The 72,089-nt window shown below is 40.8% G+C and overlaps 2 protein-coding genes across 2 annotated transcripts in view; both read right to left on the minus strand.

The window, feature by feature from the left end:
- Positions 1-830: 830 nt before the first annotated feature.
- On the minus strand, positions 831-57,951 carry ATP9A (ATPase phospholipid transporting 9A (putative)). The gene is made up of 28 exons (XM_030462997.1): positions 57,616-57,951; positions 48,936-49,080; positions 48,495-48,608; positions 45,006-45,114; positions 38,342-38,400; positions 37,668-37,719; positions 37,003-37,097; positions 35,754-35,834; positions 34,969-35,044; positions 32,112-32,188; positions 31,343-31,503; positions 30,443-30,585; positions 29,594-29,706; positions 26,602-26,814; positions 21,774-21,935; positions 16,620-16,712; positions 15,727-15,810; positions 14,738-14,908; positions 12,749-12,847; positions 12,375-12,464; positions 12,101-12,245; positions 11,666-11,730; positions 10,714-10,869; positions 9,418-9,482; positions 8,501-8,609; positions 7,180-7,237; positions 5,067-5,270; positions 831-4,122 (listed from the first exon to the last, which is right to left on the minus strand). The coding sequence occupies exons 1-28, from the start codon at positions 57,681-57,683 to the stop codon at positions 3,986-3,988; spliced, it is 3,144 nt and encodes a 1,047-aa protein (XP_030318857.1). The 5' UTR covers positions 57,684-57,951; the 3' UTR covers positions 831-3,985.
- Positions 57,952-67,349: 9,398 nt separating this feature from the next.
- SALL4 (spalt like transcription factor 4) overlaps positions 67,350-72,089 on the minus strand; it is a 14,891-nt gene continuing 10,151 nt past the window's right edge. Inside the window, exons 2-4 of the mRNA XM_008497853.2 lie at positions 71,583-72,089; positions 70,625-70,932; positions 67,350-69,498 (exon numbers count right to left, since the gene is read on the minus strand). The exon at positions 71,583-72,089 is cut by the window's right edge and continues 2,028 nt beyond it. Coding sequence (XP_008496075.1) covers positions 69,076-69,498; positions 70,625-70,932; positions 71,583-72,089 — 1,238 coding nt within the window. The 3' untranslated portion in view covers positions 67,350-69,075. The remainder of the gene's footprint in view (positions 69,499-70,624; positions 70,933-71,582) is intronic.

Genomic DNA, 72,089 nt, shown 5'->3' on the forward strand with positions numbered 1-72,089 from the left:
TATTTCTGCAAACTAAGAGTTTATGATTCATCAGATAGTGCAGCAACTCTCTTCAAAAGATAAAGCCAAAAGACAAGCTATAGGGATTCACACATCTAGCCCTCTGGGGCTGCCCAACTATAGCAGAATTTCCCTCAGCAATAGCAGAGGACGAGAGTGTCTGTCATGGCATTTAATTGTGAGAGTTCAGCAGACCACAGGAAAACAACTCCTTTGCTGCTGCTCAGTTTGGCCCAGGCACAGCTGTAGCTCTCAGCACACAGTTCTCAACACCAAGGGGACACCAGGGTTGTCACTCATCGTTCCCCAGCCCAGTTCTGATAAGACCCTGCACAGATTTAAGCTGCTACTGCTGGCTGAAGAACATTGCATTTCAGTTGCACTATGAGCTGAGCAAAACAAATGCTTGCAAAGATAAACAAGACAAACTCGACTGATGAGACAAATACAGAGTTAAAGAAAAAGAAAAAAAAAATGAAGAGGGTTGTGACACAGCTGGAATGACTGCAGAGGTGCAATTAGAGAACAGTGCATGCCACAAAAAGTCTATGTTAGATCATCACAGCAGCAGCACAGCAGAGTTGGCTTCCCTGAAGCAGCTGTGGGAATCAAGAGCTCACTGTGAGACACACACTGCTACTTACAGCAGCGCCTGGAGCACAGTCCCAAAGCACACAAGTTATATGAACTGCTATAGTACATAAACCAGAACAAAAAGAGGAATAGGAAGGACACTAAGTAAGGCTACAAACAAGATACCACATAGGAGAAGAAAACACCTCACCCGCAGTAAGCAAATGATGAGCATACCAGAGGAAAAATACTAAATGAAATTTCCAGCAGAGAATCCATTTATTCAAATGTACAATAAGTATGAACATATGTATTAAACTTTTTTTAAAAAACATTTAAAAATAACTTAAGAGAAAGAGATTGCAGACAAAGTGCTAAACTTGAAAAATATAACAATTATTCCTCTTTCTTGCTGTGTGTTAGATGGTAGTTTTAATTTTCTGACTGCTTGAAAAAAATGCAGTGTATACCCAGACAGAAATTAATTCCTGGATTTACAACCTTGTGAAAAAAAAAAAAAATAGCTGCAAAATAATATAATTTGCACCCCAGAACACAGCTACAGATTACTACCAATTCCACTAAATATGTGTTCCTTATTAAAGTTATGATTCAATAAATATAACCAAAATCACGATTTACTCCCTTTCTTGGTGTAAGCTAATATTTTGCAAATATGGTCCACTCAGTGTAAACTGTATTGACTTCAGGAAACAGTGAATTCTACCATATATACGTCTCAAATATTTACATACAGTAGCATGGCACTGTTATTCTTGCAGGACATTTTACTACTAATACACACTAGATAGGGACAGGGCTTCACACAGATGTGTACTGTGATGTATTTGCCAACAGACAGAGGGAATTCTCAGTCACAAGAAGTTGACAAAAGAAATACTTGATTTTTGTATTTAAATCTACTTAAATCAAATGCTGGCCAGGGACTCCAGAACACCTGCATGGCCAGCACTACCCAGGAGTGGCAGTAAGTCACAATAAAGACAACATTAAGTATATTTTTGGCAAAGTGGCATATTTCACAAAAGACTGTTAGCCCAACTCCCCCCCAACTGGGCTGTTCAGGCACTGCTTTTCCTCCATGAAACAAATTACTGAGAAGTGTTGGACTTCCAGGGCCTTTCCCAACATGACCATGTGTGTCAAATGGACAGAAATATTTACTATCATTACAACTTTTAAGGAAAAAAATGAATGAAAGATAAATTTTCAACATATTAGTAAAAAGTGAATACTAAGGATTATCTTTCCTTAGTCAGAAGGATGTTTCTGAAGTTGGTTGCTATTTATTAGGACTTCAAACAAGGGCCTCATCAGGCAACTGGCACAAAAGAAAAAACAGCATATTAAATTGAAGAGTGTTTGCTGGTTTTATTCCTGAAGGGTTTTTTAAACATAATTATCTAAACCAAGAGGGTTTCCCCCACATGAAGTAAGGATAGGCTTATAAGGACCTGCACCATCAACTCACCCCGTGCCACACACATTATGAAGCTCATCCACTTTTTCTCTAAATCTGCTTGAACTTGCTTCCTCTTCTCTTTGAGTCTTACTCACAGGAACTGAGAGCAAGGAGGCAGGACAGGTTGTGCATAACATTCCCAAAAAGAATTGCCACACACAGCCCCCACACACCACAGCTATCCTAGATGTGAAAATTCAAGGTGTACCACTATGGGTCAACACAGACAACAGCTCTTTTAAAACAACACTCCCATTTTCCACTATTTTCACACCAGACCTTCCAGTTGTGCTGCTTGCAACAGTGGAATGTCTCTAGCAATGGCAACAGAAGCTGGCAGTCCATTAAAGAAGTTCAGCATGGCACAGAGATGACCAGGGAACTTCTGCTTCTCTCACCAGTGTGGTTGCCCTGACCTGGAAGGGCTGCCTTGAGAGAGAAGGGAGCTCAGGCTCTGGGCTCTGCCATTTCTGGCCCCTTCAAGCAGCCAACCAACAATGGCACCAAGCAATGCCAGCTCAGCAGTTTTTGTGATGTGGAAATGAGACAGCAAGCAACTAACTTGGCACAGACTAAACAGCCACTAGATAAGGACAGCTGCCACTAAGAGCTCATCCGTGTTTGATGTACAGACCCAATGGTAAAATGCTGACATAATTCTGTCATTCTCCTGAGCAGTCTAAATAAGTGTTTGCCTTGCTCATGGTGTTACAGTGTGGGCCAATGCTCATTATGTAAACAGAATTAATTTTTATTCTTTAAAATTAAAAAACAGTAAGTACAAATTACTCTGCACACCAGCCTAATGCCTTTGTACGAATCCCACTCCTGCCCTGTGATTCGAGTTTGGGTTTTAGCACAAAGCAAACACAAGGTTCTGAAAATCTGCCTCTCTGCAGGGAGCGTGTCATGAACAACACACACCTAGGAGTGCCTCAGCTTATTTGCAGTTCTTCTTTGCAGCTTCACCCTAACAGGAAACAGATTTTGTGTAGCTGTGAGGAGCAACAGCTCTGTGACCTTTCCTTTCAGTCTCCAAGGATTCAGGACACGTCTGCCACATTGTCTGTGGAACAGTACGAGTCTCTTCTCACATTGTCGACACATTTCAAGTCTGATCAACTGCAAATTTCTTTTCCAAAGAGGATTTGCTTTAGTTTAGATAATTCTCTCCTATACAAATAAATACAGAGTAACGCTATTATGTCACCAGCTCCTTTTAACAGGAAGCACAAAAGCTAAACAAAACTGAATTTCCTCAGTTTGGACTACATTTCTCCATATTCATCAGTGGCTGGATATCTCCAAAATCACTAGGGCAACCACATTTCAACTGAAGGAAAATCTTAAACACGCTCAGATTCTCAAGTGTGTGTAGATTCGACAGGCTGGAGCCTCATTATGGAAACAGCATGCCATAAATCAGGAATCAGCTGTCAGCAGTATAGTGCATCACCTACATTAAGGGATTTCCAAGATGTAAAAAGAATGTAACTACTTGAATTGAAAAGATAAATAATATAAAAAAAACCCCATAACACAATGCAAGGAACAGCACAGATACTTTAAAAACCTTCAATTTGTCAAATGTAAATTCCAAGGTCAGTTAGCAGCTTTCAGATGCTTCTAACCATGCATGAGAAATCCATTGTCATTGCTGTTAAGTGCATTTGACCCCAGTTAAGTTGAACAGAAGTGACAAGAACTGGATGAACTAAGTAGTGCCTCCATCCTGGAAAAAAATACCCTTTTATCATTAGTTTTCTGTTCATGGCAACTGTGAAGTCTTTTTTCAATAAAGCAGCATGTAATAGGGATTACCACATGATCCTTATGCAAATATTGGACGTATCTGTTATAGTAACAACTACATGATTTTGTCTCTCAGCCATGTGCAATATTTGTCTCTGGTGTGCAAAGAGAACAGCCCTAGGATGTGAGCTTTGAATAGCTTGGGGGAGAAAACCTTCGTCTCAGGTACTTCAGGACGTAGAGGGGAAGGCAGCTCACCAGGGTGATCACGGTGACTTTCCACAAGAACGATAAAGTTGCAATGAAGTAAACATCTGTAAAAAGAAAACAGCATAGAGCTGATGAAGATGGAAGGTATGCTCTGGGAAGACACACAGAAAAGAAAGTTGATCTACCAAAGCTTCTTAGCCAGCCTCACCTTCTCAATCATATGATCCCTGGTTCCTCACTCTTCTGCACAGCACCTTTCAGTAAGGCATGTGACTCCTCACAGGCAAGTGCCTCTACATACCCCATCTGAAACAGGGCTATCCATCCCCTGGCAATACTAAGCTTCCTTTAGATGGACTACTCATTCTGTGACTCTGGAAGTTGCCCTCTGCTACTCTGCAGCTTTGTAGAAGAAGTAGTGACATCTTGTGGTTCCTTAAAAAAAACACCTGCAACAAACCCTACTGATCTGATACTTGCAATTAGACAGCTACTGCTGGAATCTGGAATTCCTTACCATTTTTCCTTTAGTTGGGAAAAAAGGATTAGCTCTGCTCAAAAGAAAGAAAAAAAAACAAAAAAAAAGAGCTCTCCCCCTTAAAAAAAAGCAACAAAACAAAACAAAGAAAACCCCAACAAAACCCCCAAACAAATTCAAATCCACAAGAGAAGGGCCCCAATGAAGCAGATAACGTTTACGAAGCAGCTACTTCAGCCAGTTAAAAGATGAGATCTTTTAACCAAACAACAGAGGCACAATTTTTCAGTCTCAAGTTCAGTTCTCATGGAAATAAAGACCATTATCACATGACAGCTCGTGTGTGGTGGAGGTCTAAAAAATGAGATTCATTGAGCAACACATAGTTTACTGATCAACTTTAAAATGTCCTCCAGGTGTCTTCAAAACAAACAGCTTATTCTGGTCTGACACTGACACTGTAATTATATTGATTTCAATAATAGCCTTTCAATTCAATTTGTGTCCTTACAGTCCTGTTACTATTCACATCATAAAGCAAACGGTTGGAGAAAAGGCATTTAACCTTACCAATAAACTCATGTAAGAAGACAAGAGAAGCTATGTAGCAGGAGAGACTAAGCAGCTCAGCCACTATCATGAGCCAGTGCCACGTCTGGATCGTCAATGCCACCATCAGTAACTCGGTGAGAATCAAGGATGTGAAGGAAATGGCAACAATGTGAACAAATTCAGATTCAAAGAGGAGAAGTGCTCCATACATGATGATGCTACCTGCAAGGGAATGGAACATTTGGGTATTTTATTCAAACACCAGTCTAAGCTCTAAAACCCACTGCTAGGTTTTGGAAAGGCTGAAATATAGCCATGTCTTGAGACTGTTTTTCATGAAATCTGATTAATGTAATGACAATGAATCAGTTACTATTTAGGAGACAGAACTGATGAGAAGACAGGGAAAAGTTACAGCAAAGTTGCCCAGACTTTTATAACAGTCTATCATGTTCATAGACACAGGGAGATAGGAAATTAATACACGCTATTTTGGCAGCTGGAGATTTCTAACAACACGAAACTCTATCCTCCCAGAAAAGCCATTGGTCACCACTCACAAGTTAAAAGATATCAGATACTTCTGTAACCTACTGCACCGCCTCAGTGCCCAAATGGAAAAAGGTGTTGAAAAGTTCAGTGGATACAAGTTAGCCTCTCCCTGCACTACTTTGGCCAAGATCTCACCCCTTTACACTTGCCCCTAAAAAGGAGTAGATATTAAAGCAGTGTTTATGATGTATTGTTTTGTGCTCCCATTCTGGCTAGCCAGGGAATACTCCCAACGCCCCACACAGCCACCTGCACAAATAACTCATGTTAGCAGCATGAGTAATCTGCACCAACATCCATCACACTAGGATGGGAAAACCTGCAAGTGACTAGAGCTTGAGCCACAAAGCTCAAATCCAGCTGTGAACTTTCCAAAATTTAGGACTGCTCAAGTTTTTGGTCAGGCTCATCTCTGCTAGCAACTAGCCCACTTGTTTGGCCTGATGTTTTCTAACTATTTAGCACATCAGAAGTGAAGTCACTTTAACCAAAAATTGTAACCAGATAGTTGTCTTAGCTCAAGAAGAAATCTTTCCCTCAATGCATCACCCCTCTGGCTTTAGCTTTTCACCACTTAGGAGTTTTTCTATAAATGCCTTAGCTTTGCCATCATACTTGTACAGCACCAGAAGACCATAAGCCCTGTCACACGGTTCTACCATATTCAATTTCAGAAGATAAGGCCAAGAAAAGTTTAATATTCTTGGTTTCACTCCCTCCTGAGGATCATAATATCAATTAAATCAGAAAGAATTAGCTGATTATTTTGGCATATATATCCTGCCTCTTGTTGATAAAGGAATTTTTGGAAAACAAGAAATTTTGTCATAGAATTGTATTCCCATTTTAGCATTATATTGCCATGCCATTTATATGTGGTCCATGATTTTCTGAATAACACTTACAGAAAGTATTTGAGCTTGAGGTTACTTGATAGAGACAAATTGAAAGAAAATACCTTTGTAGACATATAGCCCAACGACTACACCCACTTTTGGAAAATGGTGCATTGTAATTAAGGCATTTGCCTGTTTTAGTAGCCTAATTAGAATGTACAGTATATGTACAAAAACCTGAGCTCTACTCTAGTCCTTCATTACAGATGGCTATGAAATAACCAGAATTATTGCCAATTCTAATAAGACACGTTTTATAAAAAATACACAAAGCCACAGAGTCTGTATTTTGCATATTGACTTATAGAACCTGTATAATCTATAGGTTTGAAAACATTCTTCAAAAGAATGGAAGCCACAAGCTCTACTTTATTGATGGAGCAAGTAAGCACTGAAAAGATCTTGAACAAAATTACAAAGGTTGGTCCTAATGGGAAGAGGCAAGATGCTTTGAATTTCTCCATCATTGCTTACAAAAGGGTTGACCAATTGCTGCCAATATGCAGTTTTAGGTTATTTTTTTCCTTTGGTAATTCTGCCAAAGTTTTTTAAGACAAAAAAAAAAAAATCATTAACTGTAGGATGCATTGCTAAAATCACTTCATACCTCAACTTTCTGCAACAGAAACGAATTGATATTCCACACACATTAAAACACCTAAAGGCACAAGCAGAACTCTTACCTTGATAGATGCTTATCAAGACCCATATTAAAAATGTTTTGTATGATAATGGTCGTCCCTAGGGGGAAGGAAAGAAAAAAGACAAAGCTCCATTGGGTTTTCTGTTACAAACATTCACTTACAGATCAACACAGCAATTAACAAAAGTGAATTTGAAGGTGATTTGCAAAGAAAAAACAAACCAACCAACCCTGAGGTACTGTCTCTTTATTCTCGTTTTTTATGATGAGCAAACGAGGCCTGGGACTGTGGAAGCTCACTGCTTGCACAGTACAGTACAACCTCTTCCTTACTGCACACACAATTAATTCGAAGCAAAGATGTCTCATGAGTTTAGTCATTACACTGTGAAATATAAGATGTGTGTATGCATGTATATGAATATACTAATATTATATTTCTAGACACAAACACACAAATCACCATCATATTGAAGGCAGACAGGTTTTTTAAAAAGCATCTCCAGGCAACACAGCTATACCAGTACAAAAACCCACTATGTTTAGACCAGGCCTAAGGATGGTTGGAGAATTAGTGGTTTATGACATAAGAGACAACATGCAAGTGAAACCAGATGGAGAGTTATTCAGGCTGTTGGAAAAACAGGCTTTGCCTCTAAGAGTATCTGTTTAACAGAAATCCTTGAGGGAAAGGATCTGTCGAAGACTCAGTCCACCCTTTCCTTCAATTAAGAAAGATGTTCCCAGTCTGCATACCCCAGTTATTAAAAAAATTTTTCAAGAAAAAAAAAAGAAAAAAAGGAACCAACGACAAGTTTTACCTTCCTGATATTTCTATGGTAAATATCAAATAAAGTTTTCTTTGTCTAAGGAGAAGGACCTGACTCTCATGCTAAACTACAAAAAGGGCACAGCAACCAATCCTTTAGGTCCCCTTTAGATCATCCTGAAGGTAAACTCTGTTCAGGAGACTATGATAACTTACTCCCCCTCCATCAAATGAGCATATCCTTTCCTCTCATCCCCTTTTCTGGCTTCAGGATAGTGCCTAATCCCAAACAATTTCTCTTTCCCCTTTATTTTGGAACAAATTGGTAATATTAAATCCTTAGAATTTCCCACAGAATGGAACTTATTTCCCCAGCCGTTTTTAATAAATTGCATTTCATGTAGCATTCAATAACAAACTGCCAGGAAATCTGACTGTATCTGTTAATTCAAATTTGCCTTTAGAACAATTTTACTTGAAAATGCATTATAAAGCTCTGTGTCTGCTGGTAATATAGCTTACTTTACACATTTGGAGAGCAAGACAGAGATCTTTCCTTAAACTACAACAGACAAACAAGAGTCTCCCACACCTTAAGAAGATCTTTGTACAGCTCTGGGTATAACATTGCAACTTCAGATTTCACATCCTTGTCCAGTACCAGAGAAAACACTGGAAACATTGTGTAAATTGTGGAGTACCTGGGAGGAAGGTAGAAGACCAGTAAATTATCTAAGGTGTAGATGAGCAAACCAATGCTAATCTTCAGAAATGAAATGAAATGAAATGAAATATAGTATTCTTGAAGTGTCAAATGACATACATACAAAGATGTGTAAATGGAATGCACCAGAGTCTTGCATGTAGGAAAAACCCACAGCATTTGCTTTTTGAATGGCCTGATTGGAAACACTCATACACAGATGACTGTTTCAAGTATTCCAAGTGAAGTTACAAGGTTATTAGTTGAGAAAAGGACAGACCATCGCTGCTCACAAGTTTTCTCTACAGTTCAGGCTTGATTCTTTTTGCATCAGAAGGCAATGGAGGTGAATTTTTTTTTTTTAACTATTTAAGCCTATAAAGTCATGGGATCACATTTTAGACAGGAACTGATTCCTCCTGTTAAAGACATTGGGTTATACCCCTGCTTCCTGACACTGTCAGGAGCTGGGCATTGGGTGTCACTGCTGCACAGGCACCAGAGCCTCACAGCTCTCCCTCTGCTTTTCACTAGGCTGTGAGGAGTGTTTCCAGGAGGATGGTTGGTGCCTTATGTTCTAATTGTGATAAACTGTTCTTTTGGAAAGGTTTCTAGAAAGGCTGGCATTGCCTCAGTTGTTTTGTTCAACACAAAAGAGCAGAGAGGAGACAAGGACCACATCCATCTTCTGAAGCACTGTTGTGTAACACTCAGAGTGGAGATGTGCATGCTTTGCATGGAAAATGGACCAAATCTATTCATTATGCACAGGTCTTTCACATTATTAGTAAAAAGTGAGCTCTTACCCAATTATGAGAAAGCCTTGGTAGAGAGGAACTGAAGCAAAGTAAAATACTGATGAGAAAACAGCCTAGAAAAGGAAAGAAGTAAGTTTTTCAGGTGTAAGATACTGCACTAAAAATAACAGCTTAAAAACACATTCTGTTCAAACTGGAACGTACTTGTGGAGGGTTGTCCAAATTCCTGAAATGAAGACAGTAGAATGTAATATCAACCCTTTTTATTGCTACACAAATCTTGGATGAAAGCTGTGTTCAATAGCAAACACTGGAGAGCTGGACTTGGAAAGCTTTTTGTAATGTAATTCCACAGAGAAAAAATGTAAAGAGTTTCCTCCAAAGCCCACTGGTTTGATCAAAGATGTCCAGATGTTGTGAAGGACAGGTGTGTACTTATTTATGTCTGGATGATGACTTCACAATGTAAGAAGACTTAATAATCACTAGTACAAACTCCAAAGAGTTTTGTTTTTTTTTTATCAGAAGTTTGTTACAAATTATTTTACTTTAAAAACCCTTAGCATTTTATAGTATATATCAGGACAGTATAGCATAGGAATGAGTCCCAAAGAATAACCTCTGTCCTTAGCTGTAACCTTTACTGATGTCACCACAGCTAAGAACAGAATTTGGCTCACAAACTCCTGAAATTTCCATCAACTCTTCCAGCCAACTGGTAATTGCATTTTTGTTAAACTGAAGCCCAGCACATATGAACAATGTAAATTGTGAATACAAAATATGTTTATGGGGTTCCCTATGAAATGGAGAGGAACAGACCTCCTCCACATTGCTGCAGCAAGCTGCTGAGCACTTGGGAAGGTGCTTCAGCAGCCTGTGTGGCAAAGGTCCTGTAAATACACAGCACAACAGACTGAGCTTTCAATAACCCCAACATCATCTGAGCTAGGCTTCCCTCAGCTGCTTAATTTCAGTCTCACTATTTGAAGGGTCTCCTTAAAACACATCTGAAAAGAAGCACACTTACTCAGTAGAGAACTTAAGAGCATTGCTTCAGATTTTCAGTACCACCCAGCATTACTAAATGACAGCAAAGAAAAGCTGCACCACAGTAGTGTTTTCTAAGGCAGAATATTGGTTATCCACTTTTGGAGAAGCTGTTGATGTTTGTCCAATATCAGGACTTACGTGCTCATAACCAAGATAACCACCTCACGTTCCAACCCATGAAAATTTCCAGGAGAAGAAACAGTTGTATCCTGAATGAAATGCAGAACTGTTACTTTTTGATTTTGCTTTTTCACCTCTCCACTGAAAAAGCCCTCATGACATTCCATTTACCTGCATTGTACTGATGCACAAGCTCCTGTGGATCACAAACTGACTGAGAGCTGCAGACCTTTTGTAACTGTTCCTTCCATGCACCATTAGTAAACGACCCAAATGTTTAAACTGAGTGATAGAGAAATCAGCTGCAAGTGAGGCCTGTTTTCCTTCCTGTGTACAACAGCAAATAAAAACAGTGAGATCATTTCATTACAGGAAACAAGGAAATATTGTATTATTATTTAGTTATCACAGATAGAATTTCCAAGAAAATTTGCAATACATTAGGTGAGAGAGAAAGCATTAGCTCAGCACTTCTGCCTTCCATTGTGGATTTTATGCAAAGCACCAAAACGTGACGAGAATTCCCATCTGATCCCTGGCCTCCAAATTCTAAGCAATCTGTCTGGATTATGATTCACAACAAGCACATTAATGTGACACATCAAGACAGTTTTGAACACAAATTCTCATTCTCAAAAGTTCACTCAATTTTAATGTTTTGGCTCACTGCAAATCGAGTATCTCCACTGCTGCCAAACTCAGTCTTGCTGCTGCAAGGAGCTCCACGTGTAACAAGTGGAGCTCTAACCCTGAGTTTGCTTTCTAAACTAACACAAATAGCTTTTAATTTTATATGTAGGTATGGTACAGAGGTGTATGTTACCAAAGGAATTACACCTCCATCATTTCGAGCATTTATACATGATTAAAATCCCCCAAAACTAACCACAAGTGTCTGACTTCAGGGAATCTGCCAAGAACCAAATAATGAACTTGAATTCTGTAAACAGCAGTTTCCTTTGTGATCCAATTATTTTTCATGATAAGGTTATTGGTCCGATGATTATTTCTATGGCAGCTTTTTACTTTCTTGAACAAATTTCAAAGGATTCATTTAAGAGTTACTTGTGAACTAGCTCCTGAATTGCCATAGAAAGTCTTATTAAACGTGAGGTAATCTCACCTTTCCTTCAACTCCAACACCACAGTCAGCTTCCTGAATCATGCTAACATCATTCCCTCCATCACCTGCAGACAAGAGCACAAACATTGGCAGTTAAACGATGGGAGCATCTTGCAACCCCACTAAAGAAACTTGCAAAGGACTACAGTATTAGAAGAAACATTTAATGCTATCAACAAACGTAGGATTTTAAATAGAAATGGGGAATTTAAATTATTTAAGAAGTTTTTTTATACAGAAATTGAAGGATCACTTTATCTGACATGCCACTGAAGCTTCCATGGGCAACATTTCATCTTCTAAGTTATCTCAGAACACCATCCCCTAACTCAGCAGTTCCAGGTTTTATGAGATAATACAGAACTCTTCACTCAAAAGAGGAACTAATGAAAGATACCATTCTTCATGGTCACTCCTCCCTAGCTATTCCCTTACCTACTGCACAGGTGAGTTTGCCAGTCCTTTCCTGGAGCAATCGCACAATTTGGGCCTTCTGTGTTGGAGCACATCTGCAGCACACAACAGCAGGGCACTGGCAAGCCAGTTCCATGAACTCATACTCATAGTATTTCAGACACACCTAATTTACAGAGATCAGAAGCGTCACCAAAAATTGTGCTATGTAAATTTATTTTAAAAAATATATATATCCTAATTCAGCAACAGTTTTGGGACTGCTCCTGAAAAGCCTGAGATTTTTTGAGCTTACCTCCAGTGAGTCACCAGAAATGACAAGAGCGCAGTCGTGTTTCCGGCGGAAGGCGTTCAGCTCTAGATGGGCTTCTCCACGGTTAGTGACCTGGAGAAAAAGATGGGAACTGAGGAAGGGTTTGCCTCGTTGGGTGAAAAAAACAAGCAAACAAGCCCCCGAGGTAGAAAAAGTAACATGGACAGGCAGCACACTGAGTTATGCAGAGCACAGAGGCAGATAAACAAAGGCTCAGGGGATAGAGAACTGAGTCAGGAGAATAAAAATATTATGGGACTACTGCTGGAAAACAGTTGTGATCCCAGCATCCCTCCTGTCCCAGAATCTGGAGTCATGAACAAGTTCTGAGAAAGGGCTACATGGGTGCTACTCACTAGTCTGAATATATGGATGTCCTGTGTCCGTGTCACCAAATGTGCATTCTTGGCTGTACATGTGGCTGTCTCTAACTTATCCCCAGTCAGCATCCACACCTAAAATCCAAATATTTAATGGATTAAATAAAAAACTTAACAACCACATCTGCAGGACATCTAGATGCGCCACTTGCCAGTTCAGGCATATAAAATGACTGTTAGAATATACAGAGAAACTATTTTTCTCAAATAGCCCTATTTTAAAATGTACAAGAACATTCTCACAGATGAATGAAAGCAAAGCTTTTAAAGAGGCTGAAACACAAAAGAGTGCCCAAAATACATATAACATTTTCCCACCTGCACTATTTCAAGATTCTGCTGATAAACCCACAAAATGCAAGCTGAGGAATGTGTATTCGTGTGTTAATGTGTCCCACCCCACCTATTTCTTGTATGCTGAAATAAGCAGGCCTTGCTGCAGAAAGATCCCTCATGGCCCTGCCTGAAAAGTGGATGATGCAACTGGGGTTAGCTCACTGCTGATGTGTGCGTCTGGAACAGACTAAGTTGGTCAGAGTTTGGCTTCTTTTGTTTGTTTGGTTGGTTGGGGTTTTTTTTTTTTCTATTTTGCTTTTTTTAAATATACACTGCTCCTTTTATTTCATGTGAAGGAGGGGGGCACATTAGAAAGTCATGTCAGCAGCAATACCCTGTTATAATCTGGCAGGGATATCCCTCAGCAGTGTAAATATATCAGAGTTTGTTTTGGTTTTTCCACTGGTGTTTTTATTCTTTCAAGACACCGCCCAAGAATATTTAGCAAAACTTTAAGAACAAAAAAATACACAAAGACTCACTTCTTTGTTTAATAACCTGAGGCTGAAAAAAGATTTGATCTTAACAAGATGGTCCTTGTAATGAATTACAAGACTGCCTTCACTGGATTTATTCCTTAACTGCAATACCCTAATGAACATACCACTGCAAGGAGTGCTCTGAAGCACTGCCCTTGCTGTACAACACCAAACTCCACACCCTGACACTGACTCCAGGCAAGGTGAACAGAAAAAATGAAACTGCTTTGGAATAACTGTTTGGTACTAAGCCACAGGGGGAGAAAACCACAGTGCTGCTAAGGAGCTTTGTCTGATTCTGCTCATCTCACTTCTCTGCTGAAGGCCCTGCTGTTTACAGGGATGGCTCCAAACAGAAAGCACTTTTGAAAGCCTGTCCCAACCCTTGAATTCCACTTCCTGGAACAAACACACAGCCCTGCTTGGATTCATAGCACAGCTCAAGATTTTTGCTCACTTTGTTACTTCAAGCAGAGAAACCACAACCAGAACCTTTTCCCTACTTTTCTTGCCCAAATCTGAATTTGGGCATTATTTTTTTTTTCCTTTTTTCAAGTCTGGGATCTAACTGACAAGTTTTCAGAGGGAGAAACTAAACAGGCAGCACACCGGTTTCCTTGCACAGCTCAGGTCTTAAGTGCCTGAATCTCAGATGCCAGGGCCTAGAAAGCTGGAAACAAAATTATCTCCCGCCCCAGATTCTCTTGGTTCAGGCCCCCTCTAGTGGCTACTGAAAACAGAGATATTTGCAGCCCAACGTTCAAGAGTAGCACGGGAGTTGTGCACCAAACACATCCAAATTTGTCCTGATTCAGGCAACCACCTGAAAGAAACAAATGCCCACAAGTCTCCTGTTATCTACCCTCAGGCCCATGCACTCAGTGTTTTTGTAAAAAGAGCCAAAGCATCCTTTGGGAAGCACAGAAGGTGACATGCTTTCATGTGTTTAGGTAACATTTACTACTTCCAGTATGTTCAGTTCCCAAAATGATGTTTCAAATGCATTGGTCAACCCCACTGTTCCCACTCACAAAGGGCACCTGGTGAAATGTATACCTTAAGGCCCCCAAACTGCCTCAGTTTACTGTCTGTAGGGGTACTCCAGAGGGTCTAGGTGTCCCTGCTACGAGTAACATTAGGTTAGGCAGACCTTAATGCCAGCATTTCTCAGTGTCTCCAGGGTGGGTCTGACATCTGTCTGCAGCTGATCCTCCACACCAGTGAGACACAGCAGCTCCATCTCCATTTCCAGGCTCTCAATGACTGTGGCCACCTTCAGGGAGCGATCGTGCACACTTAGCTTTGCCTGAACATAACGTGCCTGAGGACAGAGCAGACACAGCTAGAGTCACACAACCAGGTTTTTTTTTGTTTGTTTGTTTTTTTGGAGTACAGTACTGAACACCAATTAACCCCTTTCTGTCATTCAGGGGTGCCACCTGTAACTGCTTGTGACCACAAGCAGTGTGTTACAGAATAAGGCAGAAAGTATTTCAGGATGTTTTTGTAATTTTGCCCTTGCCTCCTGCCAGCTGGGCCCTCATGCACAGCTGAAGTGGCACCTGCAGAGTGACTGGGAGTGATTCCCTCACACCACAGGTCTCACCACAGCTTCTATGACAAACAAATGAGGGCAAGAAACAATTCTAAACATTTCCACTGTCTGATCTCTGCATTTAACTTAACAGTTGTTCTTCACACTTTGCCCCCCTGGAGTAAGCAAATCAGTGCTGTGAGTAGAGACTCATCTAATAAACCCCAAGCATGAAGCCAGTGTGTCCAGGAGGCTGGGTTTACATTCTGGTTGTTTGTAGTTTCCCTGAATGTCAGAATGCAATAATTAAAAGTCAACACATTTCTCCACACAAACACAACTTGTCTAATAAATGACGAATATCTGCAGAATTTATAACCCCAAAAGATTTTAAGGCAGGATTCAGGAACTGGCTGGGATCCAGTTTCATACATATCACTTAAAAAGCCACATTGATTAAAAGAACAGCAAGACACTGAAGAATGACAGTCCTAATAGAAAGCGAAGGGAGATGAGAGGCGGCATTATCACAACAGGTCTGTGAGAATCACTTCAGTGATTGTTTAAAAACAAACACACACACACAAAACCAAATAAAAACTTACTTCAAAGTCTTGATACTGCTCTTCCGTCAGAGACTTCTTGGCTACAACAAGAACCCTCAGGCCTTCCCGAGCCATGTTACCACACTGGAAAGAAGTATCACATTGTGAAAAACAAACTGCATCTCAAGTAAGATGATTTATGCACAAAATTGCAGAGATGGCAATGTAAGATAACAGGTTAAGAAAATAACCATCCTATTTGAGCAACCCCAGTGAGTCTGTAACACCTGATAAAGTGCATGATAAACCAGAGAGGAAAAAAGGAGATCTGCAATGGTTTGTAATCTATCCCAGTGATCAAAAACGAAAATGTCCTCTCTGCTGTACCAGCTGGCAAAACCAACCCCACTGATAACATTTTCTCTAAGTAAAAGCACACAAGCCTTTGACCATAAACTCTTTAAATAAGATGAAGGTATTATTATTTCTTTGAACACCAGGGTTTGGGTGTGGGTCAAATCAGTAACTAAAGCTGCTATGAACTCTGTGTCATTACTACCAGGATAATAAACATATCCCAGCACAAAACTGCCAAATCTAGCTTTGAAAATTAGACCTCTCAGTCTAAAATAAACCCAAACACAGGATCAAGCCTAGGACAAATCTGGTGATCTTTAGTGACAATCATCTTTAAACAAAATCCATTTTATTTACAGGATTTATTCTGCACTAAATATTTTGAACTCTCCACCTGACTTCCTTGTTACTGTATATATATTTTGCTGAACACAAATCCAGTGAGTTGCCAAGACCACTGAACTTCTGGCTTACAGATGCTTTAGTAGTTATGTCCACTCTGCCACCCTGACAAGCTTTGTCATGCCTTTTCCTGAAAGGAAAAAAAGCAGAGGCATAAGAACCCCTCTGCATGGAGGAGAGAGACAGCCCCATACCTCCTCTTCCAGCCAGTCATTGTACTGCACAATCCCAGCCATCACCACGTCAGCCCCCTTCATGTAGAAGGTGATTTCTCCTGTTGATTCATCCTGCAGACAAGAAACAGAGGAGTTTAAGTTGGGTCAATAGTAGTGTGTTTGGAGTGTGGCCTCAGCAAACTAAGTGATGAGTTTTCTGTAAAACACAAAAACATCCACGGAGTTGGGCTGAAGGTCCATGTGGTTCATCATCTTGTCTTGGGGCCAAATTCAATTCAATTGCAACTTGGTTATTCACAGATAGGAATTAATACTTTAGACAAGGATGATCAGCTTTTTCACATGTGATTTCCATGCAGACACCTCTAAATTCTGACTGTATGTGCCTCTGGAATAACCTCTAGCTCTCACCCTGAAAATTCATTTCATACTTACCTGAAACAAAAAAAAAACAGATGCACAAAACTTAACAGAGTAAAAATCACTTTAATTTACTCCCTCTGTTACATTATATGGCACAAGCATAATTAAAGTTTATGCTTGCCACAGACAGGTAAAATTGCTGCCTGCCTTATCTGATCCAAACAATTTGTAGGCTGCAAGTAAAGCATATTTACATTACCACAAATTAAAAAATCCCTCCTAACCAGGCAGATGCCCAAGGAGGTCACAGCTATTAGTATTACAAGCTAATGGAAACCCTGGCAATTTCCTCAAAGGAGACAAAACAATGAGTAAGGAACAAACTGCTCTGTAAACCAAGACAGCCACAAGGGATAGGAAGAAAATAAACTCAACATGCAAAAACAAAAAGCCCAAGAAGGTCTGAAAACAGATAGCTGTGAATGAAGGGGGAAAAGTACTTCAGGGAAAAAAAAAAAAAAGTTAAAGAAAAGCAGACTGGACACCTCTTTGTTTTCACAAACATGTGTCAATATGTTCTGCTATTTAGAAACTAGTGGTGAAGGCTACCACCCCTAAATAGCTTGAGTTGGTAGGAAAAGTCTGATGTCTTGTGGCACCAACAAAACAGTCTACATCCCTAGCAAAAAAACAAACTATCTAACAAAAAAAGCAAGCCAGCACCTGATGAAAATACTTCAAATGCAATGAAGAGAAGTGGCTTTGCTAGGAAATTAAGTAGCAGCCAAGGATAACGAAGCTTTTTAACTGATCGTTTTTTCCAAGATCACAGAGATATCACAAGGAAGATCATTATAATGAAGTTTAAACATGATTCTCACTGTCCAATATCCCAATACCCAGATACTCCACCTCTCCAAAGCAAAATTCATGTCACTCTACCAAAACAACTAGAATGTGCTTAAATAAACCAGAACTCTTTTGTCAGTAGCCAAAGGTAAAGGTTTATCTTTTAAATTATTTGATTAAAAAGTGTCTAACAACATCTTTGTAGGAAACCGAATAAAGATTCCACTTCCCGTACTGCAGAACTGGCTTAAGATAGTTTAGATTTTTTGTCCAATATAAATACTGTATCAGCTATCTCCTTGCATTAGTCATTTCCTCTCACTGAGTTCAATAGGAGGTTAGTACGTTCTCATATTATGCTAAGATCACACTATAAATCTACACAGAGATTTGCCAGTTATATTGTTTTGGAGAGGCATCTTTTTCCACCGTGGTCTGACTCTGGCCACAGTTCAAAGGCTTCTTACAGTTCCAGATATGACAATAGCACTATCTTTGCTTTGCAACAAAGATCATTCCACATGAGTAAGGGAAAAAAAAAGCACAAAGAAAAGGAAGAATGGAAAATACTGTGGTCAAACAAACAGGTCTTTTTTTCAAGAAGGTAAGTCAGAAAACAGTACATTGAAGAACGGCTGCTTTGGTAGAACAAGACTTCTTAGAACTGAAATCATCAGCTACAGAAACGACAACTGATCACAAGTAAACAAGCAGATATTGAAAAAAATACCCCAAATGAGGCAACATCTGCTACTTGTTTTCAATATTAACTACTGCTTTATTTACTAAAAGTTATATGTTGAAGGAGATCTTTTTATAGGAGCCAGAGCAGACAGGATCAGCAGGGGAGATGAGTGTCTGTGCCAAGGATTTCAGTAACAGCATTACAGGGCTGGACACATCAATCACTCACTGAAACTCTATACCTGGATTGTACAGGAGGTCTGGCAAGACCATTGCAATGGCTCCTGCTAGCTGAAAAAAAAAATTACAAGACCGGGCAATATCTGTATAGTTGAGCAGAAAATATTACCATTTGAATTCTAGTCAATACAATGCTGTGTGCAGTTTCATTCTGCAACTTCTCCCTCCCTCCCTGTCCAGCTGCTCCCTGCATCTGTTGTCTCCTGGATACTTCAGACTGCTTTCCCTCCCCTTATTTCCATTTTTTAATCAAGCAGGACAGTTTTAGAAGATGCACTGAAGAGGTGAACATGGTAGATCAAAACAAAATAAGACTGCCTACAGATACATGCATGTATGCTTAATAAAAGAAAATTTTACTTGACAACTAACTATTTAAAAACTCTTATTTCCATCTTTATTTTTCATTAAAATAAAAATCCTCCTTGAAGATATTACTTTAGAAAATACAGGAATATGGCAAAGGAATACCCAGGCAGTCAGCATCTGCTACTTAAAACTTACTTCTGCAAAGGGTATACAGGCTCAGCAGTAGCTCAACAGCAGCAAAATACAGACAATTAAAAATCACAACAGTCAGGAGCTGTTAACAGTATTTAGTCAGGATCTGGGCCTGACATTACTCTCACTGACCACCAGTGGGAGTTTTCCCGGTTTTGACTGCAGCAATATTCTAAATATAGATACAAAAAAAATACAAACCTTTTCTTCCTAAAGGAGTATATAGATAATAGGTAATTTAAAAGGCATAGGCTTCAAAACAAAGAGGAAAAAAACATTACTCGTTTTCACTTAGATGAGAAAATTTCAAAGCTTCCACTTCTCTGCTGAGCATATGAAACCAACTTAATACACCCTGGCTTCAACAGTAACTCCACTTCTTATGCCTTTTATAAACAGCACCTGAACAAATGTTTGCAGTGACAGTAAGGAAGGGGTACACAAGTTGTTTAGTTGTCCCTTTTTTTTATTAGCATTTTTATTGTAGATCTTGAAAAGACTGCCTGAAGCCTCTGCATCATTTTCTCTAAAAAATATAATTAATCTGAAGAATCTACACTTGCTGCACTTGCTGCATTTAAACAGATATGTACTATACTCATCACAGATATCCCATGCAGGACAAGACACTAGTGGGAATATTGACAACTGTGTACAACTGTGTATGTAAAATGCATTCAGTCAGATCTCTATATTCACAGATTTAACACACTGATCACTTTGTACAAACTCAGATTATCAGATCAGGTAATCAGATTATCAGATTATGGGCATGTTTTAATATTCTGAAGGCTGAAACAACTTGAAATACAATTTTTTTCACTCTGCAATGTACTGTGGTGTGTAATCCAGAATTTAAGAGCAGTTCCCTGAGCAACAGGAGATTCAGGTCCAAAATACTCAGGTGGATTAACACACATACTGCCTTTGGCATGAGCTTTAATGATTTCCATCTTTATCACAAAATCTCTTGGTAACAGGAATACTGAAATTCTCTGTAGTATTTGTTATTGTTAAATACAACCATGACATTCCTCAGTTTTACAACATTGCTTCATGGTGTCATTTCTGACAGGGAATGTGCTGTTCTAGGGGTACAGAGATGTTGGGATTTGTGAAGCTGCCAGATATCAGACAATGAATAAAGCAGATCAAATTAATCTGTTATTGATGAGGCCCAGGTGTACAATACTGATTCCAAGCACTTCTAACTAAAAGCAAAGGTTACTCCTCCTACTGCTACACATTAAAATAGAGGAGACAGAAGATATTTTTTCACTCTATTTCCAAATATCCATGTATTTCAAATAAACAGATAGCAACTCAGTTTTACCACAAAGTAAACAGGGAGGGGAAAGAAGAAAAAAAAAATAAAAAAGAAAGACACCTTCACCTATTTCTCCCCACCCTAAATAACAAAGCTGCAGATCCCATGAAATGATACAACAAATCATATCTTGCCCTGATTACAGGTTTCATATTCAAGTTTTAGATTCCTGGTACCAATTATAGCCCTACTCTCAGTAAAAAAATAACAAGGATGTTTTAATAATCTTTAGAAGAAATGTTCAAACTGCTTCACCTTGTTTGCTTCACAGGCAAATGGAAGTGCCTTACCATATCTGGGTTTGTTTATCCTACTAACACTGATTCTCTAGCACTATCTTGACAACTAATGATGAAAACGGTGACAACTGATCTCAACTGTTTTTAACACCCACACTTCTTTCTTTTTAAGGTAATTTTTTCCCTGAGAATCTGATCTTGTGTTATATTTGTATATAAAAGCAAAGCTATGTATACAGTTTCAGCTGGGCACGTATTTAGCGTACACAGTGCCTGCTGCTGATAAAGGTACTTGCACAAATGCACCCTTTTTACCTTAACTCAGCTGTTTTCAAACTCAGCTGTGGGCTCTTGTTGAACAGCTCCAAAAAAATCTCCACAATTCCCTTCAGCAACAAGAGCAGTGCTGTACTTCCATGGGGTTCAAGAGGTGTTTCAATGCCTGGCAGAGATCTGGGGAGCACTTTCACTGCAATCTTCATCACCCCGTTGCACAATCTCAACTGTGTGCCCTACCCATCCCTCCTGTGTCTCCTTCCACTTTACACATTTGTAGCAAAAAGCCTCTCCCAATATTTTCCATCATCCCCAGCACACTTGGTTTGAGTCAGAGGAAATGCTCGAGCTCCCTCTTCCTGTCCAGCAGCATCCTTAAGTCCCTGTTGCACCACCAAGGAGGTACTTCCCCAGTTGGTGGCTGATGGCCTGGCTGGACACCCAACCTGATACAGCCCTTGGATGATGTGTGTAAAAAACTATTCAGAGGGGCTGTACAACAAAAACCCAGTCCAGAGTAAGTACTTGACAAATTAAAAATGTGAGAAGGTGCAGCTGGAGGAAGATGGAGTCGTGGAGGACACAAAACACCCTGAGTGCCTGAAGCTTGGGTTCCTTCATTATTTTGAGCAAGGGACTAAAGGTCAATAAACGAAAGATGTCTCAGGGCACTACAACCCTTACGCCACTTACCCGAACGATAATGCCCATGCGCTTGCTCTCGTAAGTGAAAGGAAAGATCTGGAGGATGGTGAAGTTCAGGATGTGGCCACCCGGTGTCCTCAGCTGCACGGAAGACTGGTCTCTTCCCACCAGCGTTAAGCCCACGCTCTCGGTCCACTGCACCAGGGCCACCTGAGGGAAGGAACCTCTGCTTGAGCATATCAGGTAAATCTCTTTCCAGTGACTTACTTCTTGAATGTGCTATTTACCAGTTTGCTGTTTATGAAACCAAGAACTCAAATTGATGCATTCACCCTGGATTTACAATATCAAAGCCAGAGACACTAATGCAGAGCATATCAAAAATTCATAATAAACCAGCAAGCAAACAAAATGAGCTCTGTGTTACACTCTCTGTTTGCAGGAACAATTCATCAGCAACGTTCAGCCTCTGTAGCAATCAGCAAGACAGCTGAGAGCTGGCTCACAGACTTTTCTTAGCAGAGACCCTCTTCTACCCAAACATAAAAAGAAAACAAAACAAAAAACCCAAAATAACCCCAGATTTTTCAAGGCACCTGAATTCATTTAACTCAACTTAGTTGGCTATCATTTTGTTTGCAGCTTCTAATATTTAAAGACCACAACACTGAATTCTTTACAAGCTTTCACTACATTGCAACCAGAATCATGATAGAAGGCCAAAGCATTTCTTTTGCTTCCCTGACAATCCCCCCAGAATTCCCAACTCAGCTGACACATCCATCTAAGACTGAGCCTGCTGAGATATGGGGGTTTAATTCTAGGAGTTGTCTTTGCAGTAACAGATGGGAGCAGCAGCTGACATGAGCCCATATATCACTGGCCTCCAGAAAGGCTCAAGGGATACTTTCTCCAAACAGACATGAAATACTGGAAGTACTTTACAGTGACATTTTCAAAGGCATGAGAGTGTTGGGCACATGTTTGCTGCTGACTTGGAAGATTATTTATCCCTCGTGCCTTTCTGTTTCTGCTGTTACTCCTTTAACTGAGATCTCTTTCCATTGAGAAACAGATAAAAATAGAATCTCTTATATTTGTGTAAAATCAAGATTTTACTAAATGAATACATACAATTCATTTCTTTGGAGAAGCTTTTGTGAACTCAGCCCCCTTTCTTCCACAGTTAAGCATCAAAGACAACAACCTTAAAAAACCTTTGCCTTTCATAAAGTGGTCTTAAATTGCAAATTTAAAAAAATTAGTTGAGTTGGCTTTGCCTTGAAAGACCTTTATATCAATTTGAATCAATATTTGGTTTAGTATTAGAAATATTTTGCTGTATTATTCACAGATTACAACAAATGGAAGTCTCTTTCAAGCTTATCTTTTTCAAAAGTTTCTCCAAGCCATCCTTAGTGCATGACAGTGTGTGGTTAGATAATCCTCCTACCAGTCTCTCCCTGAGCAGAGATGGAGATTGTTTTTCTAATACTCTGGTTAATAAATAATTATCAAGAATTCTTCACAGCATGTTACGTGATGTTCAGTGTGCACAGCACTGGCTGTTATTTGCCCATGCTGGTAAGCTGCAAATGTCAAGATACAAATCTCTGCTCTCAGCTCATCCCATTAGAACATCTGCTTTGCTACTTTTCTTCAGACACCTCCTCCCTCTTTCCCTTTCAGCATCTCACTTAAACCCTATGTCAGGAAGCAGTTAAACCTCCCAAAAGAAAAGCCCTGTGCAGAGGAACAAATGGATGAGCAGCACATCAGAGGTGCTATATCATGCACATGACACGCTTCAAACTAATTGCATTGCTCTGTGCAAGCCAGTCAGTTTGTACAGCCCTGTGACCACATAAAGGTACATCAGTGGAAGGAGAAGAATAATGAAAGAGATCTCCCTTTTCCATGCTGCTCCCAAGCAGGCCTGGGTCCTGTCAGCCCTTAATGGCCCTCCAGGTGAACCTCATTCAGCACTGGAGGGGAAGTGGGACTGACCCCTTTGAACATGCCACTTCCCAGCCTCCGTAGTACTTAATGAATAGTTACTGAGAGAGAAAGTGATATATTTTTGAAGTGTTCCTATCAGATGTACTAAAAGCATTGAAATTACCACCCCCATTCAAGAGGCAACACAATGGTCCTGGCTCTGGGAAGACAACACCAACAGCAACTCCTCATATACCTCCAAGAGAGCCCGTGCTCACTGATGAGGGGAAATCAACAGACACCCTGCCTGCACTCCAGGAGTTTGCAGCCAAGTCAGATACAGATCTCAGCACTACAAAGCTGAGCAACTCAGTACACTATCCTCCAAAATATGCTCTTTCCTACTATTAAATTACCCAAGCCACCACTGAAGTGGATATTGACTAATAAATTTCATTCTAAAGGGACAAATTGATCCTTCTGTGCCATGAGTTGCTCTACAAATGTCCCATTTAGGGTTGCCTAGGCAGACAGACAACAGGCAGAAACCAATTGATCAGTTCACCCTTTCATGTCCTGGCAGCTGCAGTGGGTTGTCAGGGTTAAAGACTGTTTGCCCAGGAATCTCAGGCACTCTTATCTCTGATCAGATTATATCTATTTCATTTCCCCTGTTAGTTACTGTATGGCTACAACTGACATGGCTTGCAGAGCCCCAAGGCTGTAACTGATATCTGAATAAAGATACTTCAAGACTTCTAAATGGCAGCATGCACAGGAAACAAATTTAGGAAATCCTGCTTTCTGTTACAGGAAATGAATCCTATGCCAACTGGTAGAAATTACCCTTGCTGTTAGAGTAAAGAGAATACAAGTTTTTGTACTCATTTCATAAACTGACCTTCCCTGCCATGGCAGTATTTTATTGATATAGGATTTCAAAGGCTGGCTTTAACAGGAGTCCAAAGCTATTCCCCTACAGGGAATGTTATTTAACAGCATCACTCTCTTCTCAAGGACTCGACTTGTGCTGATGCTGCATTTTGTACCATCTAGTATGACATACACAGAGCACATCTAAACAATATTTGTATATCTAAGACCTACAGACACGATTTCTTCAGTGCAGCAAAGCATATCTGATTTATGAACCCACTGTAATTCTCTACTTGAGATACCACACAAAAAGAAAAAATAATTTAAACTATAACAATCATGGAAGGATAATAATCATGCTATAGTAAACCAAACAATAATCCCATGGGTATTTGAGACAAGTTGGTGCATAAATATTTTAAATATAGAGCAGTATAAAGTAAAATAGGAAAATCACTGACTTCACTCTATACCTCAGTACATATGTAAGCAAACAGAGGATCTGTGCAAAAATACCAATAAATGTAAAAACCCAGTAAAACAAAAGAAAACAAAACCCCACTTCAATGCAGATCACAAAAACTGCCATCTGGAAATAATTCCCAACTTGTTTCAATCCAAAGGCATTGATTGATTTCTGCAAAGCTGTGTTTACAGGGAAGAGCAAAACATCAGAGGAGAAAAGCAGGTAAGCAAACTAGATTATGTGCTGGGAGAGCACACACATGCACTATGCTCACTGGCTCTGAGGGCAGGGAGGAGCAAGCACTTGTCACTATGGGGATATCACAGGAGGAGGGGGAAAAAACAAAGATACAGTTTTTTGTATAGCACAGACAAGAACTCATGGCATGAAATTAATTGCCTACTTGGGAAGAAGAAAACACTATAGGGAGTATTTTGAACGTACACAAAATGTGGAAACCAACAATACCAGTCTTTCATTAATATATGCAACCATTTCAAAATCCTCACACAGCTGGGCTTGTAACAAATAAACTTGTTTCTATGCAAACAATTTCTGACCTCTAGTGATGAGGAAAGGCAGCTTATGGTTTGATGTCAAAGGTGAAAAAAATGAGAGGCAAATCTGTTTTATTTGGAGCAATAAATGGAAGAACCCTTCTAACATAGTCAAATGGTTGATTTGATCTCATATTGTCAGAAGGATTCTTATGGGAAATTTCAAAACTTCAGTCTCTTTAATGGCATACAGCAAGTCTAAGTGTGCAAATAGAAAACAAATTGTTTTACCTTGGTTGCACAAAAGATTTATCCAAGAAACATAATCAGTACATGAAACCATATTTCATTCCTCCTCTCTTCATCACAGAGGAAAACAACAGTCTAATTAGATTTTCCAAAATTTGCAGTTAAAAAGAGGACTTTAATCATAAGTCCTGTATTGAACCCAATCTCAAGTGTTCAGCAGAAATCTCCAGCAAGTCTCTGGAGAGCTGCAACATCTCTCTCTATTATACCACTCTGTGTAGCCCTGGCTGGACTGGAAGATGGCAGGGAACTGGCAGGACACAGCCTTTATCTGATAAAAACTTTTGCACACTTCACTCATGCAGCAGAATTTTAACTGGAGCTCTGGGTCTGTCCCATCCACATGGGAACATGTCTCCTGGGTTAGCAGTGCTACTCAGTGTGATTTACAACTTTTTTACTTGCACTGGAAGTTTGAACACCTTGCAGATAAGGAATGACCTGACTTGTGGGTGTGCTCTAACCCCTTCCCACAAGTCAAAGTTATTATCCCCTGAAAAAAGACAAGACTGCCTGTCATTTACTGAACACGGTCAAAGGGACTTACGCAGAAACTTGGGCAATACTCTGTGGTGCAGAGGCTGATAAAGCAGCTAGATACTAGTCACCAGAGAGGCAGACTTGGCTGAATTATATTAGCTGAGAGGGCACTTACAGTCTGTTCACAGGTTATCAGGGAAATAAATGCATTACCCCCTTCACTAGACTGGAGTACTTTAACCAAATAATTTTTTCTTTAACAACAAGCAAGGTTGTATTTGTATTTTTATGCATGCAAATGGCCACTGACCTCATCAGGACTGGAGGCCTGATACACCCTGCAGGAGTCCTCATAGTGTCTCTCAGCTTCAGCCTGGTCTGTCACCCCGTTGGACTCGTACACTGGCGTCACGTTGTGGCACAGCGCGATCGCCTTCACCGCCTCGTGCACTCGGCTGCTCATGGTTTTACGCACCTTGGTGGCTAAGGTAAGGCCCTTCACAGCAGGTGGGTCCTGAGATTGCTGGTGAAAAAAGGAAAGCAGAACAGAGTCTTACTGCAGGAAAAACTTTTGAGTTTTTAATTCAGTGAAAACAATAACTGTAGAAGCTGTGTAGACTCTCCTGTCCCCAGGAAGGAGATTCATACACCTTAACTCAGACCACCACTGGAAACGTACCCTAGCATAATGCAGATTCTTTATCATTGTTCCTGGTGGAGTAAAGCACCCCGAAAGATTTACTTATGTTTTGGGAACAGCACACTGAGAAAAAGATCCTTTTTTGCAGATTCATCAAACACTAACTGGTGAAAAACTGAAGTCAGAAGGCTCAGGAAAACCACTTTTTTTGCTCCACAAAAGACCATTTGCTCTGAAAATTTAGTCATTTGGTTTCATGTACAAGAGAATATAATTGCTGAAAACAGAAAACAGATGACTTGCATGCACCTAGAAAATCTTAATTACATTCATTTATTTTTTAATACTATTCTTAGTATCAGAATGGGAGTCTTCAGATAATTGCACAATTACTAAATTATCCTGGCTGAAGAAGGACACACAGTGATCTAGTTTCCTGCTCTGTTAACCTTTAGTGTCAAGAGGACGAAAGTTTCACTTCCAGGTCAAAGGCCACAACATGGTAAAAATAAGAGCAAAGAATAAGAACTACAGTTCAAAATGAATCATTGCCAGCAAATGCTTCTCATTATAAGCAATCTCATTTGGTAATGATAAATGCTTTATGAGACATATCCTTTACCAGTGTAATTCCACATCTATTTTCCACTTACGTGTTTAGGACACATAAGATCCTCAAATTTAATATTGCTGTTCATCAGCACTGTTGCAACAGGCTTTAAGCAAATCAAACAGCTGCAAACCCTCAGCTGAAGTGCATTTAAATTGACATAGAGTACTAGTTCCACACTAGACTAGTCACAGTCACCAAAAGCTTCTTGACAAATATCAAATACTTTGGTAAATAATTAACCAGTAGTCAAGTTTTCTCTGGAGACTGAGTAGAAAATTAGGACAAATAGGCCTGAAGTCTGGGGGTTTTTTTAATTGGTTTGTTTGTTTGTTTTAAGTACAGTTTAGTGATTTCAGGGTCTCAATGTCAATAGAACAAGCAGATGTTAAGAAGGCTGTGAAAGCACAGGAGAAAGAGAAAGAGAGAGATACCTGGATGAGTTACAAGTTACCTGAGACACATGTCAGTGAAAAAGATAATTACTCAACATACCAGGTATTTATCAACTATCATATGCTTAGTTAAAAGCACATTGTAGCCTGACAGTCTGCCCAAGGAAAAGCTATGCAATCAACAGATCACTGAGGTCAAGGAAACCTGTTGTGCCTTGACCAAAAACCATGAACAAAATCCAGAAATAAAAATTTTATTTACAGTACATGGTGCCTTTTTCCAGACAAGAATGCTGGCTTTGTGTTTCACTTTGAGGGGAATATAAGAAGAGCACTTCAGTCTAAAAATCTCTTGGAGAAAAACAAAACCAATGTGACATGAAAAACCCAGTCCACAGCATTGGGTGTGCATGCCCAAAGAAAAGCACTGGCACTTGGAAAATAGCTTCTGCAGTTTCTGCAGGAATGAAGTAATTCCACAACTGTTGAGAAATGAAAATACCTGATCTATAACACAGGAGTAGTAACCCATCACTAACGTCTGCAGATTAAATCTGTGAAATAACATTTTATAAAAGCAAAATCGAACAGTAAGTCACAAAAAAGTTATTTCTAGCTGTATCTGAGAGAATGGTTATTTTAAAAAGTGAACAATAATGCTTTCATGATTACCTAATTAGTGCCAATTCTTAAATCTTTTCTAAGTACTACTCAGTGGAGTGGCTGGCACACCAGCCACTGACAGCTGATTGCTTTTCTTACAAAGCAGCAACATTCCTAAGTAAAAGCTCAGCCCTTGCTTTATGAAGGAAGCACAGGTATTTATATGAAGTTTCAATTCATAAGCATATTGTCCATTGCTAACATGCTAAGGAATACACTTTGATGACCCAGACAAATCACATGGCTTTACCTAGTTATTATATAAAACTGAAATAAAAGTCTAATAACAAAGATTAAGGCTTTTTTGATTCTGGCTTATCCTGTGATACTAAAAGAGGAATGCAAGGGAGAGACTTCCCAAAACAGGATTTTCCTGTTCTATACTTTCATTACATGTTAACTTTTCTGCCTTCTGTAGATGTAGATAGTTCTCAAAACAGATATCTGTAATGCATCATATAAGATCATTGGTGCATTACTGAAGAATCCCACTTCTAACATTTTCAACCTGCAGGCCTAAAGCAGTGACAGTAGTAGTACACTGTTCTCAGTTACTGCTTACTGAGTGCCCATGCTTCCTCTTCCTTCATTATTGCATCAGTACACAGCATTTCAAACAGCAACTTAACCAATTAAATATTACCCAGAGGCAGTTTTTCAATAAAACAAACACTGTAGTTGCTGTAAGTGGTGAATATCTAAATAACAGTATGCTGGTTTACAATCAGGCCTCAACAGCAAGACACAGGCACATACATGCACTTACAGATATGGGCACATGCTGTGGCAGTTAAAAGACTGGTGGATGTGAAACAATCCATTAATACAATAAGCAATCATGATAATATTTATCTATTATGGATCCAATTACCTTATGACTTTTCCAAAAAGCAGTAAGTTAATAGGCATATCCTTGCCATGTTAATTCACCATTAGCCCAGCGACCCAGAAATCTGTTTTGTGAACAGAGTTAAGTAATGCAATTTAATTCTACCTGTGTGTATATACTGAATATGTGGCTCTGCACTTCATCCATGGAGTCCAGGCCATAAGCTACTGTTCCCAGGTGAAGTCTCTTGAAGACCATCTCATTCTGTGTAAGAGTTCCTGTAACAGAAGCAGCACAAAACACAATGAGCATAAACACACCTATTCCCCAGCACACATTCTTGCTGTACCCCAAATCCAAAAGAAACTGGCCAGCAGCTGATTCAGTCACTGACACAGGTCCAGGCAACATTAACAAACAATATTAACAAACCTGAGGAACAATTCTCCCAGGAAGCAGTGGTGCACATCAGCATGCTAGTGAATAAGAATGAGATTATTCACCCCTAAGTCAATGACAGTAAGAGCTGCAGGTATAATTCTGGTCTGGCTGACACCAAAGAAAACTTTCAGAAACAGCTTCAGTTGGATCAGGATTCTGTGGCAGACCAAGCTTTTGATTACAGCTTAGGTCTTTTGAATTCAAGTTCAATTTTAAAAGTCTAAGGAGAGCAGCAGGCAGACTGGTAGCATGCTTCTGCCTACATATATAAGCTATCTTCATCTGGTTTGAAAACTAACTCTAAAAAATTGTTTTAAATTTTATTCTTACCCTCAGCTTTTGGCTTAATAACACATTTTAGAAGTTTTTTAAAGCAGCATAATATTCCTGTCCTATCTTGACAATAATGTAAAATTTGTTTTTCAAAAACTTATTATATCACATTATCAAAGTCACAGGAAATGCATATTTCTTCTAGTCCAGGAAAATCCTACATGATACTCTCTGGCTGGCCAAAAATGTAGCAAAATCCAACCAGTAACATACTTAGAACTGTATTTTATACATGGATACCTGTTTTGTCTGTAAGCAAATAGGATATCCTCCCCAGCTGCTCAGGAATAGTGCTGGACCGAACCACAGTCCCAGGGATTTTGGAGTCTCTGCGGATGACCCAGCTGTAGACAATTTTACCCATGTCCAGATTCACACGTAAACTATGCAGGAAGAATGGAAAAAAAAAAATGTATCTTCAGTTACACTTTGGAAAATAACAATCTATGTGAACTGCCACAGTGCAATGACCATGCCTTCCATGCTGAATTTGAGCTGCTGAAGAGGGTATTCTGGGAGAAGTATATTCAAAGTCAATAATCAGATGGTAAATGGACAGGACTGTGCATTGCTGCAGTGGGACTGTCATTCAAAGATAGATGGCATGACTATGTTGAGAACAGATATAATTTAAGAGGTAGACAGACACAGACAAGTAAGGAGTGCAAAATTGATATGCAGACAGTGGGTTAAAAATGGAACTGAAATGAACCCCAGACCTACACCAAAAATTAGAATTTACTTATTAATATTGTGTAATTAAATATTAACATTTCAGTCCCCTCTGAAAAGCATTGAGTCCTATTACACTACATGCTGTATAAATATCTGTCCTTTTGCTATTTGATATGCTCTTATAAAAGTAGCCAGGTAGCCTGAGCACTGAGAAGAGGCCTTAAGGTACAAATCCACTGCCCAAGGTAGAGACAGTGAATGGGTAAATAGGATAAACAAAATTCATCAGAAATAACAAAGTGATTCTTATGTTTGAATAGTAATTTGATTTCTATTTCTAGATTTGACTACTTATCAAGAGAAGAATATAGATGAGTTAATGTGCTTGTTCACACCAGAAGCATGGAGGAGCATGCAAAGGAACCAAAACAGTATTTTGCTGGGAAGAATTAGCAACTGCCTTACCTTATGGGAATGATGTTTGAGAACAGTAGGAGAAATCTTATGATCTGAAGATACCAACGGCCAGCAAAGTGCTGAAGGGCTACCATGACAAGTGAGACTACCACAAGAGCACCAAACAGAATCTTGGTAAGACAGTTCACTTCCAAATCAAAGAGACCAATCTAAAGAAATGAAATAAAGACATTTCAAACACACAAGAGATGATATTAGCTCAATGTAACATTCACAAATGGAATGAACTTCCATACCCATTCTCCACTATTCAACTTCTTTTTTAAAGCGTGGAAAACATATTTAAATTTATAAGCAATATTGCTGCCAGATTATTAAATAAGGCTTTCATCCTCTGGAAGTTAAGCCATGCATGAAGAAGTGTGAGAAACGAGAAATAAGCATGAGGAAACTCATGCTGCCAAAAGTTGCAAACTATGTACTATGTAAACATCCCTGCACCTTGTCTTAGCTTTGCTATAATAGAAGAATGCAGAAAAATAAGCCCTCCTATTCTAACTGGGACTATTATAACCATATAAAATGACAACTTTATCCATCATAAAAACCTGAGAAGACACATGCGCAATAGGAACAAAACAACAAGGAAAAAGGTTCTGCTTTAGTAGCTACCTTAAATCACAGGCTGGAAGATACGAGTCAGTGTTCCTTCAATGTTGTCCCTATAGTGTGTATGTAAGGCATTTAGAAGAATTTTCTTTAAAAACTTAACTTTTTGCCCCTTTTTATTTATTGTAAGACTGCTTCCTTACCATACCTTGCTTCTTGGGTTTGAGGTATTCATGACACTGCGCAATTCCCTTCCAGTGTAGAGGACAACTCCCACAACAGTACCTAAACAAAACAGAGCATGCATGAGTCAAAGAAAAACCATATCAGTTTGTCTTCTCTATAAAAATACTTGTTAAATCCAAAGGCTTGCTCGTTAGAAAGGACTTCCTGTGGTTTAATTTCAGGGACAGTAGCAATCAGAAATCAAAAAAGCTGGTACCTGAAATATAAAACCTATGAAAACAAAACTTTGAACAGAAGACATCCTACAAAAACTCAGTAGGTCTTCAACAACTCTGCCCAAATGCTTGTGCTTGAGGTAGCATCAAACTGCATCAACTAATGTGCAGGGAAAGAGGAGTCTACTGCTTTGCTCTCTTGACTTTCCCTGACCTCCCTTTGATGTCAGTTGTCTCTCCCACTATAAATAGAAGTTGCTAAGGATGGAGGATTTTTTGGATTTCCTATCACCACTGCTTAGGTTTGGGAAAGATTGCCTTACAGCAGATAGTGGTCCATAACTGTGTGTCAAAATTATATCAGCGTTCTTCACTAGAGTTCTCAATTGGTGAAGGTTGCCATAATCACTGATGAATTCCAACAGCTTTCAAAGACAGGATTACCTTATTTTTAAAATCTACAATTTACTTCAAGTATTTGCCTAATTGCTGCTCCCACGAGAAAGGGAATCATATAAGCTCCTGCCTTACTGTAACAGATGGAGCTGCTGGAATCCTATCAGTGTATTTTAATGCCATGTCCCACAGTTGCTAAAGAGCTGAGAACAACAAAGTTCTCCCTTTCCTTCTTGCAGAAACATGCAGTTTAGCACCATAAATTACTGGGTTTCTACAGATTTCTCTAAAAGACTTTGCAAATAGACAAAGAGGAAACTATCTACCATCAAGAGTTTAAAAACTGGTATTACTGAAGTCTAATTTTTTACTTGAAAATTTTAGCAATCTGTAAAATTGAAGAAAATTAACAGTGAAAACACATCACTGCTGCAAATATATTGCTATCTTATACTCTGCTATTTTCCTGTTCCATTAAGTAAAACTTGTTCAAAAGAGGTGCTTTCTAAAAATATGCTGGGAAACATTCCATTAAACAAAACAAACAAACAAACAAAAAAACAAAAACAAAAAAAACCCCCAAAAAAACCACCTCAAAAAAACCCCAACACAACAACATATCACTGGAGCCAGATGGCAGGTGGTGGCAAGATCATCAAAATTCAAATCAGCAGATGGCACAGCTACTCCAAATCTACTGCAAGCAGTCAGATCCATTCCTGCTACAGCAGATGGAGAAAGCCACATAGCTCTGCTTCCTCTTACAAGCAAAGGCTGCCCCAGTGAGATGGCATCAGCACAACTTGACAGCTTCCACTTACAGAAGAAAAATAATATCCCCATTTTTTCCTAACAGAAATAACCCACAACATGCCATTTATTATTGCCACAGGAGAAACGAAACTGAGTGTAATACTGATCAAGTTAAAATGAGGGCAAAAACCTGTCAAGACTAGAAAACAGCTTGAAGGCACACTGGTATGCATAAAAAGTATTTCTAGTTATTTTCTGGCCATTCAAAACACACTTAACTGCATAAACCACTTGAAATGATGAAAATGTTTGCAAATGTTATTCCTAATAACTGAAATCAAAGATGTCTATCTAAAGATAACTGTTTATACCCAGAAGGGAGCACTGGATTCAAACAGTAAGTACATTTGGGCAGAGGAGAGGTCGTTGTACACCTTGATACAGACACCAAGACCACTCAGAGTTTCTAAACTGAGCTGAAGGAGTGACCAGGCAGAGTAGAGCATGCCCTGGGCTCTCCTTTAGGGCAAAATGTTTGTACCCACGTGTACAGAAGAGGAAGAGCTTTTACCCTCAGCAGGCACCAGCTGTGCACGTGCTGATGGCAGAAAAGCATTTCCCTGACTTTACTAGGACAATTTACTGTTACATCTCATGTGTTAGCCTCAGCCATGGCAGTGTGAGAGCACTCCAAGAGCTGGTAGAAATTAAAGCTTTGATACAAGAGGTAAGAAAGCCCCCACCCCAAAAAGGGTGCTGTGGGGAGAGTAGCCATACAGGACACAGGAAAAGCAGCTTTCCATTTCTCCATCTGCTTTGTTCAAAAGTGCCAATTCTGCACTCAAAAGTTCAGTGATTCAGAAAAAATATTTTGAAGTTTATCTTCTTTCACCTTATTATCAATCCCATGTACACCCAGGTACTGCACTGTGAAGTCTCTCCATTCAACGACTTTAATTCCAGAACAGAATTTCACTTTTCTCCAGCTACCCTGCAAACCTTGCAAGCACACTGGACAAGAGATGAACAAGGCTTTTACTTTGACAAGCCTCTACAAGAGGCCATTGATTAGTCTCAGGCCTTAAGAGTTTATCATATATAGAAACCAAAATCTGTCAGAGAATTTATTTTTTGCACTTTGAAACTAAGATGAACTCAATGGAAGCACTTACCTGGAAATCTTTCATCTTAGCTTCTGTTACCAGAATCTATTTGACACCATTTCTGTTACAGATTAGGATGTCAACACGGAGAGCAATTAAGTGCTATTCTGGTCCTGGATGCTAAAGAAGTGCCCAAAGGCCACTCCAATTCTTTCTCATCTAGGAATGGCCAAGAGGCAATTAGATGTCAGCTCAGCTCCCCAAAGGTGTTAGGACAAGTGGGAAACCTCATCCCAACTGCTAATTTCTCCAGCTGACAGAGATTATTAGTCTATTACAAAAAGACCTTTAAAAATTGTTAACATATTTCCTTAAAAAAAAAAAAAAAAAAAATCACACGCTTCCATCTTACCTGATGCAATCACTGTGCTGGCCCAGAGGGTGTTTTCTATGCTTAAACTTTCATTCACTGGAGGGTCACTGTCCTCCTACAAGAGGATAAAAACAAACTTTTCAGTAGTGTGCAAGCCTAGTGGACAAGACTTACACAGAAGTGTTCAGAAAGTGATGCTGAGTGGGTTGGTAGATGCTGGGAGCATTGGTAGATGGCTTCTTGATAAGATGGAAGATTTTCATAAACCCAGGTAAAGATCTGACTGGGTTAAGAACACGAAAACTTCGTTTTCCATGGAGCAGAAGGGTTGGGATAAAAAAAAATCTATTAAGATACCTCTGTCTGCTGAAGGTCCCTGGGAACCATAAATGAGAAAGGGATTTGTCAGCAGCTCTCTGGGGATTACAGGAAAATGTTACCTCACTTGGTTATAGCATTTTTCCTGCTACTGTAAGATCTCATTGAGAACCTGTTTGGACTGCTCAGGAATGCCTGGAGAGTAGTCTGATGTGCACCAGGGAACAGTTACAAAAAAGCATGATTCCTCTTAGGCACCAAAAGAGTAAGGTTCTTAATCCCAAACAGTGTATGACATTGTCTCTAAGTCAAAGCTTCAATAATTTCTGCTTGAGATTCATTTCATGCATTTGATGAAGAAAATTAAAAAAAAAAAAAAAAAAAAAGGAATAGCAGGAGAGATTTTTTTATCTCTCCTGAAAAACTCTGGCATTCTGGTAGCATTCAGCACATTTCAAAAACAAACACTATATATATGATGTCAAGCATATGTCAGCAAGACTCACCCTTGTGAAGGTCCCCACAAAATTGTGTATATCAATATTGGGTTCTTCTGCATATATGTAGGAACGGATTTGCAGTAGGTCCTATAAAAGACAAGTTTTGGCAGACAGGCAATTCCATTTTAATAATGTACAAATGTTTCTACAAAAATACTTTAAGCAAGAGTTACTTATCAAGTTAAGATAATTACTAAATTATATTACTTAGTGGAGCCCAACTGTCTATGAGAACACACAACTCTTGTATCAGCTTCACTGAGAGTATTTCTTGAACTGATACCTGAGACACTCCTGGGAGTTAGATGCTGGTGCCCCATAAAAGCAATTTCAGCTAAGCTAGGCTAAAAACCAGCCTAAGACACTTATTACCTCATAGAAAATAAGGTTTGGACTAGTCGTCTAAGACAACTAAGAACTCCCTGTCAGTCAGTATTTAGTTCAAGATGCCAATGTCACTAGGAACAGTTCTGTGGTGACAAGAAGATATGTCAATTCTGCTCAGTGTTTTCACTGCTGCCTTGCTTCAAAGCCTTTGTATAAAACACAAACAAGCAAACAAAAACTTTATGCACTCTTTACAAACAGAACACAAAGAAAACAGGTGCTTGGATTCCACCTTTTTTGTTTGTTTATTTTTAAACCACATGGACTACTTCAGATAGAGATTTTGGGAAACACTGTTTGATGAAGGTTCTGTGCTTACATCAGATCATACAGTGGAGCTTCCATGGTGACACTCTCTCCTTTCATAAAGGCAAGCAAACAAAACTTAACTGCCTCTGAAGCCATTTCATGAAAATGGATGGACTGTGCCCTAAAAATACTGTAGGTGCAAGGAATAAAAAGGAGCATTTGAGAAGTACCACCAACAAAGGTATCTATTCTGCAGTAAGTCAGTTACTGCAATGGTCTCCGGAGAAGAAAAAGAAAATAGGAGCATCCCACCATTAGCCACATCCTGCTGCAAGATCATTCTCTAGCTGCCAACCCCAGCGCCTACCTGCACAGCTTTGCAGTGACATCAAAGCTTCACCTTACCTGAAATTTTGCCTGGAGCTCAGGAAGAGCTGGCTCACCCTTACATTCTTTGTTGCCAAAGCTAATCTGTAGCTTGCAATGAGCCCTGTGCAGAACAATGCTGTAGTAACCTGTTTCTCAAAACAGCCCATTAACTGAAGCACCTGAACATTTTTCAGGCAGAGCAGATAACATGTGTTTACCAAGTAGAATATTTTGTAGGAAGGCAGCTTACAGAAGCAGTTGGCAGTCTCTGAGTGCAGGTAACAGGCAGCCTCAATTTCCAGTCTGTCTCCCCATCCAGCTGGTCAGTGCGAAGGAAGCAAGACCCTGTGGATTTTCAACACCAGTCAGTGCTCTTTCCAGATCTGTCTTCATACAACTATAACTCATGAAATGAGCAATGTTTCTAGGACACTATTCTATCTTTGGAAACTGATTTCAGGTAATATTTGTTAATTATGTTGGAATTATATTCTTGTGCCACGCATTCATTTCATTCCATCAGTCCAGAATACAGAGAGACTCTGCACTGTATCTTTAAGACATTTGAAATGTTCTCATTTGTCTTTATGTTTTTTGATGCTTCTGATCAAATGCTTCCTTATCCCACACTTAGCAAAACAAACCTGAACAGCAAGAAAAATTATTTATATCTATAATGCAAACCAGTGTGTAATGTGATTCATTTACCCTTGATTCAATTATCTAAGTTCTTTGATTAGAAAACATAAATACAGTATAACAGCCTGAAAAGTGGTGGTCTGTAAAAGCATTTGAATTCTCTGTCTCTCTAAAATTTTACTATTATTTAGTTCTTTCACATTTCCAAAGATATTTTTCTCTAAACAACCAGTGAAAGGTTAATGGCCATTTTGACAATTGGTTCCAGATGTTTACCATTCTTCTCTGATGTCCTCAGGAAGATCATGTCAGCAGGGACCCGCTGGTTCTGTTAGGAGAAGAAAGGCCATTATTGTGCATACAGCCCTGCACGCGTGTGCAGCCGCCTTCCACAGCCCCACCGTGACAAGCAAAGGGGGTGTGGAGGAGAAGGAGGATTTCTTTGTCAAACTGAAGCTTGGTATTGAGTTTGCTTTGAATCCTAAACCCGCTTCCCTGCAGAATTCCAAGCACAGAATAATAACTGGTGCCAGCTCCCACTGACCAGACCCACCAACAGCTAGGTTTACAAAAGATACAGGGAGTAACTCTAGAAGTATGAAGAAATTTTAAACTAATGCTGGTTTCCTTTCAAGAAGTCCCATGCTAGGAGAAAGAATATATTTGGAATCCACTGCTACCTTTTTTTTGTTTTTGTTTTTTTCTTTTGTACTGAATATTTTCATTCGAATAGTTTTAGAGGACATAGCTGCTTGCTTGTGAAAAAGGAGACAGAGGAGAGGGCAGAGGAGAGTGAGAGAAACTCTGAAAAGTGGCTGAATATTATAAATGGTGTTCCAACACTTGATATTCTGAGCCTACCATAAACCAAATGTGACTTCAAAATACCTCATCTTCTATAGTCTAGCAAAAAAGTACTTTACAAAGAAAAGATAAACGCAAAGGCTAACCTTTTCAACAATGATGAGGTCGCCTACTTGTATATTAGAGCTCTTCACCTTCACAGTCCCTGCAAAGGAAAGGTATCAGTGCATTAGAGCAGCAGCAGGAGAGGGGGTTTGTGGGTGCTGTGTGATGCTCCCTACCTCTTTTCCTTCCACTTCATTATTCTAAGGAAAATGGGTAATGGTTCTTCCACAAGAACTAGACAACACTGCCCTACAAAGACCTACCAAACCTACTGCTCCCACTGGCTAAACAAATGGGCTTCAACTTGTGAAGAGGGCTGAAAGTCTCCTGTCTCACAGCTCCAGGCCTCAGCACTAGAGTGAAAAACCCTGGTCACTGTCCAGTGACAACTCTGAAACAAGCACTAGAACATTTTCATACCAGTTAACACACGAACTTGAAAATGCTTTTGGTGTCAGGCAGACATTACAGCAAGAGCTGAAAAATTACAGTATGCAACTGTCAACTTGTGACTCTCCTACCGAGGTGGCTGAAAATTTAAAGCTCAACTCCCAAGCCAAGAGCTGCAAGCCACAAGTAAAATGGGCCCATCTTAAAAACCAGGCTCATTTCCTTCCATATCACAGCTCTTATATCTGGTTCAGCTTTAGCACCTCTACTCCCACAGACACAGCTTCAACAAGCCCTGCAGAGTACAGGTCCTACAGAAAACGCCTAAATATTTATTTCTTTGCAACTGCCAAACATTTCCCAGTTGCTTTAAAACAGGGGATTAATTTAACAATTGGATAGTAATTTCAAATCATTAGCCAGCTCTAGATTTGGCTTCTCAGACTAACTAGTGATTTATAATCAGTTAATTTGAACCCTGCCTCTATGTGTCTGTCTGTTGTATTTCAACAAAAGCCTCTTTAATCTGCTGTGATTCGAGTGGAAGTGGGGGAGGCACCTGGAGCTCACCCTGGCATGGACAACACTCCTACTGTACCTCAAAATTCATGTGCTAACTGGCCAGATATCAGCTGCTCAGGGGGAATGGAGAAGGGGGAAGGGAGGGGAATAGAAATTAGCACAAAGCACAAAGGTCACTAGGATTTTACTACTGGCAGTCCCTTCATTAGCATCCTTCTCAGGATATGCTTCAGTGTTTCTGCTCCAAATTAACAATGAAAGCCATTCTGGGCTCCTGGCAGCCTGCTGCTTTGGTGACACACTGTGTGCTTAACATGCTTCATCACTGCTGCTAATAAATGCAGACTTCCTTACATGCTGTAATTATTCCTACAAATTATAAGCAGTCATGGCCCATTTCACAAATATCTCATAGGTCTTTCACAGATTCTGGGTTTGGCCTTGCAAGATTTTTAGTTAAAAAAAAAAAAAAAAAAAAAAAAAAAAGGGTAAACAAAACGAATGCTGGGCTAAAGACATCTCTGCCGGGGCAGGAAGCATGCCGGGGATTAAGAGTCCATTACGCAGAGGCTTGAAAAGAAAAGCTGCACTCCAAGAGGATCCAAAAAAGCATCCCTGGCAGTCTTCTGTATGGGCTATACAAAGTTAGGTACTATGACACTAAAAGGGTCTGACAGATAACATCTCTTCCTCCCCTTTAAATACGGTTATTCATGAAATGACAAAAAGTGCTTTTGAATATACTCCTGTGTAAAGGAGAAGAAAAAAAAAAAAAAAAGCCTGTGATATCTCCCCCCCACAGGCACAGCAATTCCTAAAAAACGTTTAAAGCACTTGGAAGGAGAGGTGGATTTATATAACCACATTTTAGGTATTTCTCCTGAAGGTCACAAAGATTTATTTGGTGACTATCAGTATAGGAAGCGCGACCTACAGGGTTCAAGAATGGAAATTTATTTCTGTAGTTATTTCCTTAATTATGCAAATTCACACCAGAAAAGAAAAATGAGTGCCTGAACAAAGTTACACCAAGGTAATTTCCTATCATTATGCATATAAAAAGGCTTTTTGCACCATCATTCTGAAAACGGTATCATCTGCTTTAAATTTTTTCCTATATGAGAAAAATCAAAGCAGCTGGAGCAGATTTGTCTTGTTCAATAACCCTCCCAACCCAAGCTGTTTTAAGGTCAACAAAAGGACCTTTCTAACCAATACACATTTTTATAACTCCTGTATAAATGAGATGCCCTTTTAGGTAGCAAAGCTAATTCTGCTTTTCCAGCCATAGTCCTGGCCTCTCATGGATGACATCTCTGCAGTATGTACCATATGTGCTGCTAAGAAGGCGTGGGACCAGATGTTTTCTTTGACTCAGGACTCCTGTAGCACAACTTAGTTGAATTAGTTTTATTTTGATCTTGGGAATTCTGTAATTTCTTTTTCCTTTTGTGGGGAAACTACCTCCTAAACATTAAATGTTTTCTCATGCATGCTAAAGAAACTAGCTAATAATACAACTGCTTCATTTACCAATATTGCTCAACTATTACAGTATTTTTGTAATAGTAAGTTATTGCTTTTACAAATGCTTTTAGAAGTGCTTCCCCTGAATACATGTTTATTTAGCACTTACAGTGCTCCCAGTTTCTATTTTCTGAAGTTTATGAGAATATGTCACTGATTAACACAATCTTAAAAAGCAATTTATAGTCCTGATACGTTATTTTTTTAAATAATTTCTTAAAATAGGATTGATATTTGTTTCATTCCTCCCTGTGTCCTGGTTATTTTTTTTTAAGATAAAAAAAATTTAAACACAATAAAAATAACTTCAGGTATGGTCTTTGGAATTATCACCAAATCTTCAGTGTGATGGATGTACCATAAAGCAGAGTATTTAAAGTATGAAATAAATTAGTCAAGAGAGTTGCCTTTTTTTGTACTACATGACAACTTATAGCAAGATTTCACAATAGAACTGCAGAGCTTCACTAAGGAACTTATCAAAACACCTTATTTGGAATTCTAAACTAAGCCAGAGATTTATTAAAATAATCAAATGCATTAAAAAAAAAAAAGTTGTTTGGATGTACTGAACCAAACTTTTGGCTTTTGCAGCCTTATGCTGCATAAACTGTGGAGCAGGACTCAGAGGGTTTGGGAAAATATTGTTTTTATATGGCTGGTAAATGCCAATGATCTGTATCTTAAGTAGCACTCCTCAGTAGGAGGTCTTTTCCCATTTCTTTCTGTGGAGTTTCTCTCCATTATGCAGTGTTACCCGGGGAGGGGGGGAGAGAAGAAAAACAAACCAAGAATTTGCAAGCGCAGTTCCAGCTTTCTATCAAGCAGAAAGTCAGCACACAGACTTCTGAACACAGGCAGTCTTGTAGGTTTATGAATAGGGGATTGAAATTTGATTATTTTTTATTACAGTCCAAACAACTGCCCTTTAAATGGAGAGCTATCTATTAAAAAAAAAAAAAAAAAAAAAAAAAGTGCTTTCCAGAAGTCTGCTGGTTTTATCATTTTGGAACATAAATGGATCATATAGTAGAAAAAAGGTGAAAGGTTCAAGGTGGAGTTTTTTTTACTGTTATGTCAAATAAAGGAACTCAGCAAATGCACTACTATCCACTCTTCCTTACACTGCCCTCCAAAAAGATTAGTCCCTGGAATTTAGCAGCCATATTCAAAATAAAACATGATCCAAAGAGGATTCTCTCTTTTTCTCTACAAAGCAAGCAGCTTAGTGAATCTTAAAAAGCTTAACGCGAAGAGTGCATGAAAGAAGTTTCTCATACAGGAGCAAAGCTGCAAATCCAAAATACCCCCCAGGAGTGGGAGAGCAGGCTGGGGGAGAGCTGGAGAGCTCCCAGCTGGTGGCAGGAGCTGTGCCTCTGCCCAGGACTCCAGGAACCGTGCACAAAGAGGCCACGAGAATCCCGATTTGGGAAAGCACTTCAATCTGTGCTTACTTCAAACCCTATTTAAAACTGCACATAAGGATGTACTTGTATTGTGAAGTTGTGCATTAGGACCCTCCTGCACTGCCCCTTCTCAGTACAGGGCTGTGCCAATATCCTAAAGCATGAATCATAACATTTCACCCTCCAAAAATGAAACAGCCTTGTAAATAGTCCCAGGTAAATCCTACCCAGGGCTTTCTCAGCTACACTGAAAGCAAGTGGATGAGCTGTTCACAAAATATTTTGATACTTGCTGCTTCTACTTATCACCTGATGAGGGCTTTCTTGAAAGGCTGCCTACTTTGCCTACTTTTTTAACTGTTCTAATAGATACAATAAAACAAACCAAACACCCTTGCACCTCCCAGCCATGGTGGCCTCACAAAGTACTTCCTTGCTCCTAGGTGATTCTCAGAGGTGCTAAGCTTTTAATCAGAGAAAAAGTTGATGTTCAGATCTCCTGAAAAGCTTGAGTAATGAGATTCAGTGAGAGACAGAAAATCACTCTTCTCCCCAAACCACAAGACAATCATAAATAATTTTCTGTGTTTTTCCTATGCCAAACCTACACTACTAGAAAGTCCCGTTCCTGTTTCTGCACCAAATTTGTGTTAAATAAAGTAACTTAAGATTTTGAGATAGTGCCCAGCTGCCAATCCTCCTTGGTTTCTTTCACAAAATTAGAAAAGTTAAAGGACTGGGGGGAGGGAAATCATTCATGGGAAACGTAATAGCAATATGAAAAGAACTAAAGGAGAGGTCAGGCCCCTTATAGATCTTTGAATAGAATCCAGAAGGCAACTCTTTTATATCTTTAAATAGATGTAGTACACCCCTGTTGGATGAGGCTTTTGTTGGTTGCCAAGCATTTTAAGTGTTATAGTAAGAACATGTTATTAAAAGAGGATTTAATATTCAGAAATTCAAACTCCCTAGGTTTGGATATCCTCATAATTCCCAGCACGTGAAATATATAGAGAGAGCCTTAACCAATTACTTTTTAAAAGCAGTCTTATTTTTTTAAAGGGAAATTGTTGGAAGTAGCATATTTTTACTACACCTAGTTCATTGCATTTTAATTCAGGGGTGTGAATTTTTGTAACAAAGAAACTGGGGGGGAAAAAAAAAAAAAAAGCTTAAATTCAGTTCATTCTCTTTTTAAAAACAAAACCCTGGCCTCACCATCATTGTGATGGTATTAGGAATAGCTCCTTGGTGAGGCAACATTAGATTTTTCAAACCAGAATTTAAATGCCTTTGTACTGCCCAGCTGTAAACAATGGTCTGAGCCAGGGATATGACACAGCTGAGCTGCAGCCTGTGCTTACTTACAAATGAGGTCTCCAAATTCCTCAGAGTTGGAGGAAGGGGGCTAAAGATGACGTAGATAAAAATATACAATATTGCCAATATTGCAAAATTACATCAGTTGCTGCTAACAAAAATGCACAAAAATGTGATAACTTATCACAGAGTTTCTTTTAGGCAAAGGACTTGCACGATGTAAGTCACTTTCTGATACATCCCAGAAAAAACTATGAAACTCAACTGGTATTGCATGTTCAGTAAGTGATGGAACACCTCAGGATGTTGAGCAAGTTACCTTAAATTTAACACATTCAGGTACAAGCTCCTTCAGTACACACAGTAGTTCCACTTAGCTACAATTTGCAGCACCTGTGCTGAAAGGGTCTCCAGTCCTAGACACTAGAACACTGTGTAACTACACCCTCATTATTGGAATGTACCTCTGCATAACCTTCTTCTGACAATTTTCCAGACCTAGAGTTAATTCTTCTAGTATAGTGCGCAGCTTTTGCACACAATCTGCTTATGTGGATCCTCCTCCCTCTTTTAACCACACTTTTGTGGTTTCAATTAAATAATATAAATTAGTGGCTCATGAGGAATCTGTCTTACATGTGACTCTCTTACCGACAGCATGAACAAGCAACAAACACTTGCAAAGGGAAGACAGATAGCATCATTACCAAAACTGGAAGAAAAACAACAAAAAAACCCCAAAGAACACATCACATCTACTATAGCTCCATTCTTGTTTTCTTCCTACTATTCTGTTTGCTGTATTTGCCCCTCCCTCCTTTCATCCGTGCAACATTAAGGAGCATTTCTCTCACGTCACAGTTTTACAGGAAGGAAAACACATTTCCCTTCTGGAAACATCTACATCCATAACCTAAGGTGATTCAAATCCAGTTTCATTTTCTCTGGTAACTCCAATCCACCAACAATGGGCAGTAATTGGGAAAGTAGTTTTGGCCTATTCTGGGGTCAGGAGCAAGTGAGGTTTAAAAATATCAATATCAGCTGCCTGTTAGTCCTGCTCTGGCTGCTTCTGGCTGTAGTGAACTCCCAGCACACCACACAGACAGGTCCTGAGTGTGTAAACGAACTGACTGCCCACCTCCCGTGCCATGAGTCACTGAGATAAGGCTCCGAAGTTATCTGATGCAATTAAAACACACACACACACACACACACACACACACACACACACACACACACAAACACCGTGTTTTAACTATTCATCTCCCAGGGAAAAACTCCACAAATCCCAGCATATCCAGCAGCCAGGCAAGGATCACGGAGACGAGATGCCACCCGCACCCCCAAGGCCTCCGCAACAGCAGGAGCAATGGAGTGGCCACGAAGCCACGTGCCTGCGAGGCCATAATCCCCTCCCCATTCCTTGAACTCTGCTTCTCTGACTGTCAGCGGGGTTTGATTGAGTTGCAACCCCTGGCGCTGCCGCAGCCGTGCCAGGATGCAGCGGGTGCGCTCCTGGAGCCACCGGGCTGACCTCTCGCTGTGAGCTTGCTGTAGATCTGCGAGTTCACTTCCTTGTCGCGCATGTAACATCTGATCTCCTCCGCGGCCTCTCGGATGACGGTAACAGCGAGCACAAATCCCTAAAAGGAGCATAAGAGGGAAAACAGAATGGATGAAAAGGTCAGGAAAAATCACATCTGCCTCCAATAAGAACAGTATTTACCAGTACCAGTGCCAACAATCTGCATTTCCTTATTCTATTGCCTCTCACTGAATCATTATGGTGATGCTACACCCCTCAACAGCAAACTGACAACTAACACACTTGTTGCTTAAAAAAAACACCCATGGTTGTTTCTCGGGTTGTGTCTGTGAAGTATTTTGCCGGTAACCCCCAAGCAAATCTTTGCAGAGTTTAGCTGAAGAGTGTAAATAATGTATTTCATCTCACTTCACATGTGAGTAACCAAGAGTGAGAGGGGTTACACCCAAGTCCAACATGACAGATCTCTCCATGTGCTCTCCACCACAGGGCCAAAGTTAGCCCATCTCATCAGGAAGATTTTATTCAGAAATCTGTACTGAAACTTCATATAACCCTTTTCTGCACACAGAGATATATAATACATGTGTATTCATGTGTCTGCTACACATACTCAGCCTACACACTAAGCAATCTAAACACACAAATGTGAAATACCCACAGTATAATTACACATTTGTCACACTAGGGCTTCCGTCCTATTTTTCTATTAATATGAGCAGTCATTTCCTTTCCTCTTGCCATGAGGAAATTGCCCACATTACATCCTTCACTATATATATTTTAAAAAATAAATTAATTAATGGAAAACAATTACTTATGCAGTCATTTTTTAATGAGACACTATACAGCTCAGACTCACTAGACAGTTAAAACACTCCACCTCAATTTCAGAAGAAAAATTGACTTTTTCCAGCCTGCATTCTTGAAAATTGCAACCATGTACCCATTACCTCTATAAGAAACTTTTTTCTTTTAAAAAGGGGCAGGGTGATGGTAGAAATTAAGGGTTACAAGAAGAACACATGAAAATGTCTGTAAATCCCCACTTACCCAATCAGAAAATTTTGCCAGTGGGTTGCTATTTCCAGTTTTAAGTAACTTCATTTTTAGCAAGAATGGCTGAGCACACACCTCCAAAAACTGTGTGTCTGTGTTAAACTGGGTACAATGAACTTGTCAACCTAAACTTCACCACCACCTCAGGGAAGTCTTGCTGTGGAGCACTGCTAACACAGCCCAACACAATAACAATTCAGATTCTCACATACTTTTTTTAACAATGAAAAATTATGAATAATGACTTAAGAGCTACTGACCTGCTAAGACTGCAGGAGAGCAGCTTGTTTAATTACTAAAATATTAAGGCACACTTTACCTGCTAGCTCTTACAAGCCTATAATAAAACTAAATAGCCCCTATGTGCCAAAATGGATGACCTGAATTAGTTAATATAAAAGTCTTGAAATGTGATGCAGTATGTTTCTGCAGTATTTAAAAATACAGGCACATGAAGAGACCCAAGGATGGGCAAGTAATTTTTTTTTTAATGCTGGTATTAAATTCTGTATCTATAATATATAAAGTAAGAAAATCATATTTTCAGAGAAGCATTTCCTCCCCTAAGAATTCAGGACCAAAACCCTAGTTGTTTTTGCACCACTGTGGAAGATCTCTCATTCCCATACCTAACAAATCAAGACAGGAATGAGCATTTCTATTTACAAGTTGAATTCACGCTCTGAGCTAGAAATTCCCATCTGCTTTTCAAACTAAAATAAAAAAGCATCAGTTCTTTTCAACTTATATTTCAGCTATTTCAAGAGTCTTCAAATAATAGCCCAAAAATATTCCCACATGTGCTGACTCACTGTGTCATTCCATCCCCAACACTCACATTAAAAGCCAGTAATGAACCTCTCTTTTCCTGCTTTCTGGCAGCTTATATGCCAAATTCTAATTGCTCACCTGCACAGACAAGTCACAACTGCCTATGCAAAACCCAGAAAGAGAGATTTTCTGTGTGCACATATACTTTTTAGGACTGGGTCTTAGGACACTTGTGTTAAGATTCATACAGCAAATGCAATGCAGCACACACTCAAGAGAGAATTCAGCTGCATCAGACATCAACACAAACAGAAATTTAGCACCAATGGTTCACAGCTGCCTCTTCACTTCCTTCTGGCTTTTACTAGAGATTTCACTGTACTGAAAGTCTAAAAAGCACAAAAAATTTCCTTTGCTCTTCTCCTTATTAACCTTAATAGAGTAAAAAATTTCTGCCACCATCATTTCTTAACTCAGTGCACATGTAGTGTCTTAGAAAGACCCTTGTGCTTTCTTAATCAACTTCCAGTTGGTTTTGTGACATTTCTTTCAAGTAAAAAGGACATGTATCCTTAGAGATTTAAAAAAATCAGGGACACGAGTTAAACCAACCTAAGTTTGAAGACAGCTCTGCTTTGAGCAAGCAGTTGGACAACACACTCCTCAGAACCAAAATTATTCAACAATATGATGAGCTGAAGTGCAGTGGAGAAGTTAGTCACATAGGAAAAGAAATAGTAGTTCTACTGGGATTTAAAATAAAAAAAGGTACCTATATTTAAGTATTTAAGCAACCGTAACTGGCTCATGCTGTGCATTTTAGTGATTTAAGAAGCCCATTCTATGCAATTATTTCTCTTTCTGTCCTTTGACAGCACTGGAGTTTCTGCTTCAAAACCTAATTATTATTGGTTTTCTTTGATCACAAGTGAAACATGTGGCTATCAAAAGAAAAGGCAAATAGCTTACAGGAAAAAAAAAGACTATCTGCACCTTGAGTGAGTGTGAGTATGTCTCTGTATATTTATTTTTATATGTGGGAGGTTTGTAGAGGGAAGGTTCTCAGTTTTTTCATTTGTTTTTTACAATGTGGTTAAACTATGAAGCAGCCTGTTGACCTATCCCAAGGCCACAGGTCAGACTGTTTGGCAGGGGAACATAATTTGCCATCATTGTGCATCTGGCCACTCATTAAGGTCACTTTTGAAAGGTGCCCTTTTGTCCTTCACTACAGTTGCCAGGCTGGTCCAGGCTTCTGCAAGCATGGATCAACCCAGGAGGGTGCAATACCCCATGCACACCCTCCATGAGCACCATAATGCTGTGAACAGCACACATGTTGCCCGGTCTCCAGTAATTTTCTTAGGTTATTCACAAAGTCCTACTTCCCTTGCAGTCACCATGGCCAGTGACACAAGCTCTTTCCCTGGTACACAAGTTGGAGGCACAGTCCTCTCACATCCCCATCCCACCTTTACAAATAAGCCTTAAGGCCAGAATAAGCATCTATGCTACAACATGTACAGAGCAGGCCTGAAGAAGTAAGCCAACAAAATTATAAAAAACCTGACAGAAAAGGTAACACAAAAAAATTGTGTCAAACACTAAAACTACCTTCAATAAAAAAAAAAACCTTAAATTACCTACCAGAGGAACCCAGTACGTGTAAAGTGCACCAAGCCTCATTTCAACGACAAATTGAGAGCTGGCCAAAAGCAAGAAATAAAGGTTGAAGAAGTATTTGAACTGGTTGAACAACACCTGGAAAAAAAAAATTAAAAAAAGGAGATAGAGATTAACAGAGTTCAGAAGTTATGCATATTGTACTAGCCACCAGAAACATTTTTGCATGTTCTTCTAGTGTTTACATGCTAACTTAGAGCAGTCTTAAAGTAGTCTTGGACACTCAGTAGAGATTGTGTCTTGTTTGTTGCTGCGCTAAGGCAGCCTTTGCAGAAGGCCCAAACACAACCCAAACAATAATTATTTTCTCCAGCTTCCGGTTCTGCACCTGTCTACTGTAAAACCACTGAAATTGGAGAAAGCATTGGAAAGGGATGATGAAAAGAGACTTTTTTTCACACTTACCCCAGGGAGAAATGTAAAAAAGTTGTACTTCTGATTGTTGATCACATTGCGAGGGTACCTCTGGTCTCTCTTCTCTGGATGGCCGAGCCAAACAGTACGAGGCCTTGGGTCTCTCCTCCCACAGCATCTTAAGCACTCACAACACCTATAGAAGGGAACATTAATTAAATTAATGAGTTAACTTTAATACATTCCTATGACTCACCCACTCGTTACTCTATTAAATATCATCACTATTCAACTACCCAGCCCAATGATTACTTTTTGCATGCCAGTTTTTCAAAACTTGTTCAAAATAAATAAAATATAAACACATTAGCACGCTGACTTATTTTTTTCCTTTTTCAACTCAGGCTTACGCTAAAAGCCATGTATTTGATGTAATCTCTGTCATTTGCTAGAAGTTACATGGAAATCCAGGAAAGCCCCGTAACCTTCACTGAAGCGGATTTGGTTACTAAAGGATTCCTTTTTGTCTCTAGGGTAGATACTTAAAACCCAGGCTGTAAAATGTGAGCTGAGCTGCTGTGAGAACCTACACAAACCACAAGCACACAACAGGGCACCAAGGGTCCCCTCAGCAGCCCCGGCCTTGCCAATGCCCCGGCGTCTCCCTGCTAGTGCTGGGGAGCTCTGGAATCACCAGAGTCAATAAATAAATCCCAACAATGGCATCTGGTGCCTATATTTGAAACCACCCAAGTTGAAATCTCCTCCAGCACACAGCCGGGTGTCACATGCAACAAACCCAGGTTCTGTGTTTGGGAAACCACTGCGCAGCCTACAAATGGCTAAACGCTGCTTTTCTCACCTGAAAGACCTGTGGGTCAGGCAACAGAAAAGCTTATTCTCTAGGAAAACTTGGAAGGATTAACACACAACTCGTTAAGCAATGATAACACCAGAGAATCGTGACTTTCCTTCCACAGGCTGGAGCCCATCCAGCACAGCCCTCAGCCACCTCAGCCTGCCCGCCATGGGCTTCAGAGGCCTCCGTTCCCCTCAGAAGGGAGTCACCAACTACAACTACCCTTCTTTTTTCCTTTGTAGCTGTAGTTGTAACCTGTCTGGTAGACGGGGGGCGAACAGGAGACCTTCCAGACAGATCTTCCTCTTGTCTGTCCTCTGCCTGATTCTCCGAGTCTAAGGCCTCATATCTGTTCTCTAAGGGCACCTGCGGAGATGGTGGGGTCAGGAGGGGATTCTTTTGCCTCTCCAATGAGGGACCTGTTTCCATTCCCTCCCATCCACTTGGTTTGCTCCAACTGCCTGATGGCAGGAGGGGCAGGGCTTCACCGTCTCCTTCTGGACTTCTTTTAGGTTAGAAAGGGTGTGACTCCAACAGTCAATTTCCCTTTCACTGTCCCTAATACTTCTTAGTCTCTCTACCTCCTCCTTGAACTCTGCCACCAGGCACAGCAAGTCATTCACCTGCTCACATCACACACAGACCCCACTCGCACCGTCCTCTGGTGCTAACACGATGCTCAGACACTCTACACAGCCAGAGGTCTGAACAGCCATGTCCCTCTTCAGGGGTCCCGTCTGTGTGGACACACCCTGCGTCTTAACAGCACCAAGTATTGCTTTTTTAGAGACCATTGCTCCTTCAAGAGAGCTGGGAGGTGCCTGTGCCCCTCCTGCTTGCCCTGCCTGCGCAAACTGCCTCACTAACTGCTGTGCCACGTTCCTGTTTGCCAGCTCCTGTTCGCCGCTCTCCAGGTCACTGGCGCTCCCCGCAGCCCTTTCTATCCCTTTGGGCTGGGTGCCACCCCCTTATCAGCTGATTGATTGGCCTCACCTGAGACCACCAGCAGAAGGTGGGGCAGCTCTTTGCAGCCCTTTGTATCCCTCTGAGTGGGGCTGGGTGCCGCCCCCTTATCAGCTGATGCCAGAAAACTTCAGAGAAGCTAGAAAACTAGACAAAGGTTTTTGCATATCAAATTGCTTTGACATTATTAGATTTAATGAAGAGTGGGAGATAAGCCCTGAAAAGGTGTATTTTCTCTAGTGTGTGCTCAAAAGCAACCCAAGCCTTAAGTGTAAAGGTGCCAGCCAAACACAGGAGGTTTTCTCAATCATAGTATCTTTCAGACCAAAATGCTGACAAGACAGAGCACTTCAAAACACCCACACATCAGTACTGAAGAAGCATGAAATCACAAGATTTAGATGCTGCCAAATGCCTCTTACCAGCTCCATGTAAGACAAGCTCACAATCCCCAAACCAGAGTGCTTGGTTAGGTCCCTTCATTTCAATAGCAACTCCACTGCTTTCACCTACACACATTTATCACTGACTATGCAGCAATCAACTTTATCAAAGCCTCTGCAGTTATTTGGCTTGCAAACTGTTCATTTACTGAAGAAGAGAAAATTAAGTGAATGTGGGAAAATCTGACAGAAAGAAACACAGAGAATAACGTGAACATTTCAGAATGACCACCTACATCAAATTATTAGAATAAAATAAATTGAGATGCTTTACTGTTCAAGTATATACAAGAGCCAGACTCCACAGACTTGAAGAACCATTACTGCCATCTCTGCTAATTTTAGACAGGGACATTGCCTGTTATTTTGTATTTGCTACCTTTCTAAGACACCAACAGATCTTCCATCTTTGATTATTCCCTAGTTGGTACCGTGAAACCATAATTAACATAAGTACCCTAAAAGTAACCCACCTCAAAAAGTTACTTTCACCACTGAAGCTACCAATTTTATGTCAAATCTACAAACTGTTTTTCTTGTTAAGTAAAACTGAATAGATATTTCTTTCCCACACAGTTGTTTAATACCCACATCTGAAAAGCAGTTACCAATGAGACACTAAGTAAAGTTGGTGTTAAATATTCAAATTCATTAACTCTATTTCATGAGTATATTTTATTAGTGTGATACCTTTTAATTGCAGGGGGTTTTTTTGTGCTTGCAGATAAAAACTGCAGACAAATAGTCCCTTGTATCCCAAATATATTTAAGTGGAAAGTACTGAAAATGGTGGTATTTGGATCACAATAGAAAATAGATACCTGCACAGCATGCTTCCCAGTTACAGAGCAAGTCAGTCTCTCCTGGTTATCAGACATCTGAAACCAAAGTTACCTTTGTTTATTCTTTAGGCTGAACCTCTTTTAGGGATTGTACTCAACAGCAAAGATACCTAAACACCTATATCATTATATTTACAATAGGATAAACCTCAAATAGGTTACTACTATAGTTTAATAAATTCCCCATGCTTTTTTTTTTTTTTTAATTACAAAGTAAAATTCATCAATATGGTCCAGAGAACTTTACAAATATCTGTGGAGATCAATACCTAAATCTCCAAAGCAGACTCCTGGACATTTTAATAAGTTAAATGACTTATGTAAATGGCAAATTAACCCCACAAACTAAGCAGCATGTTTTACCTTAGGAAAACTGTGCTCTGCCAACTGTTTACATACAATTACGTTGCTGTTAGTCTTTCCCAAATGACCAGAAATACACTAACTCTGAATGCTAACACCTAGCACTGCAACACTGCTTATGATCATGTGGTTCTAAATGAAATGGCAGCCTCCAATACTGGCAGCACCTACAGAGACAGGGAACTAAAAGGCAATTGCACAAAAGTGAAATTACCCAAAATTTAGCACACATTCTGCAATTAAAGCCATGACCTCTCTCAGCTTTCACATGACAAAGAGGGAAGAAGTTGCTGGAATAATCTGAATTTACAAATGCCGTGTTTTTATAAGGTTTGAAAACCAATGTAAAAATAATGCAGTTCCAAGTACAAGAAAGGGCAGGGAGAGAATACACTGTGTAAAAATAAGTTTTGTAAAATTCTTGCTTGTCTAGAATCAGAGTTTTTGCAAGCCCTTGAATTACAGGGAAAGCAAACTGAAAGTCTAATTAGACAAACAAAAACTTCCTGCTTAGCGAGTTTTTAAAAGTGATTATCAGTAGGATCAATGCTAAAGTAAAGAATATCCAGCATTTCTATCAAGAAGTGTCCTACGCAGCCGTTTAGCACAAGGTTTCTACGCAATATAAAGGAATTTGTTTAAAAAAAAAAAAAAAAAAAAAAGAAAGAAAAAAAGTACAACCAATGAACACAATACTACAACCAGGAATAACAGAGTCACACATTGCAACACTTCAACTGAGGTTTATCAGCACTCAGGAATCCCATGACATCATTGTCTTAGTCTCCTCTGGAGCGTGTAGTGCTGAGCAATTAACTCATACCCCCACGGCTGTAGAACCTGAAAAATCAGCAAAAGCTGATCTTAACCCCCTAATCCATCCTAAGATCCCTAAAGAGTTTTTGTTACAAAGGCAACTAGTCAATCCTAGTGCTGGCATTCAGCTCACCTGCTCTGTGACCTTGGGTTCTCCTCTTGCTCCTCAACTCCCCCCTGCATGCTGCCTGTGCCTTGCCAGGCAGGTAGAGAGCAGAAACCCACAATCCAACCCCTGTCTTGTGAAAAGGTAAAGCTGTGACAGTTCTCTTGGCACACTCACTGCGCAAGTGCCAGCTCATGGCTTGTGGGAATAAGTTAACAAAGGAGCTTTTGGTAAAAACACAGACATTTCTAAAGCACAGAACCACGTGTTCTCTCTCATAGGCAGCCATTCATTACTGCCCCCCCAAGGATATTCCATTGCCATAATTTTAGTTTTTAAAATTTTTCAATGATGTCTTAAACTTCACTGATGAAGAATACATTACTAAGCTCGTTAGTTCTGCTTTGAAATCCTCTATGTGACATCTGTGATCTTTACAGAGTACTTTACACAAGGAGGAGTGGCTGCGATGGAAGATCGTGTTTTAATAGACTAAAGATAGGTTTCATTGACCTGCCCAGGGTCATGTGCAGACAGGACAGTTTCACTGCTTGAGCCTTTCCTGTCTTACATGTGCCAACGCTGCAATGTGAGTAAACACTGATCTCCACAGCCACTTTTATTACTGCACCAGGTTGAGTTGGCACAACACATGGTGCAAACCCGGTGAATGCCTGGCACTGCATGGCTGCTACACACTCACAGAAGCCAAAGCAAAAGCCCCTAGAACTGCCAAGGACTTGTACTGTGAGGAGAGATGGTCATGCTTACAGTGCAAAGTCCTGAGTCGTGGCACTGAACGTCTGATTTGAGATGCCCATGTGCTGTGAAAACACAACTCATGCTCAGAGCAAAAGGGAAAGACAATGCAGAATGATGGGTGGTGAATGTAACAAGGAGCATTTCAGACAGTATCATATTCCTGTTCCTTTCAAAACAAAACAAAACACAAAATTCACCACCACATAAAAAACCCACCGAAATCACAACCACTCAAAAGCATGTCTTTCAATGTGAACTGTACCCAAAACTTTGAATGCTGTAAGTGATGTGGCTATTAATCTGCCACAGGAATCAGGGATCTATATGAATAGGGAAGATGGTGAAGAGCACAAAATCTACTGTGTACTTCACTTGGGATGATATTTGTTTACAAAAACACATTCTTAGTGATGATACAAGAAGCAGTAATATGACAGATTGATTGTGAAATGCCAGATGAACTGCCATTACCAAGAAGCAGTTTTTATTTATAAATCCATCGTTTGATGGAGGAGTATTTGACAGAGCTAATGAAAAATGTTTTCACAGGCATTTTTCATGTAAAAGAAACCTAATGGAAAAAAGCGTCACATATGTGTAATATTGGGGTAGTATTTGTCAAATTAGACCTGAAGTTAATAAACATATTTAATCACTTCTACAACGCACACATTTCTCAAATTATGTTTCCACATTTCTCACAGGCTGTGTCCTCAAGTTCTTCCCACCTTTAATATACAAACCAACCTTTCACATTTCATTATTTTAAAAGCATGTAAATAATTTTACACTGATAAAAAAAAAATACCAAAACCAACAAAACAAAAAGCCCAAGCAACAAAACCCAGAGCCATACATGACCACCAAGCCTCTTTCTGCAGCTTCACACGATTTAAACACTCCCCTGTCTCAGGCCTTTCAACAGCACAGCCAGGGAGGCTCAGGATGGGACAAGAAGCACGGATATTCCTGCAGCCCACCTTTCCCTATCCAAGTGCTGTGGTGCAAAACAGCTCAGCTGTGGGAAACCAGCCCAGCTCTGCACGCGCCGAAGTACACCCACAGGTAGGCAGACAGAAGGCAGGAGCTCCCATCTCTCTCTGTTGACTTTGAAATGGAATTTGCCATTTTAAATAGAGCCAGAGTACACATGCACATACAATGGAATGGCTGCATGAAATATCACTGGAAAGCTCCTCCTTCCCTGTCTCATTCCCCATTCTTCCCTCCACATTTCTGGATCAAGGCCTTCCTACATTGCAGAGGCATGAGCACAGCACTTTGCTGGTTTCAAAAAAAATGCCTTGAACGATTGTGGACTGAGACCACAAGCTATTTAGGGAAAAACTCATGTCATGCACTGAATGAAGCATCTGGGGTGCCTCAGGAACTTGCAGCTCCCTCCCCAGCAGAGCTCAGCTCCTGGGAAGCAGACTCACCATCCTGCTGACAGTCCTGCTGCAGCTAATGCTATCCTTCCCTCCTAATTGGCACATATCTCATAGTGGTTTTCAGAGTGCTGCAAAGTATTTGGAAGAATATGTCTGAATTCAAGGCATACCGCTGCAGAAATCAGAGCTTAGCCTTTGATTGCAGCAAGGAAGGTAGACATTAAAGTTATGCTCAGAAATAGATAACCATTTCTCCCACGTGGTTTCTCTTCGACACAGTTCTCAGCTGCCTGTACCATCACTCATCTCTGCAAGGCTACCGTGCAAGTTTCTCCCCAGCTGCTCTTCAAAGTATGCTAGAGGCTGAGGCTGTAATGAAAGCTTCACTTGGATGACACCTGCCCTTTGCTGCCCACATGAGAGTTACATGTTTCTTTTCTGTGAAGTCATTCAGTACATGAAATCAAATCTGTTCCATGCCCCAGAAGACCCCATAGACAGAAATCTGGAACAAACTTACCCCAACTGGCATGAGAATACCCCCCCACAGTAAAATCAGCAGGCAGTCTATGTAAAGGTGAAGTCTTTCAAGACTTGCATATCCCTGGGTTTTCATATGTACCAAGGAAAATGACCTGGAAGTACTATGTTTGGATTTTTCTCAGAGGAAACAGAAGAAAGAAGGTCTTGATTTTGGCTTAAAATCCCCAGGACTTTCTTCTGGATGTGACATCAGGGCCTCTCCCTGACTTATTTGATTTCCTTAGTTTATAATATCAGTTTGGATTTGCTTGACCTCCGTGTTTTGCTATCCACAGTATCATTAAATCAGATTACTGATAAATGAGGGCAATTTCTGTTAGACACTACTAACCACATCATAATACCCAAGAGGGTCTTGATGGAGATTAGAGAACTTTAGGAAGATAAATCGCTCAAAAAGCTTTGAGAAATTTCTCAGGCATCCACCTCTCCCTGATCCCTTTAAATCACATCACCAAAGAGAAGGCCACAGTGGCTGCACCTTGTGGAATTTGCCCAGTGATGCATGTTACACAGGCACTGGGGAATTACTTGCTGCATCACACACACCTCCCAGCTCAGTGTCAACTGGCAGTAATATTGCAACACCAATTCTTAGAAACAATGTGGATACTAAGGAATAATTCATTCTGTTAATGAACCAACTATAAACAATTTCAGTTCAGAGGAATCTGAATCAAAACTATCAAAGACATAACAAACTTTTCCCTTTGTTTGTTACAGCCAGGTAACTTGGATACCCTGTACACCTCACTGTGTAAAAATCAACCTGTCTGGATAGTGGTACAATTTCCTACTGAAACAGTACTAAAAGGATAATTTTTCTTATTTAATTTCCTTCATGGGGACACCAGTATACATACACAAAACCTCCATTAGGAACACAGCCCCTCCTGAGGATACTGCACTGCTTTAACTGATAGAGTTAAACAGAGCATTCTGCGTTTAGACACAGACCTTTGTTACAGACCTACAAACACCATTTCTGGTCCAAACCTACTCCTCAGCAAAGGCCAAGGAGCGGCCGGTAAATCCTGCAGCCCCACGCCCGGTGCAGCATCGGGGATGGCAAAGAGGAGGGCGGCAGGGCCGGTGTCCAGCAGCCGGTGACACGGCTGCCTCTCGCCCGGGGCGTCTGCTGCCCCACTTCTCCGGGCCGGGCCCGGCGACCATCAGCCGCGTTCGCCACTTCCCAGGCACCTCTTTGTCTGGAAGGCTCTAATGGAGCAGGCGATGAGAATAAGGGCCGCCATGGGATGATGTTTTCCCGACGCAAGGGGCTGATGGCTGTCCCCGCTCGCCGCGCAGCACCGCCCGGCAGGATCCTGCCCTGCGCCCGGGCGTGCCACGGCAATGGCGTCAGGAGCAACCTGTCAGCGACAGCCTGCCCGCCGCCTCACCCCTCCTCCTCCTCCCGGGCTCGGACCGCGGCCGCGCAGCGCTGGGCAACGCGGTTGCCGCCTGCGCTCCGCCAGCCGCGGGCATCCCGCAGAGGCTCCGTCGCGGGACCGAACCGCCGGCCCACCAGGCCAAGAGCCCGGGGGTCGCGCTGCCCGCTCCCCGCAAAGCAGGCGGCGGCTGGAAGAGGAGCTGGGCCCCAGGCCCCGGACCCGCGGCAGCTGCCGCCCCGCGGAGCAGCTCACCCGCTGCGGTGCTTGCTGTCCATCCGCTTCTTCTGCCGGACCGGCTGCAGCGGGATGTTGTCGGTCATGGCCGCGGCTTGCGGGGAGGAGTGGGGCGGGATGCGCTTCCCAGCAGCGCCTCGGTCCGGCCCGCCGCCGTCTGGCGGCTCCTCCGAGGAGGCCGGGCTCGGCGCCGCCGGGATCCCAGCACGCAGGTGCTGCGTCCGCTCCGCCCGCCCCGGTGCGCTCCGCCCTTCTGTCCCGGTTCGCTTATTGCTCCTCGCCCGCTCCAAACCCCTCCACCTGCGCCAGAACGCCCGAGCCGGTTCGGCACTGCAGGGCTGGATCGGGTCAGCCGCGCCCCGGGCAGCCCCGCCCCGCCCAGCCCAGCCCTGACACCTGCTCCGCCTGTAGCCCCGCACCTGAGGAGCCAGACCACCGAGTCATGCCAGGCTGCTAGCTCGCCCCTTCCTCTCCGTGTCCCACGCACCCCTCCTCATTTCCCACTCGCGTCACTCTCTGGGCTCGACACTGCCACAGCAGCACCATTGGCCTTCGACACCCGTGGCCTCCTGTGTTTCCTCAGGTGTGAGGCCCACACCACATCCCTTATGTTCTCAGCCTTCTGTAGCATGTACCGAGGTGCAAACTGAGTTTCCCTTTCTTCATGCCCATCACCGATGTTACCGGGTTGTGCTGCTGCTCACACCCTGCTTTCTCAGTGACCTTCAGCTGCTGCTGGCAGTGCTTATTTCTGGATCCCAGTTCATATTTCCTCTGCAAAGTTAAATACAAATTGCCATAGCATTTCCATTTTGTGTATGACTTCAAGCTTTTCTTTACAATTACAGTGACTAAATCTTCATAAAAACTAGGTATACAAATCAGATTCCAGTAAAGCAGTGGGCTACAGAACCTGCCTGCCTGGCCTAATAAATTTTGTCTTTTATCAGACAAGGTTCCTGAATGCCACCATAATCTTTCCCACTGGTTTCTTCATATACCTCTTCCACCTAATTTCTGCCCGATGTTTGACACCTGTTCTGTCTTCTCCTTCCACTTGTCCTGCTCCACTCCAACTCTTCTATGCTCCACCCCATGTACCTCTCATGCTGTTGACCTTATTTCTCATTCAAACATGAAACACAAAACTCCCAGTGGCAAAGATAGATTTCATAATGCGGATTAGAAACTGGTACTGCAATGATCCTATTTAAATGAAGTACAATTTCCTAGCGATACCATCATAAACAAAATTGGTCAAGACAAGTGGTCAGATAATGCAACCTTCTCGAAACATGGAATGTTAAATTACATCTAGAAAACAACAAATAGGGAAGCCTAACACTAAATGGTACCTGGACAGTTACCAGAAACTGTGATGATAGCCTGGTGGGAGCTTAGTTAAAGTCAGTGGAGAAAACCAAATGATTGAGAAATTGTTGGTAATAGTTACAAATTAAAAAAGGCTTCAGCTTGTGTAACTAGTCAGGTGGCAGCCCTGTGTCACAGTGTCACAGCTGGTCAATGGGGATCCAGCCCCCATCCCATTCAGATCACTTCCTCCTGCTTCTCCATTCCTCTGTAACACTTTCCTTTCTGTGTGGCTGTGTTCTATCCACGTCAGCTCTGCAAAGGGACTGGTTTGACAAAAAACATCTGCCTGGGAGAGCTCCTTTATTTATTTATTCTAATCAAATCCCATTAGGAGCTGGATGCTGAGTGCAGCCTGCTAACATCCAAGCAGCACCAGCAAGAGTGCTGCAGCCTCAGGAGGGCACAGGCTTAGACCAGGAGCTTTATCAGCCAGATTCACCTCGAAGGGGGAGATCATAACGTGGGTGTTAAGACATTTTCTGTATCCAAAGCTTTGCCTGCACTGCGCACTCATGGAGCCCATGCCTGTTGTGGGTAGGTTCCTGTGGGTGCTGATAGCACCCAGCCAGCAAGGTTACTGGTTTGGTAAGAGTTCTCCAGCTGCTGTGGGCATTGCCTGTCAATGTTTGCTCATGCCACACCAGTGAGGGCAGCAAACCTGCTGTAGGCTGTCACTGGTGCCAGTGTAGCTTCTTTCTCTCTGAAACCACCAAGATTTACACCAGTGCACCTATGCAGATGGAGGAAATGCCCAGTGCAGATAAAGATCATACAAAAGAGATTTCTACATCCATCTCGGCATCTTCCACCACAGTTCCAGTCACCCCAAAATCTCAAACTCTTTCTAGTCCATTTTATTTCTCATCCCTTTGCCAACAGTCTGTAAAATCCTTCATTAAATAAATAACATGGTTGGAAAGATTAGCTAAAGACTCAACATGCCTACTTAGACATGCAGCCATATTTACAGCGCTTATAGTGGGTGTCTCAGTTGTTGTAGCTACTCCCTACAGCTGCCTGCAGTCCCAGGCTGCCAGTCTCATCTGTCTGCACAACCACTCAGGGTTCTGCGCAACTAAAATACCACAATCTCAATGACCAAGGGCAGAGAATGAGTGAGGAAACCCAAGTGTAAGTTTAGAAACACCATTTGTTTTAGCACACCAAAAAGTAGCATACCTCAAACTTATTGTTATTTTTTTCAAGATAAGGGGTGTTTTTATGTCTTAAAACAAGCTCAAGGTGATCTTAAATAATATTTAGTGCTTTGCCAGTGAAAAATGAAGACTGAAAAAAAGAACAAATAATATATTAAAAAACAAAAGAGGAGTAAATAGTGAGCTTCTGGGTAGATCTCTTCCCTTGCTTGCCCTCACTATATTCTAGCTCAGGTTACACTATGGATTACATCAGCACAAAAACTGCACTTGTCATTTAATTTTTTTCTTTACAGTTGAAACAGTCAAGCTGCCATTTTGTAACAAGGACCTTTCAGCAACATAATTAATACTTACACCTGTTCCAGGCACCAGTACTGAGGATGAGGCAGATATTTTCAATGTCATTGTAACTAGGGCAGTCTTACTACAGAAGCTGTTTGTAGAACCAACTTTTAGGCTGCATTTCAATGTAGTATTACCATGTTTCAATTTCTTATTTCTCAACCTACTGTTCTTACCCACTCATGGGGACAACTGAAGTACAAATAAAAATCCCTTATCCTCCCACAAACATTTCGGCCCCTGTAACATATTTGCTAAACCTTTTCTCATATTCAACTGCAGAATTTTATTTTTTTTTTAAATAAATGAGAGAAAATATATGATAACTTCAAATGGTAATTTAATAAAAGAAGCAACTGAAAAACCTAACAGTAAAACAGGATGTTGTACTTGACCAAAGTTGCTGAAAGTGACAACACCATTGCCACAAAACCACTGGCCTAATGCTGTCACTGTATGAAATAATCCCAGCCTCCAGTCCCAAAGCTCGATCTATAATGCAAATAAAACTTATCAAATATTATTTGCTTTGAGGTGGAAGTAGCATTGGATTTTAAAACAGCCAACATTCCTTTAAGCACCATATTTTAGCCCTTGGTATCTTTGTGTTTCAGACAGAAATGTGTGACATCCCAGCTGAACTTCCTTCACATCGCTTCTGCACATTGCCCAACTCTTCCACCCAGGAATGTGGTTGTACAACTGACTGCTGTACAATCACTCTCAATTCCAGCAATCCTAAAATAGTGCCAAAGGGATGCACAGCCAGGTTTATATGTATCTACATAATCAGGGATAATGAGTTTGGCAAATGATGATAGAAATCAAGTGACAGTAACACTGCAGCCTGCAGACTTATTCCTGCAGCATCTGGAGATTCAAACAAACTTTCAGTTTCCCTTAAAGGCACTACAATTTTCTGCTTTGTACTGTAACATTTTTTATTTTTAGTTAGAAAATCCTTATGCAAGATCTAGACTAGGCTATAGCCCAGTGGGCCAAACCCACTCCTTGATTTATTTCTTGCACAGCATTAGCTTTGCTATAAAGATTTTACATGTGATCCCACCAGTCACAGCAGGTGTGCACTCCCCTAATTTCCAAGCCTTTGATTTTCATTTGGCTGTTGAGAAGGAATGCCCAAAGGAAAACCTTCAGTCTAAGACTGAGAAGTTAAATTGGCTAAATCAAGTGAAATTAAATGAAGTTATTCCAATGCTGACTTTTTTGTAAGCACAGAACACGAAGCTCACAATTTTGAAAAGCCCATGCAAAGCTGCAGAATTCACACTGCACAACTGCTAATCAAGAGGAGCTGATTTATATTCCATAATTTGAAGTCAATATCTATGTTTTTTTCTCCTGGAACTTTTTTTGCCCAGATGATTAAATAAAACCACAACAAGCAGAGGTTTATTCCCCTCCCTGCTTCCCCCCCCCCAAATGATTTGTTACAGAACCGATTCTGGACCACTTGGCCTCCTCCAAGGCTGTCCTACAGGGAAAGTTTATCAAAAGCTGTCAGTGTTTTCATCACTGCACAATACAGCTCCCATTTCAAACCCAGAAATTGTTTATTGTCAAGTCCAAGGTTGAGCCCCATTTTTAATGTGAAGGGTTGTACAGAACTGCCAGATTGTCAAGTGGAATGATTTAATATCTCCTCCCAGAGCAGGCAGCACAAGCATGCTCGTTGGTTGAGTTTGATGCACTATGGAGTCACAAGTCCCTTCTGCCATTCACATTTGCAAAGACAAGTGACAATTCAGCCTTACAAAACACAGCCTATGGACACAACTGGCTGGCAGGGTGAGCCAAAAGCTACCCAGAAATTTCTATGCCTGTGAGCCTTACAGTGATTCCCAGTGTTTGGAAACAAGCCTTCCTGCCTCATCTTTTTTGCCATTCTCCCCCACTTTTCTGCTGCACCCCTGTGTTACAGACCACTGTACCTGTGGCCTTTGCCTCCTCCTCTCTGCCCTGGACACCAGCTTCTCACCCCTGGGTGATGCCTTCCAATGTGTTTCTCTGATCCCCAAATGCATCCAGGTCTCTAAGCTCCACTGATTAAAGAATATGTAAACAAACTCTGTTTTCAGGGCATGCCAATATTCTTCTAACAAGCCCTAGTGTCAGTTTCTCACTCAAACAATGGAGGGTGGTTTTGACAATGGACTTGCAAACTGTACTTATTTAGCACAATATGCTATAAATTTTCTTCCATTTAAGTTGTGCTACTAAATAAATGAGGGTTCTCATGCATAGGACTCCAGTGTTTTTGCCTGATGAACACTGTAAAATGTCATAATAAAAGTATTCTCTTTGACTTTTTGTATGCTAGAATAGTAAATCAATTTTGGAATTACATTTGGTTCTGCTTATCTTGTTTATTCTTTTTTTTTTTTCCCCTTAAACATGAGGATCAAAGTATGGATAATTCTGACATCTAAGATGATGACTCAGACTGCAGGTGTATAACTGGTTGCACAAAATGTTTGATTCCACAGGGAATTCAAGTTGTGACATTATTCTTTGTAACTGCTATTATTTGATTCCATAAGTGCACATTTTACTAATACCAGGGTGCACCTTCTTTGTCTGGAAATGAAACCCATCACACATGGTATTTTGAGCTTTGTTCTAGAGCTGTGTTTGCAGCTGCACCATTTGTAAAGAAGACGAGTGTGCAGCAGTAGGGATGTGGTTGCTAAGGGCTTGAAAACTTGCAGTCATGCAGTAACTGTGCAGCAGGCAGCCTTATACACCACATTATTTCCCCATGCTACTGACTCATTCCCACAAATGACAAGGAAAGAGGTGGGTTTGGTGCAGGGAAACATCATTCTGTCTCAAGGCAGTACTGAAATAGGCTTTGACTATGACAGTCAATCTTAAAGAGCAAATGTGCCAAAGCTGCCCATTCCCAGCAGCACACACACACACAATCATTGCTGGCAAGGAGCATTTTTTAGTAGGAGAAATGCAAACATGAACTGGGATGCTGAAGCAAGAATCGTTAGCAATGTGGGATCGTTGTACATGTGCCCAACGCCTCCACAAGATGCATTCATCTTTTAAATTTATCTCTTTAACATCTGAACTCAGACAAGACTACTGCAATTAATTGGCAACTTAAACACTACCAGATTATAAGGCACTGTTAACACCTGCATCTCTGATCTGCAGGGATGGCTTTGATATTATTTTTTCTTTTGACAAGCGGGCGATAGCGGATATCCTTTAAGCCGGTATTTAATGAAGCCCTCCATAAATCCATCAACACTTGCTAAGGGAAACTACAATAAAGCTCATACTGCCATAGGCTCTGTTATCAAGAGAACATTTGGCATTCCCATAATGAAGTTTCAGAGCAGATACTTTTCACGTTCATCTGGGGAAGTGCTGGTTTTGTATAGGATCTTTTTCTTCCTCGCAATTCTATGTTGCAGATCAAAACCAAAACAACCCTCCCATGCCCAGTTTTCAAAACAATAATATTCAATCTGTCATTCATCTAGGACAGCTGTCAAATATAAGAAGAAAAAGGTGCAACTTTCTAGACAAACTCACATTTGTTAGCTCTTGAAATGACTTTACTGTTATCCTGCACACGTGATAAAAAATGTAAAGCTATAAATTGAGAATGGTATTTGTTACCCATTTTATCACCTCCTCCTCCCTCTACATAAAGTGGTTATTTTGTCAGCTAAGGCTGAAAGAATTTATGGGCAAAAAGAATAGATAACGAGGAAATTCTTAATTTTTTCCAAATCCATTGGAGTACATTTATTATGAAAGGTGATTTAGGTAGCCCAAATCAGCAAATCACCTGAATGTGTGTTGGATTTTAAGGACCTGGGTATCAAACTAATTTCATGGAAACAATCAAGTGTGTGAAAAACAAACAAAAAAATTTATATATGCTTGGTATTCTGAACATCTAGGCTGCATGGAGACATTTTTTTCTAGAACAAATATTGCAAAGTGTGTCTACAGAACTGTAAAGGGCTTTTAAGCCAATTCAGAGGAATGTGCATGACAATATGAATAAAAGGTTTCTGGACAAAGTCTAGATTACTACCCTAAGAATAGAGGTTATTTGCAAGGTATTTGTTTATCCCATATATTCCTCATGCATCACCTTTCTGTTCCAAACACAATGTTCTGTGCTTCTAGCCCTCACATGGCTTTATTTTCATAAACCAGAGGGGTTTTTTCAGGGTTTTTTGTTTGCATTTTTCAGATAACCTTTAATAAAAATGGTATCTTATTATCAGCTTTTAATCATATTTGCCACTGAACCCATGTAAGTAAAAGCATAGAAACATCAGAAAGCCCTCTGGTCTGACCATACAACACAAAAAGGTTCAGAGAAAGCCTCAGCACTATAGCAGTAACCTCACGGGATCACACAGATACTAAGGCAACTTTTTGGTTTTATTTTGCAGATGGAAACCATCATCTCTCCTGATACCAAATGTCTTGCAAACCCTGCAGTAAACACTTTTTTTTTCACAAGGAAAACCTTAAAATTAATACAATACTCATCTCTTTTCCTGTTTTAGCCTCTCTCTGTCCTCCCATCCACTCAAGCACCTCAGCCAGGTCCTTTCCCCTCTGCAGATCCAGGTTCAGTGGTCGTTTACACTTTGCTCCAGGTTCTATTTATCAGCTCCCACCTCCTCACTGCCAGCTGTTGCAAAGGCAATCAGCCTCATTGAGCTCAGCTTGAGAGCTCATTATCTACCTGACTTTCAGAACAACTCTCCTCCTCAAAGTTCACAATTTTTTGGAAAGTTTTGAACACAAAGGGGGGGGGAGTGTCAAGAAAATGTTTCTTTTCAGGACTAGAGCCAATACCTTAAGGTAACATAATGCACCTTTTTTTTTTTTTTTTTCCCCATCTTTGAAGTTCAAATTTAACATTTCAAGTATGCCAGCCCTTACCTTAACTCATGCAAGTGAATATGCTACTTATAAAAAAGCAACAGCCTGGGCAAATCCTCTGTGTGATGAGCAAATGAAGCAATACCAAATAAGACAGAAGAGTCCTTTGGGCAAGAAGAGAAGCTAATGAGGGGAGACAGTGCACATACCGTGCTCACTTCTGCTCTCACACCCATGTGACTGTATTACCTTTGGTAAACTTGTTCCTAATTCAGCATAGGAAGGAAGAGAAACAGCTTTTTCAATTGTCAAGTGCCATGTTACTGTAACCTGTGCCCATGAGTTCCACCAGGCTGTTTCAGAAGGCGTTGGTTCATCTCGTGTATCAGGGAGCAGTCGATTCTCAGTCCCGCTGGCTCCAGAAACACTTCTGCCCTCCAGCAGCAGTACCCCTATGGCACAGCCTGCCAAGTAGGTCCTACCCATTCTTCAAGTATTGTAATCAGATCCATGACTTGCCCGCAGCAGCTTAGCCAGGGATCCTGCTACACTCCAGCCTGGAGCTGCCTGGTCACTGAGCTGAGAGATGCAGCTTAGGGCACGGTGAGAACTCAGGACCATGGCCCAGAGTAGAGCCTTGCAGTGCCAGGTCCCATCATTTCATTTTCGTGGCTGTCTGCCCAGCAAAGTCAGGCTCAAGCACCTGATTAGAGCAGCTCTATGCTGCAGGAGCCACTTGGATGAGGAGAAACCAGCAGATACTATACCAAGGCTTCTTGCAAGCAAAAACTTTTTTCCTCCTGCTGCTGAGGTGTTTTCATAGCATCATCAGTGGAGAGCAGGCTTGTTATCACAGGGGCTTTTGAAGCCAGGCCACTTTTTCAAAATATCCACAGCTGGCCCATGCTGGAGAGCAGATTTCCCAGATAGGGTCCCCAGTGCCACCTGTGTAAGGAACCAGCCAGAAATCCATCCCTAAGAGCAGTAGCTCTGGCAGCAAGCCTATCCCTGCACGCAGAGCACCACAGCTCTCCAAGCAGGTTATAATCTAAGAGATTGAGAACAATATCCCTGCTGGCACAAGGATAGTTTATTTTTACTTACCACAACTGAGAGATCTCTTGCTATACTCATCCATTGCAGTTCAGATTGCAATTCCTTTGTTTCCCTAAACAGCAAAGGTTCACAATTTCTTCTGCAGGAAATATTCCGCCCCCTGGAACCATAGTGCTGTTTTTAAAAACAGTCTTTGTGTAGACAAGTTAGGTGTATGCTTTCCACCTTCTCACACATGTACCAGGTGTTGTTTCCTTTCCTTCTGCTCCCATTTATTTTGCCTGCCTTCCTGGACCACCCTCACACTAGGTCCTCCCTTCCCCACCCCTTCTTTTTCCATTCCTGAAGAGCTTGTGGTAGAGTAAGTGTCTCCTTTGTCTTTTTTCTGCTCCCAAGTATGAATGACCCTTGTGCAGTATGACCCATGACTGGGCAGCACCCATTCACCAGAAGGGCACACTGGTTCTGTATCATTTTACTCCTGATTACTTCCTGATTGAAAAATAGATTTGCTAGTTTAGGTTGTGAGTACCAGAATCTCAACACTTTTTCCATTGTATCAGGACTGTTTTCAGAACTGTTATGTTTTGCTCTTCAGGGGCAGTTACTTATTCTATACAACCATCAGCTTCAGGCATTGGCAATTTGATAATTTCGTGTTCTTTTCCGTTCCTAGAGTGACCACAGTACAGAAAATACTGCACATATAACTGTCATTCTGGTTTAGTGTGGGAATCACCATTCCTGACAGTACCTGTGTATCAAACCCCGGCTGTTCCCAATTCTAGAGGCTTCTCCACTACTGCCTGCTTTCTGCTGTTTTAAGTAACAAACTGAAGCACAATCCTAGACCATAGATTTAGAAAGTCACTAGAGACAGCATGCTGCCTATTGACCTTGCTCTTCAGGAGCCAGAAAAAGTTAAGCACTAAGTGTGAAAAAGCCATCCCAAAATTTATTCTCAAAAATGTCAACAGAAACGCAGCAGTAGATACTCAAAACTACAGAGTTCTTAAAAGTCATACATTCACAATGCAGAAACTTGACAATTGGGATGCCTTTTGTATGGTCTATGTAACAATATCCATTTTACAGTGTAAACAGGTACTGGTATGTTCTTACTTACAAGTCCAGCAGGAAAGGCACAACTCGGCATACAGAGATCATAAGCAAGAATCAGGTGCAACAACATTACACAAACTTTTGGTAATCTGCATTTTTGGGGCCTTCCACATCAGAGACTGGACTTGAAGATTTCCTGCAGTCAACAAGACTTCTTTCCATCGCTCAGTCTGTCCATACCAAACACACACTTTCCAGTCTGGTTTAGATCCCATCATACACATAATTCCAGCAGACATTAAGAGGAATAGTGAAAGGTCAATCCAGTAAGTCTTCAGGTGCTTCCACTAATACATCAGGTTTTGGTTTCAGATAGTGCATGGAAGCATCTGCTTGAATCTCAGTTCATTACAGTGGTCATTAATAGAAAAATAGACACTACAGCTACAAAAGGAAAAAATGAGGTAGATAACTTAGAATCCAGATGACTATCCCAACAACCTTCATACAATACACATGGATCATTAATTACCAGTTTGGTAGAATGCAAGTTCACAGACCACCAAGAAACTTAATGACCAAAGCAGGAATGTCATCCAAAAACCCACAAAACATTTAACCTAAGCATGAATACTTCATATTTAAATACAGGTTTACACAGACTGATCTTCTAAATTATCCAAATGAAAAAAATAACAAAACAAAAAACCACATCTCTTGCTAAGGAAACCAGTTCCCATGCCTAATTGCAACAGTCACCCGAGATTCCTTGCAGAGCTTTTAGACCTGACTTCCTAAGGCAAGTCTTCCCTTTCAAGAGAGGAAAAAAAAAAGTATATACATACCCACCCATGCTTGCTTGGGGCTCTCGGTATTGAAATAAAACATCTAGGAAAAACTGCATCTTTGGAAGTAGTTTTGGCACTATACTTGAAGGGCTGTCCTAGTAGTAGTATTAAATAAGCAGCAGTTAACAATACAGAGGATTAATTCCCTAGGAGCAGTGATTAAAGAAAAACAGCAACTTTCTTTTCATAGAATTTCTGAGGCAAAAAAGTAATTAAAAAAAAAATGTAGTTTTTATAGCCATTATAGTAAAAAGTACATTCAGAAACCACACAGAGCCAAAAATCCAAACAGAAAAACTATTTCTAAGAGGGTGGCAGACATTCTAGGATATTTACCCGCATTAATAGTTTTATTTCTCATCAGTAAATAGAAGCTTTTCCATCAACAGTAGGTTGTTTCCACTCTATTCAAAACCCCCAATAATTTCACTCCTAAACAAAGAGGTAAATATTCTAACCTTTGGAATTTCAAGTTGCAGAAACTTCTGTAAGGCTGTACACATTAAAGTCACACGTAAGAACTACTTTGCAAGACCCGCATCTTTCCAAATAGAAGGAAATCCTATTCTTTATTATTTACTATTTGCAAAGCAATATCATGATTGTACTCTGGGCAACTCTTACAAAGACAACCATAAAATCATTTGCACGTCAATAGGAAAATAGGAGGCTGAAGTGGAATCTCTTAAAAATATATGTTTGCGTATATATATATTTGTTCTTTCTGTACGTCAGCTTCACTAGAGTTTTTAACTAACAGCAATTTTGTTCTCCTCCATGAAGTGAGGGAACTGGTGTTTTGGCACATTGTCTGCAGCAGCACCACTGGCCTTCTCTGTATCAGATCCAGTCCCAGACTGGGTCCCATCTATTTTGGAGACTGTAGCAGTATTTATTGCTGAACCTCCCCCAATAGTGACTGGAAGGGCAGGTAAGCCACCGCTCTGGATCACCGAGATCTCATTAGTCTTCATTGCTATGCCATTGCTGAGTACTGCTGCATACTGATTCCATACTGTGGGGTCAATGCTCACTGAAGGAGGCATCATATCCTTGGGAAACATTTCAGATACCTTCTTGGGATCATTGCCCAGCAGAGCCATCGGGTTATCAATTGAAAGCCGCCTTCCCCGCCTGGCAGAGTTATTCCACATGTGAGTTCCTACATGGACCTTCCAGAAAGGGGAAGAAAGTAGAGAATCATTAATACTGCAGCAGTTCTTCTACGGTATACCCAAGTTCTGCTTTGCCTGTTGCCCAAAAGAAATCATGCATGCTCCATTTGCATCCAGGTAAGCATTTATGCTGGCGAGCTCTTCTCTCTTTGTTCTCTTCCTGGCATGCGTAAGATGCAGTCATTCTACTCCCTGACATCACCACATCAACTGCTGAAGTGCTTCTAGGACTGGGTTTTTACACTTACGGTGTGGTGCTCCCCAGAAAAGCCACATTACTTGCTGTGACCATCCTACATTGAAAACACCCCCAAAAAACCTAAATAACAACAAAAAACCCCACCTAGCTAATGAAAAAAAAAAACGCAAAACAACAAAACCACACACAAAAAAAGAACCCAACCCACAAAACAACTCACCAAGAAATTTGGAAGGTTACCCTTTAGCCAAAATCTTCCACACCACAAACATACTGCTAGTGCTTCCAGCAAGTGACTGCAGAGTACTTTCTCTCCACAACAGCATTTATGCAAGAGGACTGAAGAGCCTGAAGAGGTTTTCATGGGTTCAGAGGTTCACAGAAGCCTCTGAGAGAGTGAGGGGGCTGCAAGTTCCTTACAGGGCAAATGATTACTCTGACAGTAAGAGCAGACTTGCAGCACTTCAGTGGGTGCTTTTGACACAATCCCTAAATACTTTGTGCCATCTGAGGACTATCTTCTCAGTTTTATCCCCCCCCATCCTGCATGGTGTTTCTAGCAGTGCAGTGCAATGTGTGTAGTCTGCAAGTATCATTTTATAGCATGCAGTGAAATGTTCTTGCCTTGGACACATCCAAATCCAAATGAAAATAAATGAATCTGCTCAGTAAGGGCTAAGCCTTCCCTACCATTCATAAAAAAAAAAAAAAGTCAATGACAGCAGTAAAGATATCTGTAGATGATCTCAGTACACTGTTTATCATCAAGGAACTCAGGAAAGCGAGTCAGAAGTACAAGGTAACCTTTTGAGGAACTAAAAGAAAATCAAAGCTGTTCCCAAAGGCAGGAAAAATATTAGCAATAGTTTCTCTCTGGTATGACTTTCCTCAACAACAGAAATCACAACCTAGGAGATGCCTTACCTTCAGATTTCCTTTTGTTGTAAAGGCTCTCCCACAGATGGTGCAGGCAAATGGCTTTTCACCAGTATGGGTCCGTTCATGAATCTGAAGGGCACTGGCAGAGGAGAAGTTCTTCCCACACGTAGTGCAGATGTGCTGTTTGGCAGGACGGCAGAATTTTGGTCGTGGCACAAGGAGAGGGGCAACACCAGGGGAGAGAGCTGGTGGGCCAATGAAATGGCTAGTGCTAATGGGACGCTCACTGGGCATCTCCATTTTTATGAGGGCTGGTGGGGCTCTAACAAAAGCAGTTGGAATACCACTTCGACCTGGAAAGAAAGCAAAGATAACATTCATCCCAACCTCCTTCTGCTTCCAAACTTGCATCCAGCTAAGATACCAGAGGCCTTTTGGAGCTGCACATGCCTTAAGGGCATGCCTGCAAAGCCCTGGAAAGACACATGGTAGGGCTACTACTACACTTGCTAGAATGCTCCGAAATAATTTGGTTCATCACCATTTGTGTTGGTGAGCCTAGTTAAAGAAATCTCACTTTCTGATCAGATTCAGATCACTGCTAGCCTCAGTGTGAAAAAGCTCAAAACCCTCACAAAGGATTCCAGAGTTTCAATACCACATTCTTGGGTTAAGCAGTTATCCATGAAACACATGCATGTCTCCCTATAAGAGCTATAGGGAAGTATAAGGTGATCCCATGAAAGACGGTAAGTTCCCAGGGTTTGTTTATTTTAAGGACCTTTCTGCTCCCCACTTAGCAAGGGAGAACAGTACTTAGGTCTTCAAATTTTTCAAGTGTGGTTGAGTCAGGAAAACTTGGTAGGGCACAGGTCCCTATCCTAACAGAGGACAAGAAGGTAGGGAAAGGATTTTTTTTACTTCTGTTGGTCCTTTCAGAGATGGGTTTCCTCCAGCCCTACTACCCCACCCCCAGTTACTGCCAGCATTTCATATGACTCACCATATTCTCCATTCACAAAGTGTAACCCAGGTTCTTCTTTAATAACCTTTCGACCAATATTGCCGTAAGTTAAATCCAAAGCACCGATGACTCCTTCCATTTCTCCAGAAGCATTTTCAGGACCCTCCGATTTACTGCCCGTGCCCGTATCATCTTGATTATTGCAGGTAGGTGACTTTGACCTTACGCTCTCAGCTTGGCTGTTGGCTGGGGACAGAGCCTGGATTGATGCAGACTCGGACGCAGCAGGACTCCTGCCATTCTGATAATCTGGATCTCCTGCCACAGAAGATGAATCATTTGTCATGCCATCACTTTCTGCTGAGCCATTGTCACTGGACTTCAAGCTGCTTTGCCGCTGCAAGTTCAAAGCAGAGTTGACAATCTTCATTTGATTCTCCAGTGCTGCAATACCAGAGAAGGTGGCTGTGGTGGCTGGTGACTCTGATTGTGCGTTGTATGGAGTAGGAGGTTTTGAAGAACTCCTGGGGCCATCCTGAGAGTCCA

Source organism: Calypte anna, chromosome 20 (genome assembly GCF_003957555.1).
Source record: "Calypte anna isolate BGI_N300 chromosome 20, bCalAnn1_v1.p, whole genome shotgun sequence".
Lineage (NCBI taxonomy): Eukaryota > Metazoa > Chordata > Aves > Apodiformes > Trochilidae > Calypte > Calypte anna.

What these genes read in the sequence shown, in the direction of transcription:
- ATP9A (XM_030462997.1), bottom strand. Translation starts at nt 57,683, where the DNA reads ATGACCGACAACATCCCGCTGCAGCCGGTCCGGCAGAAGAAGCGGATG. An exon ending in TTGTGGGGACCTTCACAAGG is followed by an intron (nt 35,045 to 35,753) that starts GTGAGTCTTGCT and finishes ATCCTCTTGTAG; the next exon opens with GAGGACAGTGACCCTCCAGT. An exon ending in TTTGCTTACAGACAAAACAG is followed by an intron (nt 29,707 to 30,442) that starts GTATCCATGTAT and finishes CTTCTGTTACAG; the next exon opens with GAACTCTTACACAGAATGAG.